This window comes from Filicampus tigris, chromosome 15 (assembly GCF_054856515.1).
Source record: "Filicampus tigris isolate MCC_2025a chromosome 15, RoL_Ftig_1.0, whole genome shotgun sequence".
Lineage (NCBI taxonomy): Eukaryota > Metazoa > Chordata > Actinopteri > Syngnathiformes > Syngnathidae > Filicampus > Filicampus tigris.
In genome coordinates this window covers 17,961,883-18,033,971 of record NC_141231.1, presented here as the reverse complement: position 1 = coordinate 18,033,971, position 72,089 = coordinate 17,961,883, and the positions used below count along the sequence as shown (strand labels likewise).

At 40.7% G+C, this 72,089-nt stretch overlaps 1 protein-coding gene across 2 annotated transcripts; it reads left to right on the top strand.

Moving 5' to 3' along the window:
* The first annotated feature begins 18,725 nt into the window (after positions 1-18,725).
* LOC147135807 (leucine-rich repeat transmembrane neuronal protein 4-like) lies at positions 18,726-52,890 on the top strand. Of its 2 annotated transcripts, none has more exons than XR_015089841.1 (3): positions 18,726-19,171; positions 30,120-31,812; positions 50,553-52,890. XR_015089841.1 is itself a non-coding variant. In XM_086053421.1 (3 exons), exons 1-3 carry the CDS (start codon positions 19,168-19,170, stop codon positions 50,616-50,618), a joined length of 1,695 nt encoding a protein of 564 aa, XP_085909547.1. In that variant the 5' UTR covers positions 18,726-19,167; the 3' UTR covers positions 50,619-52,890. The 2 variants fall into 2 exon arrangements, 1 of the variants encoding a protein (XP_085909547.1); XM_086053421.1 differs by having other exon boundaries at positions 30,120-31,744.
* Positions 52,891-72,089: the final 19,199 nt, after the last annotated feature.

The window sequence follows — 72,089 nt, the reverse complement described above, 5'->3', positions numbered from 1 at the left end:
GCAATGATGTGCTATTCTCGATATAATGCAATCACAAACTGACGCTTGAGAGTCTGCCTTTTCTCTGCACTTAATTTAGTCTCAGCACAACAATGGAAACACTTGTGGTGGAAAAGGGAAAGCACCGAGATGCTGAAAGATTATACAATACTAATTACACATACATGTAGTCCAGGCGACCAGGGAATAAACCAGATATGATCAAATTCAAGATTACGTCTTGTAGTGCAAGTTTAGATGAAGTGGATACCAGCTGAATTCCATTCAGCCCATTCCTCTCTTGAGAGAGAGTTATTCCCTGAGAAAGAGGAGATTGGAAAATAGCCCACAAGTGAAAGCTGCCATAAACTATAAATATCTGGTGTAATATGGTGGTACACAGTTCACTGTGTGTGACACCCTGCAGACATGCAGAGAGACCCAAAGGTAGTTAAATGTTCCCATGTCGTTCCCCCAACCCGCAGGTTGTGGGTTCAATCCCCCGTTATTGTGACCATCTCGAAGTATCCTTGAGCAAGATAGTGAACCCCCAGTTGCTCCTGATGCTGCGTCATCAGTAGGTAGATGAGGTACAGTGTGAAGCGCTTTGAGTACCAAAGGTAGAAAACCGCCATACAAGTGACAGTCCATTTACCATTTACCCTAAGGTTTGAAAAACATTTAAAAATATATAAATAAATTCCTGGGATTGAATGGCTGGACTGTGAAAAGGCAAATGATACCTCCCTGGCAGTGAATGAGTTAAATAAATATTGATTGATTAACTCATTCAATCCCAAAGACATATTTATATATCAAGACATATAAATATGTCTTTGGCACTGAATGAGTTAAATTCAGCTCGAGCATAGAGAAACGCACCAGAGGCAGTTTTCGCCCCTTTGCCGCTCTAACATGAATGTGGCAGTCCAATATACTGTTGGCCTGGGGGATACAGAATACTGTACATCTGTTCCTGCAAGAGGGTAGAAAAGAAGATTGCTATAAGGGTGGTAGCTCCATTTAAAAGAAATAACACACAACTTTAGATTTGTTCGATATATATTTACATGCAATTTATTATAATATGAGCCATCAATAGGAAATTCAATGTAAGCATTTTTGTGCTACACCACACACAGAGCACATGCAGACCACACACATGCTGTGTCGCAACACAGATGACTGGGCCCCCTGAGGTTCATTTTGGAGTCAAGATGGAGGTTCCGTTCCTTGCTCAAGGGCACCTGGGTAGTCAGGATACAAGCTAGTTTTTGGGCTAACTCTTGCTGGATGATTGTTGATTGATTATTAAAACATCAACATTATCCGTGTCTTCACATAGATGGATATAATGAATGATCATTTATAACATTATAATCAAAGGTGTTTTGAGCAAATCTGTTATTTCAGAAGTGTATACCCAGCAAACTGGTTGGCCTTCACATTAATCAGTACCGAAGAAGTACAAACAGTATGACCCCTGCACGACGTACAATATTTCAAACGTCGCCTTTGTTTCTGGAGAAGTTCCATATTTATTGTATGTATGTGTTTATTTATTTATTTATTTATTTTTACAACAAGCCTGGAGAGTACAGCATAATGCCTTCACATTTGATTTACACAAACCAGTAATTGTCATGCATAATGCAGTGACGCAAGTGTGGAAACAAGCTCACAGGCTTTGGGTCATGCTAATTGAATTTGAAGATGAAGTCACTCAGACAAATTGTTTGTGACTTTCTTCTGTGCCATAATTACTCATGGTAAATGGGGTTAAAACATGGAATAAGATAAAAAAAAAAAAAAACAATTTGGGGAGTGGGGAGGGAGGGCGAAAGCATGCATCTACAAACAAGGACAAACAATATTCTGTCTCCTCCAAAACATAAAAGGTGGATTTATCTTCTAACTAATTCATATAGATAGCAGCTGGGCAGCACCCTGACTTACCGAGAAGACATTGTTCATTCTAAAAGTTGTTGACACAAATACAATCTGCCTTTTGATTTTAGGTCAATCTCAGGCTGACTTGTAAAAAAAAAAAAAAAAAAAAAAGAAAGAACTACCAATCCATTGCTTTGTACACCTTGTCTGTATTGTGATTACTTAGCTTGGTTTGACACAATTACTTCAGCGTCGCCGCAATTAGGTTCCACTTCTAGCCTCCAATGTCATGTCATCCCCCTCGAAAGGGCATGATTTAATTGTTAAGATCGCGGTGGACATTTGTTTCCGTTTACACCTTGGCTATTTGCCAAAGTCAATATTAACCTACGCCTTCTACTAATTGGTTCTTGGGTTGGACAAATTCCTCAGAGCTCTATTTTCATCGGCGGGTATTAGAACGCTGACAGTAACTGGCCTCCTCCTCTGAGTTGCAAATAAACAGTGGCTGCTTTCTCTAGGGAACAGACAGCTGTATTCACCAGGATATTCGCGGGTGCCGAACGACGGCTAACAGCAGCAAATTCAACCCGGAACCTATTAAGCTTATTTAACAAACAGTATTCTCCCGTCAATCATGTGGCCATGTTTCGTTATCTGAAATTTTTTGAGTTGAGCCATGCCTTCAAGCCCTTTCCATTTATTATATCCTAACCTAAGGCAATATGCACGCCTTCTTCTGTTGCTATGGCATTCCCACAAACACCTCTCATTAGTCGAATTAAGCAGGATAGAGATTGTTGTCCATGTTCCTTTTACAGGCAAAATAGTTTTGCCTGGAGGTTGCATCCTGAGATTTTGTCCACAGGGTACATTTGCAACAACAACAACAACAACAAAAAAGAAAAGGGAGAGAGAGTAAACACTGACTAAATGATGCATTTCTAGAATTCATAGGTGCTGGATTAACTAGCTGGATGGACTAATGGGGTTGTACACTTTTCTGAAGCAGCCACCAGGGAGAGACAGTGATGACAGTGTGTGTACGCAGAGAGAAATGGGGGGCCATCACTCACCACGCCAGCGGGGGAATTAAAGGCACTGAGATGCAGGCTAATACAAAAAGAACAGCGTACGACAAAGAGCCGCATACTGAAATAGAAACCAATATTTTATAGAAAATACTCCAATCCTGTTAACGCGCTTTACATTTTTTGATGCCCACTGCCACAGGAGTTTTTTTTTTTTTCTGCATTTGGTCACTGCACCCACTTGGCCTCAATGCAAGTGGACTGCACCAAAAACGTAATGCTTTCCTAGTTTTCCTTTGATATCCTTCTACAAAGTAAATTGTGCGTTTTTAAATCTTTTTATTTTTTATTTTTTTTAACATGTGTTACATTGACTACAACAGGTTGGGTATTGTGTGAGTTGGAAATCCACCCACACAGGGACAAGGCATGTGAATGTTATTTCTGGTTAGTGATGACTGGCCGTGACTGAAATAAAAGGCTGTACACACTACATAAACGACTTCATTAGCTTGGGAGCGCCTACACTATCTCGCACATCCACAGCATATATTGGAAGAAGGACTGCTTTTCAACAAGCGCAACATTGACACACATTTAATGACTGGCAGTATCATATGTGGAGCCGGGGGGTGAGTGCACAATGAGCGGTGACATTTATGCCGCACCCGTTTTGAAAGAGAAATGTGAAAGTAACGGCAAATGTTTCAGGGGATTATTGTTCAACAGGTGACAGCTGGGTAAGACTCCCTGGACACAAAAAGTGCCATGGAAAATGATGTAAAGCTATAAACATTGATTGATTGATTTTTTTTTGTCTGGCATCGGTTGACTAAGGTAGGTGAATTCAACTGTAAAATCGTGACTTGTTCATTTTCAGAGCCTGGTTTAATAAAGGCAACAACAACAACAGCAAAAAAAAAGCCGTGATGAATCGTTTCGGACGATTTTGGATCTTTAACTCATTCACTGCCAGACATTTTCATACTCTCTTTTACCCTAACGTTTCAAAAAAATTTGAACAAAAATAGAAATAAGTTCCTGGACTGTGAAAAGACAAGTAAATTCATCAATGGCAGTGAATGAGTAAAATGCTGCATTTAAGAGGCACGGTGCTGCTTTACCGTCGAAATAACAAGAAGTTTTCCGTTCATGAAAACATTTTTGTAATGCCACAAAGAAAAATCGGGAAATATCTTTTAGGTTACATTTCATTTCACGTTTAATGTTACAACGACTCTTGTCAAAATGTCATCTTTGAAATAAAGGTAGTAATTCTCAAGTATTTTCCACATTCTGAAATAGGATGAGCAGATGTCTGGGTTTATTTCGACTTCATGATCTTACCTCTGCCTATTGGAACATCTCAACAGAAGCACAGAGATGCTGTTTCTTTTGACAAAACCCACCTACGACAAAAACCTCCAAACAAGCTTCCGGTTGTGTTACAACATGCAGCTCCCAGCTAACGCTCTCTGCATTTGCATGAACCCCCCTTGATGTGATTTTTCCAAGACTTAAGAAAAGATACTGTGTACTGCTTTTGTGTCCTTCTCAAGGACATTTCTTCTTCATACGCATGATACAATGGGACTTCCTTAAGATGTCTGACCTCGTCTATGATGTGATTAAAAAATAAATAAATCCAACAGCATAGTATAGAAGCTATAGATATATAGAAGCAAAGAAACTGTTGCACAATTTGCCCCCGCCAGTGTTTCCTCAGAAAATTGGGATCACTTCAGCCTATATTTACATTTGTGCTTGTAAAACAAAGTGCAGACTGTTATTTCTTTATGTTATGTGATGGAATAACCATCCATCCATCCATTTTTTTATTCGAATGCTTGTCCTGTTTAAGGTAACAGCAAGATGGAGTTTATCACAGCTTACTTGCTAGCAAAAACTAAAACTACAAAGGGAGAGCAGTACTTTTATATTCCATAATATGACCCTTTTAATCTTGGCTTCAGCAATTCGGTGGTGATGGTGACTGTTTGCATGAGTCAGGGAGGAGACATCCATATGCAAACACTTCAAGAGATGATTGATAGTAACCATCCGGCGAATCGAATATGTGTCAAACATTTCTGCTGCATCTCACATTAACATGCATGTAAGGAGTTATTTATACTGCTATCAGCTTAGATTGTTCAGATATTTCCATGGAAGTAGGAACAACTCTGAGCCATTTCATCAGTTTTGTGGATGTATCAGATTATGTTATGCATTGGAACATTTAATATCAAACATATTACAGTATGCACACACAGCAGGATTGTGGAGATTAAGAATGCACCGTATTGTGTAGGAACCAGAATGTTTTGATTTCATGGAGAGCATCTTTTGTTTGATCCCACCTACGTTCCATGAGGGCAAGATTATTAGAACATCAGCAATCAATCACCAAACGCTCGGAGAAACTTCAAGAAGAGACCCACCGCTTATCCACATTCTGAAATATTAGTCAAAATATTAGAAAAGGAAAAAAAAAAAATCAAACATGGACATCATACAATTTTTCTCACTCCCTGAACACTAATCAATATGAATTTGCCGAATTTCGTTGCAGAGTTAATTAGAAACGTTTTGTAGAACGTCAATTACTCGCAGATTTTTGGTATTCATGGCAGGGCTCCGTCCCCATCCCACACAAATTGTGCTGCTGTGGTGTGGGCTTGCCTTTGATTCATCACTGAAGAGGCTTGCAACATATTTTGTGGGTTGTTTTTTTTTCCCAGCTCATAAAATACATTTACTATGTAAAGTATAGATAGAGAAATTGTATGTGGCATGGAGCTAACTGCAAGAATGGGTTGCCAGGAGGCTCATTTCATTGATTTACATTTTTACCCTAACAGATAAATACATTTTAATGGATGTCATAGATGCAATGTGTTGTGGTGTGTTGAGATTCCCATTGATAAAAAAAAAAAAAATATTCCAGAAGCTTCTATTGTGCAGAAAGAGGACTTTGCAAATCTTTCTACAAGGATGGAGTATGTATGCCAGAGTATATAATGGAGTTATCAAATCAGTCACAGCTGAGATCACATACTTTCTCCCTGGAGAAGGAGCCAGAGACATGAGTCATTTTGGTTCAAGAGCAACGCAGCTCCATTGACTGACTTTGTCTTAATTGCATTTGTAGTTTCAAAAAATTTGCATAATGCCGACAGGAACAAATGACCAACTTCTTGAGGTGCCATGCAGTATTTCATCCAACATCCAAATTTCCAGCTAATTAAAATTAAGCTTTGAAATGTATTAAAAACTATGTTGTTCTCTGTCGTGAATTTCCTCCAAATTAATATCGATGGAAGAAACAGTGGGCCTACTAAGTTAAGTGCGTTATGAATAAGTGACAGCTTTATCATGCTCCGTATGCTTTCAAACTACTTAGATAATGGGAATAAAAGCCATGATACTATTTCAGACATACAACTACTTACATTCTGGGAATCATAGGCACATCTAAATCAAACTATAACACTTGGATTGTCAATTAAGCACCATGCTTAATGCTTTGCTCCGTCAGTCTGATGACAGACCATGACTGTCTTTTTATCAGGTGAGTTAAACGTCCACCAAATGGACATTTTGCTCTTCACCTCAGTCTAGAAGCGGAACTGTCATTGTGGCCTACTGCCTGTGGAAGGCTGTCACGCAGCAAGCAACTCTCTTAAGCGTGTGGCGCACCTGCGGTCACTGAGGCGAAACAAAAACGAGCAGTAAGCCAACCGGCAATTTCTGAACAATAGTTCCTGCGTTACCATGTCAATCATTGTCACTATCAAAAAAGTGTCTTCAAACGTGAATGGTCACTTTGTCAGAGGATATGCTTTGAGACACAGCTAGCAGTGACAACTGTTGGATTTGCTGAGGCTGCATGGGTTGCTGTGGTAACCACATTGGTGGCCATCTCTTCCACTACCAAATATGATGACTGACAGATTTAAATCATACATCTCCATTTTTAAATAGTAGGCATTGGTATTTGCAATCTGAGACATTTCGTAGCCACGTGGTGGTTTTCTATGGTGAGCCAATATTGACTGGTGAGACGTTAAGGTTTATCTGAGTTTGTAAGGTATAAGGATACGTTTGGTGGCCTTGCCATTAAAAAGCAATTTGCACTTTACCCTGAAAACGGCCTCGTTCATAGTTTGTTGGCAAATTTTGCCACCTGATTTTGACCTCCTCATATCAATCACTCTGTCACATCAGCATCACATTCGCAATCAGAGTTTGCTGCAGGATTTACAGGGATCAAAACCTAAATAAATTGTGGAACCTAAATAAATTGTGGAACAAATGTTTACAGAGTAAAGAACAAAGGAGCAGAAGTTTGTTAGAACCTTTCCGAGTTGATTTAGGAAATGGAAGCAATAAGCTCTTTCCGACGTGGATTTGTGCAAAACAATTAAGTGAAACAAGCCATCTGGTTATAATCCCAAAGAAGTTTCAAATTGTTTCTATTGTTACCATCATTTAAGTGAATAGAAGCCCCCATGAATGTTCCATTACGTTAATCTCGTAGAGGGTTACCTTGGACTATAAACAACTTTAAATGGACCTTTCCTTGTCCTCCAAAGAGTTGCTTGTCATCCAAACTAATTCTCTATATTCTTTCACTGTAATGAAAGCAACTCAATGCCCTTAATGAAGGAGTTCAATTAATTAAGGTTTTATGTGACTAATTGAAGTTTATCAGAACAGTCTGCTACGTTTAATTGGACCATAATATCTTTGTCTTGAGACATGGAGCAGATGGCATAGGCAGCGATTTCTGCAACTGTAAACAAATGACATCCCATGATCGCTAGTCTTGTCATTTTTCTTTGCGTAAGTGCCCCGACATCTGCGCTGCTAATCAGCCTTTGCATGTGGCTCACAATGTGGCGCTCTATGCTGTTAGTTTTCAGTTTTAACAAAAAGAACACTTTTGCCAGTGTTTATTATGGCAATATAACAAATATTGCTAGCACTGACTTGACCAATAACAGCACTGAACACGTAAACCATTAATATTTCCACAATTGTTTGTTTTTGTTGACGTAGTCTTAAAACAACCTTGAGTGTGTGAAAGCGATGTGTACACTGCATCATAACAAGGAACATCCATACAAGCTGTCTTGCTTCAGTTTATACATAGAAAACAGTTTGTGCTTTTCTCTCACACAGAACTGATGCACACAGCGTCACGCTTCAGACCAACCATTATCATCATCTCACCTTTGTGCAGCACAGTCCACACAATGGCATGCACGTAAAAAACTCAGGAGAGGGGACAAAGAGAGGGTGAACCCTTACAAGTATCTGCTGTTTGAATTACAAACACACCAGGTCCTTGGGCGTCTATGTTTTTTCTTGAGCATACATACTGGAGTCACTTCTTGCGCATTGTTATCCAACCAACTGTTGCAATTCACCATTAAAGGTACAAAACCTCACTGAAACCAGTCAAACGATATCAAATATTAAATTTGTCAGTATAGACTTTACAACCAACACTTCGATATATTCAACAACTAACTTAGACGTGTCTTTAGTATTTATTGATTCATATATAGTCGCCATGTTTCTTTTTTCTCTCATCTCGTTTCATTTGAGCAACTGAGAAACTGCAAACGACAAAGACAGCCAAAAACAGTGCTCAAAAGGAGTAGGCCGAAGCAAAGATGAATTATGAGCCCATGCACAATGCAGCTGCCTATTGTTGCTTGCATGCGTCTTACAAATGTAAATGTGACAGCATGACAATAGTTTGAGCCTGGAACCAATGAATTCACTCTGCAAAAATGTCTTGACATTAGGACAACTTATAAGTAGGGATCTCACAATATTACGATATTAAAACTGCCACGATATATCGTCGTTGTCATGTCACGATATTAATGGCAGCAAATCTGTTTAAAAGCCCACGTTGTTCTCTGGTGGTTAGTTTATTAGTGCAGTTTAATTTGATGCATGACTGGCCAAGCCTATCTCATTGTGAATGCTCTTATTATGTACAAAAACGAAATATTGTGATTTTTTTTATTTTTTATTATGAGTTCTTTTTTTTTTTACAATATTGTGAGCTTTTATACAGTGTCCTGAGCGTTTTATCTATTGCCAACCTCTTGGCACCTATCACAATATGTGATAATTTTCGTATCGTGAGGTTCATATCGTGATATTATCGTATCGTGACATTTGGATATCGTGACATGCCTACTTATAAAACAACAAGTGTCAAGGAACCGAATGTGTTTGACTTTGGAGGTTCCACTGTGACATCCAAACTGAAAATATCTATAGTACGTATTGTAGATGTGTTTCCTATTTGTGTAAGAATATCCAAGTAAAATTGGTGGAAGGTATGTTCCAATACAAAGCAGGCTGTTGGCTTTTATATTACTAATGAAGCAAAAAAATAATGCCGTTGTCGCTTCTCCCTGAAACCAGACCTTGAGCAGCAAATTTTTTTTTATGAGTGCAACCTAGCAACCAGATTTGTAGCTTATGACTGCGTCATGAACAGAACACCTACTGAGAAGCAGACAGAACAGAGCAAGATGCAAGACTGCCCTAAGTCATTTTGTAACAGAATGTGGTGCAGTGGTTAAAAATGTCACATTTCCAATAGTTTCCTGACCTGTTTCCCTTTTGTTTTGGAACACACAGATCTAAGCGTCAGTTCTTCCTAAATGGGCAGAATTATGCTTGCTTCTCCACTTCACAGCTCTGGCTTGCCTTTACGCCCTATTGTTTGGGTACTAAAAATAGCACAACAGGTAACTGTGGAAAAACAGGTTGCATTGAACACATCAGTCAAAGCCATGGGTTTGAAAAGAATAAGTAACTTCAGTGGAGGAAAATGGCAGGCCCATGTTTTCTTCTCGGGATGAGGAGAAAAATAAGACTGACAAAATTAAATCGGGCGTCATTTTAAAATTGAGGCCACTAAATGTAGGTCGCAATAAAAGTATATACAGCATCGAGATATGGGGGAAAGAGGGCATTTGGTGACCCTTTTAAATTGAAAGATTTCACAATTACATCTGAAATATTCTTTCCTCGTCCCATGACCAGTTCATGACCAGAAAATGAACCAATGGTACAACGAAACTCGAGCTGTTTGGTATACAAGAGCAAATCCAAAGTCATCTATCTGAAGTCTGTTGGAAAGATGAGAAAAAGCGTCGTCTCTCATCTTTCCCCCCCTCGAGATGCTCTTTGTCTTAACGCGTTCAAACACACACAGACCATACTCACTCTCTGTCACACACACACAGACCATACTCACTCTCTGTCACACACACCCCCACACCCACGCCCCCCCACACCCACACGCACACACACAGTCACACACACTGAAGATTCGATTAAGATTAACCTGCAGAAAATTGTACAAATTGAAAAACTGAGACAAATAAAGTACACTAAGCTAGAGGTTCACCCTTTATCCGTTTGTGGAAAGAAAGTCCGTGATTGGCTATCTTTCACACACCTGCAAACAAATATACACATCCATGCAATCAACGCTTAAGAGTAGGGTTAGGGTGTGGTTCGTGTTTCAAAGTACGGTTTCAAAGTAGGGTTATGGTTTCAAAGTAGGATTTAAAAGTAGTGTTAGGGTTCCAAACTAGGATTTCAAACTATGGTTAGGGTTTCAAAGCAGGGTTTCGAACTAGGGTTATGGTTTCAAACAAGGGTTAGGCTTCCCATTTGGGTTTCAAACTACGCTTCGGGTTTCCTATTAGGATTTTCAAATTTGGGTTAGGGTTTCAAAGTAGGGTTTCAAAATAGGGCCCGGGTTTCAAACTAGGGTTAGGGTTTCAAAGTAGGGTTTAAAACTAGGGTTAAGGTTTGAAAGTAGGATTTGAAACTAGGGTTATGGTTTCAAAGTAGCGTTTCAAACTAGGATTAAGGTTGGAAAGTAGGATTTTAAACTAGGGTTAGGGTTTCAAAGTAGGCTTTCAAAGTAAGGTTTCAAAGTAGGGTTAAGGTTTCCATTTAGGTTTGAAAACTAGGGTTAAGGTTTCAAACTAGGGTTTCAAACTAGATTTGGGGTTTCAAAGTAGGGTTCCAAAGTAGGAGTTAAGGTTTCCAATTAGGGTTTGAACACTTTCAGCCTCATTCATTGGCCCTTGATGTACATTAGTTAACTCGTAGTTCACTTTTGTGTTAAATTGCTGGCACTGGACTCATTTTGCCCCATAATTTAGAGCATTAGAGCATTTCATAAAACAGTCGGACACCCCAAAGGTCGTTCAACAAAAACTGTTTGGAAAGTGACTTAAAAGCCATACAAAACCGGGTGCTCAAACCATTATCATGTGTGACGTCATTTCGGCGTTAATCTCAGTCTCAAATCTCAACTAACTGGACTGACTCAACAGTTGAGCTTTGCTTTGTCCATCCATCCATTTTCTTTTTCGCTTGTGGGAGGAAACTAGAGATCCCAGAGAAACTCTAAGCTCGCATAGGCAGATCTTATGGCATGATTATTATTACTTATTCAATTAGCGTGTTAAGAGATCGCACTGTATAAAAGATGTATAATTGATAACAGCCTCCATTAAGGGTATACTGTATGTACCATAACTTATTCAGTGTTTGTTTACCTCAGTGTGATCTCTGCTGAGAATCAACTACTGGCTGAACCGTTGATTCTTGAATAGGAAGCTTCTCTCAGATGAACGTAGGAAACTGTTTCACACAAGATTTGATCTCTTGAGCCACAGATATACTGATACAATATTTGCTTTTGCTGAAATGATATGCTACAGTGAGCTCCCTATCTCGCCAATATCTTTTTAAGCCATGGTAACCCTGACATCTGGCATGTGTCTTGCATCCCAGGGTAATTGTCAGGCAGTAATGGAATGTAACAGCGGGAGTGATGCGATAAAGAAAGATGGCTGCCAAGTTGATACTTTTACCATTTGCTATTCACAGCACAATGCAGTGTTGTCCTAGATATGACAGAAAGTTTTTAACTTGTAGACGGGTCAAAAACAAAACCACACACCGATCTTTGCCATCGTCATCGTCGTCACAGCCACACACCGCTTCAATAATGCAGTCATTTTCTTGAGAGGAATTTTTTTTGGGAAACTTTACTAATGTATGTTCACCCCTCTTTGAGATCATTCGCCATTTCTTTTTGGTAGGCTCAGCATTTATTCTTTTACATATTTTACACTCTTGAATATCGTCGCTGTCCCGTGAAAAACACATATCTCCAATTTTGGAAACTTTTCATTTTCACATTAATGCGATGTCTGTAATGTGGAAACACCATCCGTTGTAAAAAAATAAGAAAAAAAATGGAGATAAGTGTTTTTCACAGGACACCGGCGATACGCTGTTGAAAATGTTTCTAAAGAAAAGTCTAAGTGAGATAAATGAAATATTCGCATAGTTCACACATGCTAGTAACAACATTGCCCGTTACAATTTCCCAGCGGCTTTCCCCGAATCAGCAATGGTAAATGAGGCTAGTTAGCTGTAAACTCGCATCCAGCTCGCTTCCTGTTCACAATAGCAGGAGAATGCACCGACACAAAAACATGAGTGCTTCAACTGCCAGAAAAAAAAAAAGAGTAAATATAACGTGAATGATACTTTTCAGTTCCAGAAAATGGTGGTGAGTGGCTTAAATGAGCAGTGGATTGAGTCGCTCTAAATGGGCATATATGTAATATCCGCTCTTGGCATGTCATGCCGTGATGTCCAAATAGTAAATAAATGTAGCAGCCGCCTGTGTGTAGCCTTTCAGAGTAACCAGCCGAGTATGAGCCTTAAAAAAGACTGAATTCATCCAAAAGCAAAACAAACAATATGATGAGCATTGTTGTGTTCAAACGTGCATATAGTCATACAAATTGCGGCTCGTAAGTACTCATTGTGATAAGGTCACTGTCAACACACATGCTGACAAATAGAAACTTCAGTGGACCTCAGACAGAAAGCACAACAAATCATGGGCACAAAATCCAAAAGTTGGAGTTACTGAAAGTAATGAACCATTTCAACCTTTATCTGAAAGAATGGGGATTCACACAATGTGAACACAAACTCAACAGCAACAACAATGTTTTTGTTTTATTGTAATGAATTGTAAAATGGCATCTTGGAGAAAGTTCATAAATATATCAAACAAACATTTCTTAATCTACTGGGGTTTCATAAAAAAAAAAATCAAACATTATTCTGTGCTCGTGCAGACAATAAAGAAATCCTCATCTGCCCAAACAAAGTAGCACTACACACATCCTTGTGGTACCTTAAAATAGCCAATATTTGTAATAAAAAAAATAATAAAAGCCACACTTAAGCCTAACCGTGTTACCTGGGACTAAGTGCAATGAGCACATTTTTGCTGATCCAGCCACTTGATCCGGTGCAAAGTGGCACCCAGCAATGCTCATGTGATTTTCTGGAACGAAACTGATATATTAAAAAAAAAAAAAAATTCTGGCAGTTGAAGTGCTCGTATTTTTGCGTTCATCTATCTTCCTGCCACTGAGAACAGAGAAGTGGCCAAAAGTCGAGGGTGTACCCCATCTCTCACCCACTTAGCTGTGTCTCTTACATGAAAATCGATGAGCATTGCGAATTGTGTTGCATCGTATCACAGCCAATGCATTGATATACGTGTCAGTAATGAGATGTTATGGAAAATGAGCTTTACATCCCTGATAAACGGATGGCTCGGCACTGCGAATTCATACAGTTAGACCCACTTTACCAGCAACCGCTAAGCCTGGTTATTTATGTCCTCGCCATGACTGTACCCTAACGGCATGATTTTTGTTCACAAGCCAAATTGCGGGCACTAAATTACATGTACACTCACTCTAACAGATTGCAAAAGATACTGGAGACATATAAAAATGGCAGAGGCCGCTCATTTTTGAAAAGAGGTTTTTGAGCTTTAAGTCGCTCTGATGTTTTTCCCTGTGGAAATGTTGTGCTAAATATGAAGTTTAAAGTGATGCAATTGCAAGTGCTAATGGAAGAGGCAAACCAACATATTACAGAGAAGAAATCTGTCACGCGGATAGTTTAACTGGCCTGAACGTGTGGCAATGGGCTGCATCTGCCCATCCTTTCAAAAATGGCGTCTAAAACTTGGCACATGGCTCCTTCTTGTGACTGGCTCCAAGTCAGTCCTGATCATCCAGAAGCTCTAGTGCACACTGCTTTCCACCTGCCTGCTTGAGCAACCCTTGTATAAATCAGGCACTAATTTACCACTACAGTGTCATTCCTCCATCAGGCTTTGATATGTTATCTCAAGATTCTACACTCTAAAAACAGTTGGGTTAAAAATAAGACAATTTTGGGTGAGAAATGGACTGATCCACAACATGGGTCAATTTGAACCAACATTCTTGGTTGTTTTTACAGAAGACAACCCAAAAAATTGGTATTTATGTACAAAACAATGCAAGAAAGTGGGTCAAATTGACCCAATTTGTGTATCGGTCCATTTTTGACCCAAAACTGTGTTATTTTGAACCCAACTGTTTTTAGAGTGTAGTCCCAAAAAATGTGGTTGTTGAGCTTTGGTACTGAGGCTCTTCTGACCAGTAAATAAATAAATAACTTGGGACCACAGTTGGTTCATTAGGTGAGATCCATCCAAAAACGGAACAAGCTGATGATAGTATGTGGCTGTCTCTGACAAACTGAACTGAACTGACATGCATAGGGAGCTCTGACCCAGAAAGATTCTTGTGGTACTGTCATCCTTTTTTTGCCCACAGCTATAACAAACAACTGATTAGGTGCATCCTGCTGCAGATCTTTTTGATCTCACGTAAAGCTTCTAAAATTTCCTGTTCAAAAGGAAAACGACACACCTTGTACACCGCACGATGTTTCATTATCTTAATACATTCAAGCAGATTACGACTGCTTGTCTGTTGTGTCGTTTTACGTTTGGTTGTGTTTTCAAAGCACTGACTGAAAACATTCACTTGACCTCTTTTGTGTGTGCTATAGTCGCAAAAAGAAATGACATCCTCGATTGGTTGCCAGTCGATCGCAGAGCATGCGCAACCATTTATAGTGACAATGAGTGTGAACAGAAAATGCGTTGCCAGCCCAGTAGTGACAACTTAGAAGAAAATACATTCAAGGTCACAATCGTGTGCTAACTCCGTATTCACCCTTGCAGATGTTGTCATGCTACTGATCCCAAGTAGGCATCTTGATAGCCTATTCCTTTGCTTTCGAATATACAACTCAGATCGCAGCCTTCGCATTGCCGTAGAAATATTTGAAATATTGAAATTCCAAACATCTTAACAACATACTGCAACAGCAAATCGATGGGGAAAAACAAGAAAGCTGCTCTTGACATCATTTGCTGACTTACAGCGTCTACGAGGAAGACTTCAAAGGGTGCAATATGATGACAATGTGAGAATAGAGTGAGATGTAATTTTACAAATCCATCACGACGAGTTGCCAAGTGATACACTGGTGGCCTGTGAAAACATGACGGGACAAATCAGTGTCTTCTGGGGATATAGGGGCTGCAGTTATACAGTAGGCGTGTCTCACAGTAGATGAGGAGGAAAACTGTACTAACAACAGGGGTTACCGTAGAAGCGGTTTTAAAAGAACTGGCCATTTTTGCTCAAGAAAAAGCAAAAAACACCAAATGGAGCTTTTGTCAATGGGAAATATGGTTTTATACCGTCTTTTGGGGTTTTTTTTTTCCCTTAACCCCTTACACTGGTTGTCAATTTTGAGCTATATTACCTCTGCCTGGTATGAAAGCACGAAGGCCACAGTTATTATTTTGATTGAGTGTCGATATAATCTGGCTATGAGCATTGCAGCATTTTTCAAAAAATACATGGCCAGGTAGCATTGCCGTGTAGATCAAATCACTTTATTGGCTAGTTTTCTCTCGTTTGTTGCATTGCAATTTCAGCGCAAACACAGTGGAAACTGTTGCCAGGCATTTCTTTGTGCGGCTCAAATCTTTCGAGGAAATGGACATTAAAAAGTCTGACTGAAGATAGTGTTTATTGTCAGGAATTACCCCAAGCCACATCATTAAACTCTCAGAGAGGCCTTAAATTGAGGATGGGAGTATTTTATTTGGAAGGACTTGGGATTTGGAAGCGGAGGGTGACAGTTCAAGACCAACTGAGCAAAATTAAAAAGAGACACTAGAGCTGTTGGGGAGATGCTAGTGTCCTTCATGACCACTGTTGAGGGGCCCTTGAGCAAGGCATTCGATCCTCTCTCATGGCACAGCACCCTGGGAGGGAATCAACCACTTGCATCACTGCACTGACATCTAATCAATCATATTAGAGTAAAGTAGATATAAAACGGGCTCCATTCAAGTCAAGATACGGACAAGCTCTTACAACAGTTTGTATTTTGCCATAGCTTTTGTCAGATTTTTTCTGCATGGAGACGGATTCAATCAACAAGCATGAATGATCATAAACTTCACCTCTCTGGAGATCCTGGCCCAATTCCCCGGGACTCTGGTAAAGTCCTGGCAGTCTAACATGTAGAACAGGCCAACATCAACAGACAGCAGGGAAGGAGCTCACTCTTTCTGCTAAAAATGTCTCAGTCGGCTGTGATGGTGCTCTTTCAAAAAGGTTCCTTCTCCTATTCCCTGGAGTTGCAAGAAGATCATCCAGAAGCAAGGATAGGCTCTGTTTTATAATGTTTACAATTGTTCTTGTCTGATTACGCGTAACTCATTATATTTGAATCATTATATATAAGGCAAGAAAACTTGATTATTTATTTGACATGATTTCCTGTAATGCCTGTTTCAGTCTTTTTCCTACACCTGGACAATAAAGAGACTCGGTGGCAAGGCCAAAATGAAGGTGAGCTAGCAGGCTAGGTGTTGTCTACTTCATTTTCTGATATCCCCTCGCAACCGAAAGTGTCATCGCAATCGCCAACCGACGACTGTTTAAAATTAGAGGGGGACCGGCCTATAGACGGGTACTTATTTTTTTTTCCCCTGGAAAAAAAGGCGAAGGATGGATGACGGAAGGGTACCCACGCTGCAGACGGATGACGAAAAACGGACGCTCAATTTGTAGTAAAATGCCCAGCTCTGATTAATACTAGGAAAACACAAGGGGCAACTAGCACTGACCAACCTACTCTTATGGGAATTGGTCTTATGAATATTACATCACTTCCTAGCTAGCAATCAGAGACCATAGTATTGATATGATGCATCTCTGAGAGAAAACCCAAAGGAATTTTTACCTTGAAATGAACAGTGTCCCCCAAACTTTGTGAGTCACAGGTCGTGCGCGCCCATTCAAGAAGGGTGGAGGCATTGCACTCATGAATCTCAACCTCAGTCCGAGATTTAACAATAACATCAAATCATTTGAGGTTCTGACAAAGCGATCCCTAGCGCCACTAACGATTGACCCCAAGGCCCCCTTTACTAATGACACGGACTCGGACACGGACAATTTATCTAAACTCTTTCAATCTGGATTAAGGGAAGATCATTCTACTGAGACGGCAAATAAGGCTGATGAGCTTTAACTAACTACATGGACGGACACTGACAACACATCCATAGTATCAATGTTTGAACTCAGCGCAGCCTTTAATAACGTCAGACCAACTTTAAACATGTATCGGTGTTAAAGGCTATCTCTCAGAAAAGACACCTGGTGTTCTTCAAGGCAATGTGACCTTGAAGTTTTTTTACGTCACCTGTGGAGTCCCACATGGATCGGTACTGAGCCCTTTATTGTTCAGTCTCTATATGCTTGGGGCTATCGGAGCAAATATGACTTGAGCTGTCGCTGTTATGCTGACGATTCTCAACTATCCGTGCCTTTAGCAATAACTAACTGACACGCGTGCTGTCATCTTGAGGCGTGTCTATCTACAGCATGCTTTCGGCGCATTCGGCACGACCACATTGTTTGAGAGTGGAGACAATGGTTGGAGTTTTCACAATTTTGAAGCTTCATTCTATATGCTTGGGGATTTTTTTAATCATTCAAATTTGGCACGGCTGTTGACAACACTATTTTCAGCAGTGTGTCAAATTTATATGACGTATTTCGCATTACAAGGTATTTAACGGCGGCACAAGTAGTGGTCAGCATGCCCCAATCTAAATTCTGAGTATGAACGTTTGGAAATGGCCTTTGGTCTGAAGTCAGCTTCGACAGTCTCCAGCTCACTCATGGATCATCTTTTTCAAAATCCTTTTTAGCTATTGAAGTTGCTGTGGAAAGCGACAAGAGCATTTTTGTAGTCTCTTTCTATTTGCCCTGACTTTGTGAGTAATTTTGACTTCAAATAGTAATCTTGCACTTTTCTTAGTAGGTGGTCTGACATTTCATATTAAAATTCACAGTTCTATCAGCATTCCATAAGCAATTCCAAATGGAAAGTAAATTATGAGTATTACGTTGGTGGTGAATTAGTAACAATGCCTTTTCACAAACACTTGACATTTCACTACATTATATAAAATGTGTTTTTACAAAGTACTGCATTGAGCACTCTCAACTGCAATAATTACGCAACGTGAGACTGGATCAAGCTTGCACCCACCCAACCCGTAATAATTACAATCCTCCAGCATGCCCCCCTACAGCACAATCACGACTGGGTTTGGGGAGCGAATTGATGATTGAACAAACAACAAATCTCATATTTGGTCATAAGCGCCTGCAGCTGTTCAACAATGCATTGAGTGCTTTCACATTCACTGTCTCGCGTTGTCCCTCGCGCACGCGTACCCCACGCATCCGTGCGCGCGCACGCATCTGGGTAGGCTGAGCACGCGCCGCTGCAAATCCAGCACACTGCTGACGCGCGCTTGCAAGGAGCACCTGCTTGCGAAGGAGGCTGCGCCCATCACTGCGCCATCACCGTGCTCCTTTTGACTTTTTACACTTTCCCTGTTTTTTTTGTTTTGTTTTGGCGTGCGTTCTAAAACCATGCTTCAAATCCGAAGAGCCATTCGCAACTTGGCCTTTGTGGACACATTTTTCCAATATGCGTGGCAAGTTACGCAGCGTCAGTGCGCAATGGAACAAACTTTGAACGCTTGAACCACCGGAAGATTTTTCATTTAAATTTTTTTTTTTGTAGGAATGACAGAAGGTGAGCCACCGCTTGCTTAAAGGGTTCCGCCGGTTTTGCGGGTCTGGATTGGACAAGCGACACAAGGGGAAGTCGTGATCAGTGTTGAAGGATTGCACGACCAGGAACGGAGCGGACGCGCGGATGAGACAACATGGGTGAGTAAGTGAGGGCAGGAAAACATGTACCAAATGTCGTTAGGTGCATTTAGTGCTCATCTCGATTGCAATGTGGACTGTTCATCATTTGCGAGCCTGAACCTGTTCTAACCAAATCAGTTTCAGCTTGCACTCTCTACAAAACGAGTCGTCTGAAAAGCAGCACTACGGGTGCATTCGTTAACCAAACAAAATACATGCATCAAGGAGAGGTGATTATTGTCACATTTCGATGTGTAAATGACCAAGTCAAGCGTTGAGGTGTAACTGCGCAGTGGACTAACGTGGGATAAATCACGCAGCACTTAATTGATGAGAATGACAAGATGATCTTAAAAAGATGAGGTTTGTCAAGTGGAAACGCAGGGCTCAGTCCGCGCACTTTCCCACAGCATTGCAAGCTGTGGCAGATTTGAGTCATTCTTCTAACTTCTGCTGCCCCAACAGCTCCTCCAATCTCATCCCACACACCTCCTCCATTTTAGTGTTCACAAGCTCAGGAGCCACAAACCCACACTTGCCTTGCCTGCTACAGCTTTCAATCAATCTTCATTTTACTGTGGGGTTGGGTGGTTAAAACAGTGCTGAGTTTGCGATTAAAAAGATGATTTGGTGTTGGATTTGCATTTCCGTGTGTGCTGGCACACATAATGATGGCAGGCCTATCTATGCAAAGAGCTCAATGTGTTTACTTATGAAACTTTGCCATTTCGTCCTTTCCGTTTTTTATTTTTCCAAACATACACTCACCTGGCACAAAAATAGGTAAGGATAAAATATGATCCATCACTAAGGCTGAAAATATTTGGATCACCTGATCTAACTACACAAGAGCGGCAAAATATCAGGGTCATGTAAAGCATTATACACTTGAATCACAATAATAAAATGGGAAAAAAAGGGGAACTGTTGTGTGCATTATTATTTTTGTAGAGGCAGAATATTTGCTCGATCTCATTATATTGCTCCACATGTTTTAGTCTACATGATCCAGGCAGCGGGCCGTCCACACTGCCCACACATACATGCATGCGTAAACACTGGCTGAGTTTTAAGAAGCAACTCATTTGCAACCACAATTATGTTTTTTTTAATTGATTTAATTACAAGAAATTATTCAACAAAATCGTGCGTTTGTCAGAAACAACTCTTACTGAAGGTGACCTAGCAATATATCCTATTACAACCCATCACCTGGTTAGAACAAAAAGTCGGAATTGTGCCACTTGGACAATTCATGTGTGGCCAAAATCCAGCGAGATCATTTTTACGCCCGTTGACATCTTCCAAAAATATGATTTAATATGCCTGCCTTAAGTTTGTGCTCGTCTACATTGCTCTGTGTCCTATTTTACAGTACATGTGGAGTGATGCTGCTCCAAACAAGCTAGGAGCAACATAATTAGCGAGTATGAGAACGTACGAGGGCACCCTGCTAAAAACACACAAGAGGAGGTCTGACTGTTTCTGAAAGAAGGTTGTTTTAGCAATTAAAGACCACAGCCATAAAATAAACTATAAAAACAAACAGAATGTGTTGGGTGGACATCAAAAGGTTAAGCAAACGATCACTAGCCTGCGAGGTCACCTGCATTTTTGCCATGATAACCCCCTCCTTCCCAAAAACAGCAACAACAATCAGTTAAGTCTAATGATTGTCCAGGTGTTGGAAAAACTGATTTCTTTTATAATAAAATGTCTTGGTAAAGTCGTCAATTTGAGAAAAATACCAAAATTCGACAGTGTTAGCCAGTTTCCTGCATGGTGAAAGTTACACTTTTTATTTTGGGTCAGAATTGAATAAATGTTGATATCTTTTAACACGTTAATATTCATCGGCATTTTTATGTTCCTTCATAATGGAATGTATTCATTGTAAAATTATTTACATCGGAAATAATAACCAAATATCTGTTCCCAACGCCTTGATTAATAGTACAGGAGAAAATAGTGTGACTCGTGCAGCGGTGGTTAACTCACTTCATTTATGGACTTTGGCCACTCTGCGTCTCGCAGTAAAAGTTTCTGGTCAACTTGCGGCACTTGAGCGGCGTTGATGAATTGAACAAGTCTGGTGTAAATTCGGGTTTCACACCCTTCAAATGCTTGCGAGTGTGGTAAATATTGTAATGATAAATACCTTTCACCTAGTTGCAAATGACACTCTTGACATGCGCACTTTCAATGTCCTGAGAATGAGTAAGTTAGCACACACAAGAAGACGTTGGGCAGCACGATGAGGTCGTGGCTAGCACATCTGCTTCACAATCGACAGGCTCTGGGATTCCTGTGTGGAGGTACTTCCTTCCACATCCACAAAACATGCACGTTAGGTTCATTGAAGACTCTAAATTGCCTACAAGTGTAGTACAAGCACAACCCTTTTTAAAGTGCTCCATAAAAAATATTGTCTTTGTAAAAGCAGAATCTTTTCAAATAGCTCTTGCATTGGCTCTCATTAGCTTGTTCAGGTGTACCCACTGTTTTGTCTAGTATGTGTCTCTTGGCGACCATCTACATCCGCAGTAGTGAAGTATCCGTGTTGTTTTATGCACGATGTCTCGCTTCAAATAGCAGCAGAACTGCTCAAAAAGTACATTCAAGCAGCATTTCGAGTTAGTAAAATATAATGGACGTGACGATAAAAAGTCCATCTATCCCATAATAGATATTCTTCCTTTACCAGAGATTGTAATTGGTCCTCAGAGGAGGAGGAGTAATTATTTTGAAAAGATACAAATGTGTGAGGAAAGGGAAAACAACAACAACAAATAACTTCTTTGCATCAATGATTTATAGACAATGAGTGTATGAATGAAAAATGTCCAGACCACATTCTGTTGTTTTTTTTTTTGTCCATTAAGTTCCATTTTGCGCTTTTGTCTTTTTCAAATTCTCCTGAAAGCCTCCACGATAAAAGCTTCTCATTTAGAACGTCTCTAAATAAACGACATAGAGGCACAGATGCTTTATTGTCATCCTTACAACTGCATTGGATGAAAATTTGTTTGTTTTAGCATTCAGTAGTTTTTAACAAAGAAATGGAAATGATCGCCAATTTTGTACCTTATCAGTTATTCCCCCCCAAACAATAACTTATCACAGCATCTACTTCAATAAGTAAAACCCTTGCTGTGTTCTCAAGTGTACTTCGCAAATCTAATTTGGACCAAAGCAATTTTTTAATCACTTGTTTGGGCATGGTGGGCTTCAATTCTTTATGGCCATTTCATCATTGAACTTAACGTGGAGGAAGTCATCCCAATTTTTTTCTTAAGAAGAATAAGTTCTATGCAGGCCCACTAGTCCAAACACGCCTTCTGATTAATATTGTTTGTGGAATATGAGTTAAGGATCAAACTGTACCTGTTTTTAGCCATCTGAGGGGGCGGCCATTTTGTCACTTCTGTCAACTGAAAATGACGTCACAAATGCTCAGAGGTCAGATCACGACCAATCATGCCTCAGCTTTGACTAACCCTTGCCCAAGTTGCCCAGAAAAAAAAGCGTATGCATGAAGTCAAAACCAAATGGCTCATGCTGAAAAAATATGCCATTGTGATGCCTAGGTCAATCTTTTCCCGCAACATGTTTTTTTTTTCCCCTTTTACTTTCTGCCGCTTTTGAAACAGTTCTTACAGTGGAAGCAAACTTTGCAAGCAGACTGAGACCACCTCTTAAAGCAGTCTTGACCCACTTGCTTGGTGCGCTGAAACATTTGGATACAAGTGTTCACACTTTACCAAAGGACAGCGTTATTAAAGTCAGCACACTTAAGTGCGTGTGCAGTCTCACACTGCTTTTCCACAATCTGACAGTGCACTCCATTTCGCCTCAATGACTTCAAGACACATCAAGCAACAATTAACTCCACACAATCAACTGATTCCTTTCATGATCAATTAATCAATCAATCAATCGAATATTAGATCCATTCAAGGTATGCAGAACTGTTGACAAAACGAACAAAATTGAAAACTTGGTGGCAATGAAAACACCTCCCTGGCACAGGTAATTAAACCAACCAGGGGTAGAACGAAACGCATCAACCACACGCACGCAAGAGAGAATAGAGGTGAAGCAGCATGTCTCACAGGGGTAAAATTCTGAACTCTTGAAATGATTGTGGCAGCCAGGAGGAAACAAGCACCGGCTGTGGAATACCAATAGTTCTCTTGCAGGAAGATACGTGCAGAAATCTGAGAAAAAAAAAAAAAAAAAAAAAAGTGAAAGGAGACAGCCACAGCTTGGACTATGCTAGACAAACTATCCTTGACAAATTATATCGACTATCCACTAAAAAAGTCCACAAGAACCAGCTGCAGATCGATACATGTAAAACCCACGGAAATGGAAATCTGTCCGTAGCGAGCGTCGTACCTTGGTCCGAAGCTGGACAATAATCAGCGACGGTCGGGCGGCACCGCCGTCATTTCTAGCTAGGCACAGAGTCCGCCGTAATTCTTGAGGCGGCCGGGAAGCTGTCAGTCAGTTCACACATTCATTATGAGCATCCCTAACGAGTGAACACAAGTGTTAACACAAGTGTTAACACAAGTGTTAACACAAGTGTTAACGGGTTAACGCGATATGAAAGCAGGAGACAATGGAAGGGGAGTCGCATGGTGATATGGTGAAATGGTTTTGATTCATGGCACCAGGTGAACCACTGTGACTGAAGCTTTGCATTAACAACGGTTGCCAGGGAGAGGACAATATGATCTCTGCCAGAATTTATCAGTTGAAAAATGTGATTTTTGTAAAATTACAGCACAAAATGATTATCAAGTAAAATTATTGAATTGCATTATTTGTCTAAACTTGGCAGGCTTTGTTTGGTTTTAAAAGACACACTGTACAGATGCTTGGCGCTGACTTCACTTCCGTTGCGGCATAACAGCTAAATGGCGCTTCACCATGTTTGCTTTAAAACCTGGGCTTCATTTCCTTAATGTATTCAGGACCCAAACCATTCGGTGATGTATACATAGAAGACTAACTCTTATTACATAACTTCAATTAACTTGTGAAAGGAACAATGACGTGACCACAAGCCTTGTTGTTGCAAGAAGCTAATAAAAGCATGTGGGAGCAAACTACCGAGTCCAAGCGAAAGGTAATCAATGGTTCTGTACCTTTGTGTGCTATTATGCGTTGATGAGCTGCCTGTCATAATCCTGCGGTGCAGAAATGTGCTCCGGTCACCAGACTATTGTTCGTTCGTTACCTTATAAACATTAGCGGAAATCACAAGATTTCATGTCTTGGGAGCATTGTCTGAAGGGGAAAAAAAATCTTTCCGTTTGTCAGAAAAGCTCTAGCTCTGCGATGATTTTGTGATGTTTGAACAAATCCTCCTCATTCCTGCGTTTCTTTTGTATTCTCCTGCAATTTCCGAGGGAACTGCTATTTCCAGTTGGAGTTGTGGTATCTGCATGAATCAGCATATCCAACAAAGTCTCATTTTAATTTGCTTGAGTCCAAGGGAAGGCTGCAGGCGGGACACGGAAGAAATATAACCAAAAGTCAGAGATTGCAATGTGACAGGGAGAGAAACAATCACACAGCACTAATGAGTCTGTGTGCGTGACAAGCGTCAGTGCGTGTGCCAACGAGATACAGTTGTCTCTGCTCTCAACTCGATTTGGGTCTCGTTGTGGAGCAAAATCCCGCACAGTCTCGTGTCTATTTTGATTGCTTACATTTGAATACATATTGCCGAGCCATTGCATTGTAGCCAAGAACTATAGCCCGTGACACTTCAATTATAATCAAGATGTGAAATGTGCTCAGTAATGTCAGAAGCGGTTGATATTTCCAAGTCCAGATCCGTGGACTGCTACGATTTCAAAGTGCGATGCATCCATGTTACGTGACAAGAGCCACAGTAAAATCTGCTCGCTTTCTCAGCCATCAGCTAATAAACTCCATCGCATTTATTTGCTGAGCTGAGGCACTTACCTCACCTTGAAATTGCTGTACATGCCTTTTGAGTTCATCCCCAATGTCTGCATCGTACTTGGAGGGATAACAAGGAGAATATGTTTGCCTCTATCATGCAACAACAACAACAACAACAAAAAGACTTCAGCAATAGCAATATAGCCTACACATAGCAAAAGTAGCAAAACGGAGTTATCAAAACTACATCAACTAAAGTGAACATCAATGTACAGAAATTAAGTCGGGCTTTTCGCTCTTTGTTGTAGATAATTACATAAGGCGGAAAAAATGGGCTTCCGACTATGCTTAGTGCGACTGTTTTTTTAAGTTTCCCGTCTATCGTTTATCGCCTACAATGTGGGCGTCCGTCATAGCCTGACGGTAGGCACATAGGCAGAATGCCCAGCTCTGGTGTGAGTCAGAAATGGTCAAATGAAACAGCTTTTTCTCGTCACCGCACAGCTATTCATCTGTTTCAATAACAGCTACAATAGCGGTTCCGTAGTTTTCATAACAGTTAACATTATATTTGTATTAGCAGATAATCAGCGCACGCCAATCAGCCAATAAGAATCAAGAGTGGCCATATAGTACCTTAAATGACCATGATAAACGCTGCAATCAATGGATGTGTTCAACCGGCGCTGCAGCGCAGCACTTAATGTCTTTGAGAAATTGACGTATGTGAAAGCCTCTTCATCATGTGGAGCAATTGGAGTTCGACTGTACATACTGTTCTGCATATTCATTCTGATCTAGAACGTTAATGGGTGCACTTTGAGAAATGTCTTAAGGTGGGAATAGGGCTTGGGGAATTAATAATTGAAGTCTTGCTTCTTTTCTGATGAAAGAGTCAATGAGCAGCTGAAGCACAGACCTTCATTTATCTACTTTTCAACTTTAGGAGGTCAATGCACTCGTGAGACCTTGGTTATAACATCCCCCACTAAGTCTGTCAGTTTAAGTGAGCTCACAAAAATTGACCGTTCATCGCATCAGTTGATAATTCATATACAGCGCTGTGTTGTCCTTCTCGTGTACAACGTACGTGTATTTAAGGCAGATTTCTCTTTTTCTTCTCGGTTTACTGTGCGCAGCTCCAGTTATTGTAAAACAAGCTTTTGTCAAAAATCACCCACTTTAAATAACTACTTTCTTCTCTCAGTTGACAGTATAGCTGACCTTCAAATTTTTGCTTCTGAAACAACAGGTTTTAGTTAGCTAAAAACAAACGTCATTTCAATACTGTCACGCGTGCCAATGTGTCCAGTGACTCGCCGTTGCACACGATGGTCCCCGTGACTTAAAATATGTCACACACTTTAAGTAACTGGGAGTGCTTCTCATTTTATGTGCCCTAAATCTAAGTGCGCATGGTCAGTTATGTCGTAAATCACAATACTAAAGTGCCCATCTCAGATTCTGCTTGCCTAAGCTCAGTCACACATCATACGCTTTCAAACTAACAGCTCCTCTCACTGGGAAAGAGATCGAATGAGGCTGAACTTTCGAATAATTCTCGCTTTTGATTCGCACTAAAGTATACATTTAACAGATTAATTTGCTGTAGTGTGAAACAACTTTTCCCAACACTGTAGTGAGTTACTTTACAGTATGGGCTGTATACTCGTGCCCTGCCATTGCCAATTTTTTTTTGCAGATGCACGCAGCTTGGTGCAGATGCAAGCGGGCAGTTTGCGCCGTTGTGGGCATGAACGCAGCCAATCGAAGCGGCTCCTCTCATTCCCTTCAAAATGCCCTGCGCGAGAGGCGCGCTGATAGTCCTTGACACAGTGGGAGCAAAATCTGATTTGGAACTGCAAGCAGACCTCCACGGGCAGCAGGGGCGGAGCCAGAACGTGGCTATTGGGTGCGCCTGGAAAAATCAGGGTGGCCCTGAATATTTCTCTCACAGAGCACAATTCTACTGCCCCGACATCCAGGCCCAGTCCTGACTCCGCCCCTGATGGGCAGATTATGTAAAATTGGCTAGAGAGATCACGGATCACTGCTGTGAAGTGGCGACATGGAGCCCGCCTTCCCCTCCTGCAAATATGCCGCAATTACATTTAACTACCTGCGCCGATACTTAGCCATGGTTCCAGCAGACTTAAAATTGAGTTTACTTTCAGCCACCAAATTGTGAGGTGTGCTGGGGGTGTGTAAAATTAAACGCCCTTGGAATACGGGAACACCAAGCAGAGCCATTAGCCAAATTCCCCAACACATTAAACGAGGCCTGCACTGCCACAGTGCAAGTCTACCGCACTCAATTATCATCATTTTTGATACTGCACAAAACTCTTAGGCTTTAGCTTTATTGTTTTAATGAGCTTTTTCACTGCAGTCATTTTAACTATGAAATATGGCAACCACTAAAACAGCAGCAGTGACATTTACTAGGGGTCCGTTCCTTTTTGCATTTGCTGCAACTTGATTTTATCAACATGCACCCTGTATGCATTCCTTGCCGCATATCAGCCCGGGCAAATAAAAACACAAAGAAGAAATGTCTGTCTGCAAAATGGAGGGAGTTGATTGTGCTATTGTGCCTCTTTCTAATCACAAAATGTCTCTGCAATGAAACACAAACTGTAGTATAATTTTCATAAGCTGTTGCATAGTTGGACGTTTAATAATAAATAGTGGATATAGTTGGTTTTCTGGCTCTCTTTTCATTTGTTTGAAGTGCTTCAGAATTTGACCTGCACATTGTTGGCCAACCCACTCAGGCACTCTGGCTAATAGCCTTTGCATTGGTGCTTAGAGCGTTGTGCATTCAAATGAAATATCAAGTCGTCGCAATGCCAAGCAATATGACAGCTGACTCTTTGGGGACTGGCACAACCTTCTATACCCTCAGGCTGGAAAGTAGTCTCATTTTTAGGGGATTAAAAAAAAAACTTGCCATCAGTGTATAACCTTAGGTGACATATGAAAAGATGTGTTTTGAGAGCTTCTGGAAACCTTGCTGGATGGTGCATTTGCACGCCATTTTTTAGTTGTAAATACAGCGGTACCTCAATTTACAAGCTGTTGCTCATTGGATTTTTGGCTTTGTGTTGCGAATTTTGGGCACGGCAGACAACGGCACATCGGCCCAGGAGTAGTAGCTCAGTCACGGCATTCTTAAATCAAGGTGCTACTTTACCTTCTAGTTAAATGTTAAGATAGCAGGGAAAGTGCTGTGGCTCACCTCATAACATTAATCCTAATTAGTGGTTAAAAGGCAAGCTAATCATCTGGTATTGACTTGCGGGCATCCAAATGTGAGTGTTACTGTCAAACAACATTTAATAAAATTACACATTGTAAAAAGTAACACTAACACTGACGTGATTTATACCTGTTTGTCAAAACTAAATGAATGGAGCTGCTAGCACCTGAGAGGCACATGCTGTTGTATCTATTCAGTGCTATGAGAGATGACATTACATATGTTTGTAAATGGTCATTTTGTCCCAACCCTAAGACAGATAACGGTGTCATATATTGTTATAGTTTAATTTTGTACCTCCTCTACAGATTAGATAGATTGCTGAGTTTGTCTTTGTCGGTTACATACCCCATTCACTGCCAATTATGTTCAAATAAACCAGTGTAAATTCACCTTCAGATATTACAGCGGTTTTTCAATACTTATTTTGCATAGAAAACCTCAGACGCCTTTAGCTACAATTGGTCAAGCTTTGCTAAGAAGAAAAAAGTGAGATAATCAGATGTTCGTGTCACGGATTAGATTAAATCTCTTGGGCTGGCAACTAAAACTACTAAAGTCTTTTTCGACTTTTTATCGCAGTTTTTTTTTTTTTCTGTTTTCATGAGCATCTCCGCAGAGTGAAGCTTTTGATGCTGAAAAGCTGCCAAAACATCACTCAAACTATGAAGTGTGAAGGTTTTCTAATACTTGTGTCATGAAAAAAGAACAAGACTACGTCACTGAATATACACTTGTTTCTCCATCTTTTGTTTATGCAGGGATCCATACTGAATCAATGTGCGCTAATTAAATGTGCTGTCACCAGCGACGCCAATGAGAAATGGCTCAATGCCACAGCTCTCATGCACATCATATAGCCGAATGTTTCAGGACCTCAAAAACGGTTTACCCCCTCTTTGGGCACACGGAGACCCTTCTAACTGCTCCAATGAGAATATCATTTTAAGAAAACTAATGAATGGGTCTGGTGCATTGAACACTTAGCCACTTCACAGAGCAGCTAATGGATAAGATGGAAGCTGCAGTGCATTTATGGCTTGGAGGAGTCAAGAGTTTTATTAATAGAACACATTTTCACATGGCACGTTGTCCCTACTCTCATTTACTCACCATCAATTCACATCATTTACATCCTCTATCATATCACTGTTCTTAATTGTAGTCTGCATATGCGTGTCTTTTTTATTTTTTTTTATTTGTCCTTCTCAAAAGAAAGTGGAAATAATAAGCCAACTGTACCAGGGGTTAGACTATGCCACAATTTAATCCATCCAGAGATGTGGTAATTCTACCATAACTAACTGCTGTATAATACGCGGTCCTCTGATTTGTAATGAGGAGGATTACATCTCTGTCATTGCCGTCGTAAAAGCCCAGCATCATCTTTAATGGTCTTTAACAGTATACCGTATATTCTGTGTTAGTGGGGTCGGCGATGATTAATTAATTTTTTTGTGCTGCGTGAAGTGTTTTTCGATATTAGTTGCAAGAATCCACCATTATTATTAATTGATACTCATGTATTTTCATGTGTCAGGAAATTATTTGAATAGGTCATAAGACATCAATTTGCAAATATCAACCATGTGTTAAAATTCAATAGTCAACTGTAGGTGTCAACTTGTCACTAAACCTTTAGTAAATTGATCGTATGTTCTCATATTATTGTCTTAAAAACAAAATGAAAGGCTTACACTAATTTGGTGTCATCCGTACGGGGTCTTACGCCTCCTGATTCATATATGTGAAACTGTAGTCAATGATATGTATTTTCTTCTCTTCTAGGTCCAATGCTGAATGATGGACGAGTGACACACCTCCTCTTTCCACTCCTACTCCTATTGCGAGTTCCCCTCTTGTTCAGCTTCGGTGAGCGCACATGCCCAAACAGCTGCCGGTGCGAAGGGAAAACCGTTAATTGCGATTCATCTGGCTTCTTGGACGTCCCAGAAAACATTTCAGTTGGGTGCCAGGGCCTCTCCATGCGCTACAATGAACTACACACCCTGTTGCCGTATCAGTTTGCTCACCTGGGTCAGCTTCTGTGGATATACTTGGATCACAATCAGATTTCAGCGGTCGACAGCCGGGCGTTCCAGGGAGTCCGTCGACTTAAAGAGCTGATTATGAGCTCAAACAAGATCACATCTCTGCACAATTCGACATTCCACGGAATTCCCAATCTTCGCAGTTTAGACCTGTCTTACAACAAGTTGGAAATCCTGCAGCCGGGACAATTCCACGGTTTGCGAAAGTTGCAAAACTTACACCTCCGATCTAATGGTCTCTCTAACATCCCCATACGAGCATTCCTTGAGTGCCGAAGTTTGGAGTTTCTGGATTTGGGCTACAATCGAATGAAGGCGCTCACACGCACCACCTTCTTAGGGTTACAGAAGCTGATGGAGCTGCATCTTGAGCACAACCAGTTCACACGGATCAACTTTTTTCTGTTTCCTCGTCTTGCCAATCTGAGATCGCTGTATCTGCAGTGGAACCGCATCAAGGTCGTCAACCAGGGACTTCCGTGGACGTGGTATACGCTGCAGAAACTCGACCTGTCTGGAAATGAGATCCAGACCCTGGATCCAGCTGTGTTCCACTGCTTGCCCAACCTTCAAGTCCTCAACCTGGAATCCAACAAACTGTCCAACGTATCACAGGAGGCGGTGTCGGCGTGGATCTCACTGACTTCCATCAGCCTTGCTGGCAACATATGGGATTGTGCCGCTGGCATATGTCCACTCGTGGCTTGGTTAAGAAATTTCCGTGGCACCAAAGACACCACTATGATATGCAGCAGCCCAAAATATCTCCAAGGAGAAAAGATTATGGAAGCCACGAGGAGCCACGGCATTTGTGAGGAAACTGACTACATTCTGACTGAGACACCCTCTCCAATGTCAGAGCTTTTTTCCGAAGCCACCAATGAGCCCACATTTGCCCCCACAAGTGGATCTCCACTCATGCCACCAACCTTTGGCCCACAGCCACCTTTCAGACCGCAACCTATTCCACATCCTACGTTCCCAGGCCATATGAGCAAAGATCCAAGAGACTCATTCGCACGTAGTCGGCCCACTCACATACTACCCCCAGAGATGGAACATATGACTCTCCATAAAGTGGTGGTGGGCAGTGTGGCACTCTTCTTTAGCATGTCTCTAATTTTGACCATTATCTACGTGTTGTGGCGGCGCTACCCGGGTGCGACCAGATTGCTCCACCAGCGATCCATGGTGGGGAGAAAGTGTCGCAAAAAGAGTCCCGAGCCGGAGCAGGACCTAAGCACCCAGCTGCAAGAGTATTACATGAGCTACAACCCTGCTGCCACTCCGGAGGCACTGGAAGTGCTTGGCAACGGCACTGGCTCCTGCACTTGCACAATGTCTAGCTCCAGGGAGTGTGAGGTATGATCCATCATCGCATCAGCCTAAAACTAGAAATCAAATTCAAAATACAAAGGCTCATCAGAAAGGTAAATATTTGAGCAAGTATGCCCTCCAAAAATACTAATTAATTAACCTTGACTCACATTTTGATTTGTAACATTGCTTAATGCCTCCAATTATTCAGGAGTTAACCTTAAGCTCATCATTCTAAATTTGTTTTTAAGGGAACTAATTCAGGGTTTTTCAAATATCACGCGAAAAAAAAAAAAAAAATCAATTATAATTATTTTACTTTATCGAGTTCACAGGTGTACTATTTTTAAATTGTAGTATTTGGATTTCTAGAATATTAAGGGAACTATGAATAATTGGACACTAACACTATTATAAATTTTACTGCATCGGTGTTGCATGATTCACAATTTTAGTAAATATATATTTTTCACAACATGTTTGCTACTCTTTTAAAACTTTGAGTTTGAAGGAAATGATTTGATTGTCATACATGACAGCATGTGAAAAAAAGGCAACATAACCTGGTAAACATGTCAGGTTTTCTACAATTCAACGCCAGACACTAACATAAGTTTTTAGACTTTTTGATTGGAAATGTTTGCTCAAAACAAACAAATTACTTCCTCCACAGAAATAAATAAATGCATTGCATCACTTGCCATACTACATGTTGATTTGAATACACAATGGTAGCTGCCCCAACTTCCACTGCATGTAGAATGTTCCTTCATTTCTGGTGTTAAAAGGAAATGTGATTACTTGTGACTAAACAAGCAACGAACTACTTTTGCGTGAAGGTGGCGTTTTCATGTGTGCTCTCTTTGAGAAAAGGGCCAATTTTTCCTTGCAGTTGGAGTATTTGGTGAAACGATATGTCTTATGGTCTGAAGGATTGATGCGGGATGAACTGGTTTTGTTGAAATGTCGCTATTTCACTGGGTTACATAAATCTAGGCTTTCCATGGGCTCAAAGATGGAAATTTCTCAAGACGATGTGTGAGTGAATTTACAATTTCTTAACATGGACAAATAGTATGACAATTGCATTAAGTACGTGTTGAATGTTTAATGATGGAAAGGCTAAGTGGTATCTTGCTAGCCGACAAAGCCGAACAATGCTTCTATTCATGGCTTTGTGCATCAAGTCTATAGAATTGTGTTTTAGGTGCAATTGATGTTAGCCTTTGAAGAGAATACAAGTTGTTTTTTTAACAAGGCAACATTTTGAATTTTTGCCTGTCTTATTGTATGATGAAGTCTAGATTAGAGCCATTGCTGATCATTTAATCATACATTAACAGCTAACCATTGTTCTTTTTTTTCTCCTGTAATTTTCAATGATCAATTAATGGAGGCAGATGCTCCACAGAAATCAAATTATACTTTTCTTCTGTGTTCCTGAAATATCAATTGATACAAATGATACTTTTCTGAGGAAAAAAAACCCCTCAATATCATGGGTTTTATTTGGATAGTATTTATAGATGCCCTAAAGTTGAGCCCCGTGGGGCACCACATGGGAAATTATGACTGTAGTCTAGACCAGGTGTGGCCAAGTCCGGTCCTCAAGAGGCACAATCAAGCCTGTTTTAGGTTTATCCCGACGTCAACACACCTTTTTCAAATGATCAGCTCATCAGCAAGATTTGCAAAAGCCTGATAATAAGCCTGGTGATTTGAATCAGGTGTGTCGCCGTAGATGTTAGATAACATGATGCTTTGATGACTTAGTGAGCTTTTGACCTTGTTAAACATTATCGCAATATATATATATATATATATATATATATATATATATATAAAACTATGACAGAAAAGACCACAGAACCACAGGCAAAGACAAACTGCAGTTTCCAAAGATGTAGATCGAGAAACTTGCAAATGACAGTCTAAAGTAAATCAACACAAGGTTGCTAACATTGTGGCTTTGAATTGTCAGGGATGGAAAAGAACACATTTGTCTCTCTGGTCGTTTCATTAAGCATTCCTTGTGTTTGAGCTCCTGCGAGTGTAGCCTCTTCCCCTTTGAGGAAGGAACGATGCCACACAGCCAGCCGCAGTGCTCGCTTGGCATGTTTTCTGGCTAATTTCCCCTCTAGACCCGTTCCACTTGACAGGCATCCCTCCACAAGCCATTTAGAAGAACACTTTCATTTTCCACTCCCTGTCCCCTGTACGGTGTTAGTTTTAGAGAAGGATTAGGAACTGAGGTGGAAGCGGGCGTGCAATTGCTCTGAGCTATACTTACTTTGAAGTTGGTCATTTCATCGCAGAATTTTTCCTTTAATTTTCCATCTCGGTTAGAACCTCTTTGTTCCCAAGCTCAAGCAAAATCCGGTTGTTCCTGCGACCCAATAGATTAACCGATATCCATCAAGCCATTCGTTTTTCTGTGGCTTATCTGGTTCACAATCATATCTGTGTCGACAAAATGTGCTTGTTGTACTTTTGTCGTTCGCAAACGGCAAATGGCAACTGCAAACAGATGCATGCGCAGGGTGAGAGCAGCTGTTTGGGCGACAAAGCATATATACCCCTTGTTGAGAAGGATTCCCACTTACTCGTCGCAACAACCTCTTTATATCACCGAGGGGCAATTTCATGCCCTCTTCTCTCGATTGCTAGGTCATTCTCAAAATAAGTCCCTGCAGAGAATGAGCCGAATGATGATGCATGCGGTGTTATGTTGTAATCGTTGCTTTTTACCCGAGGCTGCCCTTTTCCACATGCAGAAGTACTGTCACACTCAAAACAAACCATGATGAGTGTATCATCTGGAGTTGTGTCTGTAGAATGTGCAGCTTTCACAACAGATAGATCAGTTTCCTTTGAGAGTGTTTATAAGTAGATGTGGGGAAGCAGCTCAGTTGCACAAAAGAGCCACCCCCGCTACTGGCCTAAATTGAATTTTATAATCCTCTACCTACCCCCATGTTCCTCTTGCCTCTGGCTGGGGTAGAATTGTGTTCTTCATCTTGAGATCAAAGCATCAACCCACCCACCTTCATGCAAAATAATTTTTGACGTGGTCTAAAACGATGTTGCCAACATGTTTACGCTGACTCTCAACGTACCATGCTGCTAATGAATAAATGTGCAGTATTAAGATGGTTACACATTAATTTGCTAATTTGTTGCCTTGACTGCGCAACTACGTAAACCGGGGTTGTGTCCACTAATTACAGCAACACATTCTGTGGGATGGGGATTGTTGTTTTAATGGTTTTATAGGTTTCTATGCTGGTTCGTCAAATTATGCCTTCACATGAAACCAGTCCGTGGCGAAAAAAAAAGTTATTACTCTGTTTTTATAAAATACAACAATGAGTGCTATTATCCTTTTTAAGAACACAAACATGTCATTTTTTAGGAGTGCTGGAATGGATAAATGGCTTTTCCATTCATTTCAATGGGGAAATATGATGTATTTGGCACTGCAAAATCTTCATTGTGGCTGAGTGACTGCTTCATTATTGAAGAAATCTCCTTACGTGAACTACCTTGGCTTTTGTCAAATTCTACAGTTCATCTATTATTTTATGTTCAACAAAGACTAATGCCTCCACACATCCCAAATGGTTTTGTTCCCCCAATTATGCTCTCCTCCGTTTATTTGTAATGTGCAATTAAGAAAATATGCAAAACAGGTATAAATCAGGGGTGCCCAGCCTTTTTCTGACGCAAGAACTGCTTTTTAAACAGCAAGCCTCCTGGGATCGACCAGTTCACGCTCGCGCATACACACGCACACGCGAATGCGCACGCAAACACACACAAGCACGCAATAGCCACTCGAACATGAACGAAACAGAGCAGGTACATCTCTGAGTTTGCAGCAACAACAACAATAAAATAATTGCTTACCTTGGAGGGAGACTGGACATGGGGAGGGGGTGTGGGGGGCTTTGGGCGCACTTTTGCAGATTCATCACGATCGTAGCTCACGCGAACCGTGTTAAAATGCCGCTCCAAATTCCCTTTCTTTGCCAAAGCCATTGGTACATTGCAGATCAAACAAACAAGCTTTGAATGATAATAAACACAAAATTAACATATCGTAACGTATCTGATCGCTAGCTAAAAGCAACTGCTAACAACTTCCTGTGACGCAGGAAGTTGTATATACCGGTATATGCAGGTATACACTTTGTGGACGTGAGAATGATAGTTGCGTAGGCTGTAGTATACACTACACTAACAGTAAACATATAATAATAATGATAATATTAACGATAACAATAATAATAATGATAATAACAAGTAGGCATATACACACAATTTTTTCCCACCCTTTTTTCTTTTCCCCATGTCTCCCACGCATTGAACTTGGGATCAGGCCGCGGTCTACCGGTCGACCCCAAAGACTAGTTGGGCACTCCTGGTGTAAATCGTATTGCTAAACATGAACACCAGAAGGGACAGGTTCAAATCCCTCCCCCCCCTTTACCCTTTAAAGAGGGAAGTCAAGTCCAAAATGTTCTTTACCAATACCAATAATGTTGCATGTTCTATTTGTCCCCAATAGTCTAAACACAACATTCTGATTAATATTGCAGTTGTATTGCACAACTGCAATATTGAATGACTTAAGTAGAAAAATTCACCCGCTTTGATCCATCTCAGGGGGCGGTCATTTTGCCACCTGCTGTCGAATGAATATGACATGTCGGTGCCTAAGGGCGTGGTCATTCAAAGTTATGACGTTTCAGAAAAAAATCCACTTGCTGCGGAATTCATAATTATGAAATATTTTACTATATTGCATAGTGTCAATGTGAGTGTGAATGCTTTCCTGTATGTGCCCTGCGATCGGCTGGCGATCATTCCAGGGTTTACTTCCCACCTCGCTCAAAGTCAGCCGGGAACGGCTTCAGCTCACCCGTGACCTAATGAGGATAAGCGGTATAGAAAATGGATCTACAGTAAATGAAGTGTAACAATATTCCCGCAGGGCCAAAGGTTTCTCTCGATATTGTTTTGCAATTTCAATTCTTCCCTTGTTGGAACCTGCATTCCGCACTTGCTTTATAGTTGTGTTGCCCACTGAAAGAAAGAAGGCCAACTGATTTGAAAGGAGAACAGACTAAAGTGCCTGCATGAAATCAACAACAGTCGGATTGAAAAGACTAAGACATCAGCACCGTGCAGTGCTGGGTGCTATTTACGGAATATCTTTAAAAGGTCGGAGGATAGGAGATAAAAAATCCGCAACAAAATAACTGACATGTCAGGAAGTCAAGGAAGTGGCAGCATTGCAGCATTTTCTTTTATTAATTTCCCTTAACTGGTATCACGCAGACTCAATAATTATACGATCACATTAGCGCAGTTGATTAGTGTCGCTATTTAAAGTTGAACTTTAAGGGTACGTTGGAATTTTCCTCCAGCTAAATGCCTTTTTACGCTTGTTATTCATCCAAGGTTTAACATGGCACTTTCATTAGAGGCTGACTTGCGCCACTGTACCCTTGGGCAAGTGTCAAGTACCATTCTAGTGGTATGAGGCCTCCTGCAGCTATTGGGCTTTGTGTCAACATGTTGTTTTATTAAATCAATAAGTCATAGTTCAACCACGTAATTGTTTTCTTCACTGGTGTGCAAAGACACGATGAACCTGCAAAGCTTCCCTACTGGCCATCCCATGAGAAAGACGTGTTTAAATAGTGGCTTGAGGAATTAATGAAGCAATACATAAAAATGTCAAGACAAAGGCTCATTATTCATGAGTGTATTCTGGGCCAGAAAATTGGAGATTGAAACCTCGGTTGACTCAAGATGTGGACTGAATTTTCACACACGGGCTTAATTGTTGGTGCCCATTTTAAAGCACAGGTGTCAAATTATTCATGGTGAGACATTGCAAACGTATTTTTTTATTGTTTCAGTAACTTGAACAATAGGCACTGGCAGAGCTAGAGGGGATGCAGCGGGGGCACTGACCCCCCCCTGAAATATGATTGGATCCCCGGGTACCTTCTGATTTTTCCAGGAATTTTTTTCCCAAATCTCCCCCATTCTCCATAGAGAACGTATAATAAATGTCTATTATTGTTTTCTGAGGATTTTTTTTTGGTTTGGAGGTGAAAAAAAAAGTAATAATAATATGATAAAAATTGTTTGGTTTGCGGACCCCTTGAGAGGATAGAAGTCTAGCTCAGGGACACAGGGATCTTGAATCTGTGCAAGGTGCAATGACATCTCCAAACTATCAAGGCAAGGCAATCTGAAGAGGAATGTGCTGACCAGTGTTAGAAAGGTTTGTCACATAGCTAATGACATGTGACAATGGACACACACAAATGTTCGCGCTGTGAGGACACTGAGAAAACTTGTGTCACCTGAGTGTATGAAAAGAGAAATTTAATTTATTTAATTATGCTGTATGATATTGTACATTGTTATTGTTCATTCAGTGGGGCTCAAAAGTTGAAAACGATGGATCAGAGTGGAACAGCAATCCGGTCAATTTGATTGATTACTCAAAGCAGCCTTTTTTGTGAAAAGGTCAGCACGTTTTCAGATACGAGGGCGGGGGGTGAAACGGAATAACTTAGGATTTGCTCTCTGCCTGCTCCTGCTGCTTTTCACATCATCGGCACGCTTTGTCTTCTCACGGCATTTACATGTCATTCATAAAGCTCTGGAAAAATACGATGACAAATGTTGTGGTAACACAGTAACGGTTCGTTGCATTGTAACTCTCACTGCTTAATTTCCATCACACCAGCGGGCTCAGCAGTCAAAAATCAGGTTGTGGAAGCCAAAGCATTCATGCACATAGCGTGAGTGGTGAAATGCTGAATCCTTTGAAGAGAATAATTTGCAAGCAGAAATGTGTTTCATATCAATTAGGGATTAAAATTGGTGAAAATTGAACAGTGAGTAGTCACTACATTTCGGATTAGACTGTCACACAGGGTGACTGTGACTGGACTATTAATGGGAAATGGAGTCCACACCGGCTACAGCTACTGTATGTGAGTGATTATAATACTAATGAACCCAACTCCAAATCATGTGCGTAAGGGTGTCAATGTGAACATTGTGTGTTTATTTTGTATGTCGGCTAAGCTTGGATAGGATGTCGGACCCTGCGGGGCTGTGACCCAGCACAGGAGAACTATTGATGACGGCCTGTGCCTCTTCACTAAGCCTTCTAGAAATTATTCTTAAGAATAATCACGAGGTATCATTTAATCCAAACCTCCTGCACGGTAATCTGCGTATGTGAGCACTGATCTGATGGTGGGGAGGCCACTATGGAAGCTAACTGAACAGAACCACATTTTGGGATGAACCTAAAATAGACTATAACCTTTGCAGGTCAACTTCATTTGACCTTCCCTAAACCTTTGACATGCACATTTCCAAATGTTTGATTTTTCACTCATTTTTGCAGAACTTGCTGTTCCGACAAATGCTGACAAAATAATTCCGCAATTGGCTGGCAACCATTTCAGGGTGTAACCTACCTCTCGAGGACAAGCGTATAGTAAGCCTAAGTATAGATAGATAGATGGAATTCCAGAGTCCAAACTGTCAACAAAACCACCATAACAAAACATTTATTTACTGTACATGCAATGTTTGAAATAATATGACGTGAATCTCATGTCACAAGTACAGTACGAATGTAAATAATGCATAAAACCAATAAAACACACATCACAACCTACGTTTTGTTCAAACTAACTTTCACACAAGTACAAACGAAAATCAGCTACATTGTATTTTGAAAAACTGTTGAGTGCAGTGTTCCCCCCACTATCCACAGGGGATAAGCACCGGGCACAGGGTTGAAACTCATTCCGACATGGTTCCTTGGTCCCAAGATGCCACAACATGGCACCAAAGCAATGCACATGATGCTTTGGCCTCAGCACAATAGCAGCAAATAGGTGAGTTTTTCAGCAAATGGACAAATGAATAAACACCAATGCTGAACTGCGAATAATGGGGGGTTCACTTAAAACAGTCAGAGAGTCCTATCCAAACAAATGAACCAAAAAAAAAAAAAAAAAAAAAAGGAAAAATCAGACCTATAAGCATGCTAAACATCATTTAATAGAGCCACATTTGCTCAGTCACCCACATGGCTACTGGCAATCATCTTTCACTATCATGACACTGGAACACTCAGTATTTTGACACTGCCGTCATATTTGCTTACATGTGAGTCCACTTACATCACAGCGGAAGTGAGTCACCATCTAATGACTAACATGCGTAGAGTTTTATAGAGTAACACCGTTGATCGCATTCGAGGTTAATTACTTCCATTTCGGCAACAGGGTCAATCCAAAGGGGAGATCCAAATTCAAATCTCTGGTTGAACATCCTCTCTGAAAAAGTTTGCCTGTTCATCCAAGCCTCACGATTGTCCGTAGCACTAGATATGAGTACGAACGGTTGTCTCTATGTGCTCTGCTCTGTCTGAAATTGTCCGAGCAACTTCTCCAGGGCTTGCTCGCTTGACTTGCAGTTGGAGATGAAATCCTAAAAGCAAAGCAACCAGATGACATGTCAGCAAACAAATTGTCTGGTTGAAATCCCACAGCAGGAAGGAGACAGGGGAATGTGTGTGTGTCGGGTTAATTTGCAGACGCACCTTTTCTGTTCCAGCATGACTGTATCTCATTGTAGCCACGCCCACAAAGGCCTCTACTTGCACGGCAGTAAGATGTCAGAAGAAAATGCGACTTATGTCAACCGATACCATCCGTTTAACCATTTGGAATAATGTGTTGTTGGTAAAAACTCACTGACCGTGTAGTGGTTCACTAGCTTGATTTGCATTTCAGTTCGCACTCAGTGGCTGCGTGAATGTGAGTGTGAAAGGTTGTCAGTCTCTCTGTGTGTTCTGTAGCTGTCTGCTGAGCAGGGTGGACTGCAGTCTGCCTTTCACCCAAAGCCAGCTGGGATAGGCTCCAGGTCCTCAACATCCTCAACAGGTTCAGCACTATAGACAATGGAATGATGGATGGGAAATGTTGATTAGAACAAACATATTCTGTGTTTTCTATCTGTTTTATTTGTATTTGTAGCTTTCCTGCTAGGAGGAAAAACTGCATGGACCAGCATGGTTTGGTTGTGCTTTCAGCAGCAGCAAGAGCAAAATCAAAACAAACCAGCCAATGTCCGAACAGCGCAATCTTCGGTCATCTATGTTTTTTTTTTGTTTCTTTTAGCATGGTCTTAGATGTGTACCTACTCCACACTGTTGCATCAAACCGCACTTCTGAAGATACTGTACAATTACTGTTAATATCGCCTCAGAAAATCTATTTCCAATTGCCCATGAGAGCTGACTTGCTGCAAAGTGCTTCTGCTCACCCTTTATCATTTCCACACATCAGAGAGGATTCATTTACTTGGCATATTTATGTTTTCATAATGCCTGTCCTCTCGGACCATCTGCCAGTATTTAACATCAGACACCTTCAAAATAAATGGAGGCGCTGTCATCTCACCTAAATCGTATTTGTGTTTTATTGGTGAGCACACAAATCTATGAGCAGGCGTGGAGCTGCCGCCTGTGTTCACCTCGGTTTTGTCAGCTCTATAATAAGCATCCGCACAGTTGCGTTTCCACATTGTTCTGGCAATCGTTTGTGGAGGCTATTCCATAAATATAAACCAACGGAAAGGGGAATAGAAAGTCAAAAAGACACACCTCACCTTATTATACATATTAGCGATGCTATTGCATCGCTCCTCTGTGTGAATCACAAAATGTATATTTGAATGAAAAAAAAAAAGATGTCATCTGATTGATCTGGCGGGTCCCCATTGCTTAAATGACCAAATGTGGTTCTTGGTCATGTAAAGGGCTTGAAGAAAGATCATTTCTTCCGAACCGAAGCTCAAGCAACGAATACTGTGCGTCAATAGGAATCTCAACCCACAAACATGCGCATACAGCTGCTGCATAATACAAAGACAGCAGTATAGGAGAAGCAAGCGAGAATCCGGCCAGGGCTCACGTCACTCGAGGGCATTCGCACAATTGAGATGCGAGCGATGGGAAAAGCTCTCACGTTGTCGTTATAGTCATATCGTGTGTGCATGGAGACTGGGAGGCAGAGAAATTTGCATTTGTTTGGATATGAAGGAATCTTGTCCGACACATATCGCAGTGGCGGAGATCTTGTTAATATGCCGTTTTCAATGAAGAAACAGTATTTTGTATTCTGGTCATAATAGTAACGATGTGAGAGCGGATAATCAGTGAACCTTCATATTGGAATTATGTTCACAATAAGAATAAGCAAAGGTTCATTTTTAACCAAATGAGTGCTTAAACTTTTGTTTTTCTCAGCAGAATTAGGACAAAAATTATTCCCAGGGGAAATGTATTGTCGGGTTGGGTCATGAGCCAAAAACCCCCCAAAAAAACCCACAAACGATTAATTTTGGTGCAGTTCCAGATAAGAGATGCTGAGATTTGTTATCATTCCATCCAAGATAAGGCGTTTTATCATAGTTCATTTAACATCTCACTGAATAATTTCAAATCTCGGGCGCTTTTGTATTTGTGCCCTCCACCCGCTTTGGTCAGGAATCAAAGTTGGATGTGGACTAAATCAATTGCTCCAAGATATCCTGTTTTTGTTCCTCTTCTGACATATTTTGGTCATCACCATGTATTAGCGTCAATAATACGTTGACCACACCATGATTTTTTGCTCTCTTTATAACCATAGCAACTACAATTTGAAATGGTATCTTTTGCAATGTATTGCCTTGCAGGATTTTTATTCTGCAGAATGCTCGATGACTGGTTTGAAATGGTATTGTTTCGCCACATATTTTCTGATTTTGATACCCCTTCCTCATTATTGCAGCCCAAATCATTACCAGCTGCTTGCTGGAGTCGTAATGTTTACCAAAGTGAAAGCAAGAGAAAGTGTTGTTTTTTACAATACTAACAGCAACTTGCTTCTTTGAAAGAATGTTAACATGTCCCATTAGAATAAATCAATATTTCTTGATGAAACAGACTTGTGCCTCCTTTATCATGAATGGGGGGAAAAAAACCTCCAAAAGATTGGGAGCTCAACCAGCATCCTGGAATGGATTGTGATTGACTTTAGAGCTACCACTGTATTTCATCTTTGTTTTAACTTGCGGGGATAATTTAAGATTGCATTGAGTTGTTTTATATGCTAGCACACAATATGCAGTGACAGAGACTTAGAGCGGCTTGGCATAGCTGTAGCTCTTAATGCGCTCATCCATCACCGGGATAAATCACAACCACCATAAATCACAACTGCAAAGTGCAGATAAAACATGTGCATACTCATCCACATTCGGTAAATAAGTGCACACACTACGACGCTTCCCTACAGACGTGCTGGCTTTGCTCTCATCCAAAGCCCGTCGGGTTTGATGTCCTCTGGGGGATCGTGGAGCTGTGTACACACAAAACATTGCTCACTGTTCAATTTCTTATATATATATATATATATGTATATATATATATATGTATGTATGTATATATATATGTATGTATATATATATATATATTCTGTTTAATTCTACACATTATAACTACTCTAGTCCCCAAAATGTCATGCAACATACATACACAGTGCATTACTACTACATACTGTACTGTTTGTACTATATATGAATATACCCTTATGTCCACATCTGCCTATATTTTTTTATAGAATGCATATGATAGTATTTATGCAGTTGATTTTTTATGCATGTAGAATGGCCGCTCCACTGCGGATAGCTACGGGTGTTTTATTTTCAATGTCTGTAGGCCAATTAATTGATAGCTGCGTGCAGCGGCGTGGTAGCCATCGGGAATTTCGGGAGACTCCCGAACCGAAGATTGGCACGCATCCAACCCCCTCCCCCCCCTCGACGAATTGGTTTTGGCGCATTCGCCTGCCGCCCGCACCCCAAAATAGTCGTTCATGTTCTGCCACATTTGCAACTAAAAACTGGAAAAGCAATTTGAAGCCACGTAATTAGTGAGAGTGCCATTATCATTTCTTTCCTTTAGAACAAACATTGTTGTCAAAAGGACAATTTCATTGACTCCAAATCATGTTATGCCATTGTGGCCTTGTTTATCAATTTATAATAGTATGTTAATGCATCTCGCCCCTTTCTTAATCAGAGGATTGAGTGCTTGTGTGTCTGACAGCGAACACTCCAGAGAGAGTGCAAGTTACTGTGTACCATCCATCAAGTGCTAATACTAGCTTCTCAGGTTTTCTGTGTGAAAGGATTGGCTTTCTTCGGCAAAAATAAGGTTCGTGCTGGAGCTTTTTTTGCAATGAGATTAAAGCCGTTCTCAGTTTTGGGTTTCGCAATAGTGACACATGCAATATGCAAATACATGTTTTGATCGAGCACATGGCTGATCACAAATGAGATTCAATGTTTATTTTCCTGCTTCTCCCAAGTGAGAAGTTAACCGATCAGATAAATAACTGGGTACTACTTGGGAAATTAGCGTGGCTTGCCAGTCTTTGGTCGGCAGTTTAGTTCCAGTACGTCAAGGTCTCACTCAAATAATTGCCCAACCTTGTCTTCACTAACTCACATGCATAGATCATTTACGTCCAATATGTGCTGATTGTAAATGCGTCATTCATCCTTCATCTGGCATGCATTATTTACTTTGACCGCACATGCACACAGCTTGGGTATAAAACATATGCATATATTTTTGCCGAAGTGGTTGAAAGTAGGGATGAGAATCCTTCAAAAAGCACAGCACGACATTGATGAGCTGTTTGATGGATTTTGAATTATTTTTCTTCTTATTATTGTGATGAATAGATACAATAGTAATAGTACAACTTAAGAACAATGAAACATGGAGTGAAACATATTATTGATCATTACCACTGTCCACAAGTAATTTGTTATAGTTTTGTGGGTGTAATATTTTATTTTCAGTCCAAGCATTTTTGTTCTTTTGTGATTGAGTTGATTGATCGTGATCAAATCTCACCAACGGAAGCAACGATGTTACAGTGATTTTAAGGCCGATATTTCACTATATCTTTCAGCCCTAAGGGTTAATATTTGGTCTTTGGGACTTTCGATTATGTGTTGTGATACAAATTTTTTGACCAGTGGTAATAATCCTCAATTTGTTTATTTTCATTTCTGCTTGGAAAGGAATTCACAACTTCCAGTTTTGTATGATAATGATATCACGCTCAATTCACTTGCCCTGGCTCATTAATTTCAGTCTTATCAGATATTTGGCCCGAAGATAAAAGAACGTTTGAAAAGGAATTAGCTGTCAACACAAAACTCTTTTGAAGATTAAAGATCTGTGCTTTCACACACACTCTGTTTGCCTTTTGTGTCTATTCAAGTGATCACATAAGATATTGTCCAAATTATAAGATAGGACAGCGGACACGCATGAGTACATTGTTCTGCTTTGGTCTCACTTGCAAAAACTAACTGGAACCAATCGGCCCACTGGGCTTCCAGACCTGCTTAGTATGCCTATTTATCTAAAAGTAGTTGAGATTACACATTTACCTACCGTATGATGTCTGTCTGTTGGTTGTATCGAATTGATGTTTATCAGCATCAGTGGCGACCGACTTATCCAGTTTGAGTGGCAATAAGCATGTATGTGAATGCTTTTTCATTTGTATTGTTTTAGTTTTAAATGACATTTTCACCGATCTAATGAAAACGGAAGTGCGGTGGGGAAAAAGTTGGCAATTTTCTCAAACGTCAGCTTGTTCTCACTGCATTGGTTGTGCATTGAGATATTAGTCGTTTACGCAGAGATTCCTCCAAAGATCACAAATGCAATTTGCCACCCTGACAATTCATCGCAAAATTAACAATTTCAGTTTTTCTACTGAACTGAATACGTTTAATCGAATCTTAGTTTAGGTATTCTAATTATGTTAGAATCACTGAGTTTGAAGACAGACCTTTTCAGGACGCTAGTCGACCTCTTATTTATTGGATTTCAGTGTTTTTTTTCTATTACGTTCTGTTTCGCGAAAGGGGGAGTTTTCTGCAAGCTCCCCCATTGTCTCTCCGACCAAAGTCATGCCCCTCACTAACGTAACCCAATTTTACGGGTGTGTCGTTCTTCAAAATGTTTGGTGAATGAGTTTAGCGTTATTCATCTTAGAAGGTTTTCATGTAGATATAAGACAGCAATTCCATAACGAAGCTCATCTCAGAGTACAGTGTTCATCAAGTGTTCGTCTTTTTTATACGCTCAACCGTAGTTTTGACTAAAATTTATTTTGAGCATTTATCATTCAGGCCGTCATAGGTCATAACAAATCATTCGAGACTACATGTTGCCCACAACAAGACACAAATTTGCATGAGACTGTTTTAGACTCGCAGGCTAGCCCCACTCAAGCTTTCATATGTGAGTGAGCACACAGGCTATAATGCGGCTTCCCGTTTGGCAAGCCGCTCGAGAATTGGAAGTGTTGCTACATAAGCCAAGTCATCACTGAGTATATAAGGCGCTGATCCCGGTGGTTAAAAAACAGTCTGATTTGAAACCACCAAGATTTCTGCCAGCATCTTTTGTCTTTTTTCCAACAACCTGAAGCCAAAACTGTCATTGTCATATGAACATGTGGAGAGGGAAGTATAAAGTATGCGGTCAGCGGAATCTCAGAGCGACTCAAAATCTTGATCTATGTATCATGTCAGCTATTGGCTTGTCTTCGGACATCATATTAGTCTTTAAATGCCTTGCTGTGCTTCGAGGCAAAATATCCCCGACATGACCCGATAACACGATTACTGAGATCATCAGCGGTATCAATGGCCAACCAGCTGTCACCTTGCATTGGCGTAACTAAAGGGTTCATGCCAATCCGGCTTGCCGAGTTCTTCCTGGGATCTTGCCAGCTTGGAAGCAAAAACTCTAAGTGATAAAGTTGAGTGAAATACATCATCTACTTATGCAAAGATAGCAAAAGTCAGGCTAATCTCTCGTGACGGATACGAAAATGTCTAAAATGCCGGGCAGCCTTCCATGTCCTCATCTTTGATGTGGGCACTTGATTCAAGGAAGCAGGCTGACTAAAGCTAAAGAGGTCCACCACGATATTAATACTTAATATTCATTTTTAACAATCATGCAAAGAAAAGATCATGACTATAGAAAAAGGCAATGGATGATGTCAAAGATAATTTCATCGCCTGACCCCATTTTAGATCAAATTAAAAAAGATTTCTTGTCTTACTTATAGGTGAAGTCCTTGTGTCTCTCCCTCTCAATGTCAATTTGTTACTTTGCTGAAAAATTCCTCATTTTCTCCTTTGAACTTTAGAATGTCCCCGTCTAAATAGAGATTATTGCCGGTACAGAAAGTCTTTGAGTCATTTCAGAATGGCGAGGATGATCGTTCCACATCCACTGTTGTAGCTGAGTGTAAGCTGCAGTAAATGTTGCCTCTCTGCTGTCGAGGAGTTTAGCATTCATTCCCCCACTGTTTGTGAGTTATACAGGAGATCGGGACGGAATTTTATGAAGTGAAAGAATCTACAAGCTAGTGAGGTATCTGCGCAAAGGAAGAGCGGCACCAATGGGAACCCGTGTGCTCTTGTGCGCCCCCTTCAGTGGGGCCGCCACAGCCACACCAAAGGAGGCTACCTGACACAGGTGGGAGGCAGAATACCGTCTGCCTCACATCACACTTTACCTGCTGTTGTATGTGAAAGGCAAACGTAAATATGTAACACACAAATATTCAATATATTGCCCTGACTAAGGAAAATCTGTGAAGAGAGAGCAGACACCAATAGCCTCCTCAGTTGCGGCAAAGTCATTTTACCAATTGATGCTGTTGTTGTGCTATTTCTGCTTTGTGAGAGGAATTGCGCAATCCAAGGTGAGGCCGGCTGCTCACTGTCACACTTCCCACCTCGCCCATGTATTAGAGCAGAAAATGTTGCACATTCAGAAGTTTTAATGGTGAAATTGTGAATTGTGGATTGATGACAAAAACCAAGACAAAAAGAATCTAACATTGGAATAATCATTTATATGATAATGTGAAAATAATTTCAAATATGCCTTATCATTATTTTTTTGTTTAATTTTTACTCATGCAGGTGAGTCCCTGCCTCCCCGATTATGTCTCTTGTTATGCGAAGAACAGTACTGTACTTCAATTGAGGGTCTGCAATCACAGCAATTTTATTCTATAAATACAAGTGTGGTAATGAAGTAAGTAAAGTAAATGTTCAGTGTAGGAAAACAAAACAAGACAAATAGGAAGCCAACTGCTACACCACTAATTGATTCATTACCAGTTGCAAAGCAAGACATGTCTATTATGGATTGTACCACGCAGAGACAGTCACTAAGTGGGCAATGTTCTTCCTCGCTTGCATCCATCATCTTTATTTTGATAACGTTCATTTCCGTTGCTGGAGTCATTAAGTACAGTAGGGACAATAAATACTGAACAACATATGTCAATGTACCTTATTTGTGAGGGGTGTTGGGTGAGGTTTGTGCCAGATGTTGGTAACAACCCAACTAACCTACAGTACAGTACAAAGAAACTTAGAAATATGTCCATACATTGTGTATGTTATTGTTCTTGCCCCTTCTGACCACAGCGAGTTACTCGCATGATTTGTTTGGCACAGTGCTGCCCTTCCCGATGTACCTTATCCATATTTTATCCTTGTCTCGGAACCACCGGGCATTAGTGCACTAGCTGAGTTGAACCCGTGGCGTCTGCACGAAAGGCAGCAGCATGTACATGTTATGTCTAATGCAATAGAGTGAAAAGTATCGAACATTGGAAGAAACTAGCTGGAATCTGCCTGTATTTAGAGAGCAAATAAAGTAATATTGGCTTTCTTAGTCTGAATGACGGCTTGTGAAAAGGTAGCTTGGGGGTGGTTGCAAAGAGTTTTGGCAAAGAGCTCTCCAGACCTTTAGTCTCCAAAACATACACATACAGTACTCCAAATTGACATCAATACACACAATGTATGAAGGAGAAATGGCACTGCAGCCCACTAGAAGGATGAAAGGAGAAAAGTGCCAGGACATTTTTTATAACCAGAATCAAGCTTTGAAGACAGTGAGTGTGAAAGAATAAGACAAAATCACACCTGAGAAATACAGGCCTTGAAGCTGCGCTTTATTGTGTGAATGCTGGAAGCGCCATTCTAACTCCAAATGATAAACATTCAGCTTTCAAAAGGTTTCTAATATTAAGGACTTTATTTTCCACTTTTCAACAAATTCAATTTCTTTCCCAGAATTCCATATTTAATAAAAATGAATCAGATATTGTTCATGTTAACACAAATTCTTCATTATTCCCTTGTGCTTGCTCATTCCTTGACCACGTAAAATCATGACAACTCCTGCAAATCCTGCTATTTACTTCCACTCTCAAAATTCCCACATTTTTCAAAAAAAAACCACCTTCAAAATGTTTATCTGATATAAGGCATCTTGGGATTTACTCCTATTCCCCAAATTATAAATACCGGGTAAATGAATAAATAAATGATAAGAAAAAAAAAAAAAGATATTTCCCATGATTCCCTCTTCCTTACATATTTGTTGACAGACACAAACTATACCAACTTCAAAATGTTCAGCTCATTAGGGGGAATCTTGCAAACTATTCCCATTCCCAAAATGTTCTCAAAAAAATTCCCCAGTTAAAATCACATTATTCTTACTCCTTCCACATTTCTTGACCGATTCAAACCAGTCCCTTTTCAGAATATTCAGCTCATTCAAGCCATCCCCAATCAAAAAAATAAAATAAACCCTGAATTTAAACATTTCGATATATTTGGTCTCACAGTCAACATTTCAGTTTTCGGATGCCTTTGGCTTTGTACATCTTGCACATATGTATCACAATGTGCACCATGGTAATGATGGAATCATCTGTGTAGTAATGTTTCGTCACCGCACAGCTGTTTTTGCTTCACTCAGAACTGCTATAAGGCAGGTAAGGTAAAGATGAAGAATCGTCCCTCTGATAAATCCAACTCAAAGTTCAGCTCGGGGCATCCGTCAGAGCCCTTAATGCTACTTAGATCTCCCCTTCACTGACAATAATCTCCGCTGGTGGAAGCAAAGAGCTGGAATGGGATCATTCAGAGCGGATACTAAAAGATTTCCAGCCTTTGTTTTATGAATGAATGGTGGGATTACCTTCTGCCTCGTCCTAAATGGGCTTTTTTAAAGGTTAGGTCCAAGTGCAGATGCACTAAGAGTAGATATTTTCGGAGTCAAATGTTGATATGCAGGCTGAGTCAGCCCCCGTGTGAAAAAAAGTTTGTCTCGCGGATGAGAGTGAGATGCCAGGATCCATCCAACAACACAATGTCATCTAAGGGGTGCTTTCGTTACATCCCAAAAAACTACGCTGCTTCCACGCAGAAGCATTCATCTAACTTAAAAATCCAAATTGTTGTTCAGGATTCTGCCAACTAGTGTTTAGAAAAAATAAATCATTTTGTTTCATGAAACCATGACTGTGGATGGTATGATAAACAATGACTTCTCAGTAACAGAGGAAGGTGTGACCATGCTGTGCGTGCGCAGGCCAGAATGTTATGATACCTCACTTGATAGTTTTGTCATAGTTTCTTTATTATATTTAGTAGTCATCTCTCCCTCTCTATGTCTGCATACTCGATGGTTTACTTACCCTGCCTGCCTTGCCTTTCTTTGACTGCACGATAATGTCTCATCGCCAGTCACCGCAATTACTTGAACACTTTGGCATCTACTGGCACGGGCCTGCTGATAGATGTTTCTAACCCAATCTTTTCATCTGTGTCCTTGCAGAACGAGTATACGTGTCGACGCCCGCTACCTGGTGCGTGGCTGGGCGAGCTGCCTACCATCCATTAGAAGGAACTGCTTTGGATCATGCTGGGAACAACATACTAATTCAACATATTAAATAGAATTACGTAAGGTGTTATGCAGAGAACAGCATAAGGACCCTATTGAAATTATTCACAATAAACCTTGCTGGAACTTACCGGACAATGGTGTTGCAAGAATCAAAGGTTGTGATGCCGTCTACTTCGAATAATCGTTTCTCTACTGACAGACTAATATGGAGGAAAACTCACAATGACTACTTGGAAATGAGCGGTCTCAACCATATTGCTTATTGTCTCTGTGAGGACAACATGGTTGGACTCCAGGATCAAGATTGTACATACGCAAGATTGCTTTAACAGGTTATTGATGAACACGCACTCATCATTAAGCTTTGATTCCTCCGCTGACAGAGTGACAGTTTGTGTACTCAAAGCGGATTTTGATTCCATAGGAAGTATTATGTCATCGTACGAGACTGACCTTCCTTTGTTCTCGAAACGACTCGTTCAAGGCTCGGGTGGTGCAAATGTGCCTCAAGGATCGGTTTCAAGCACCTGTTGTTTCGTATGATCAGATAGCAGGCAGGCAGAAAAAGAAGAGAAAAGTCAAACGAGAGAAAATGTGCCAGAGCCGAGACTATCCCAAGTCAATGACTTTTGTTGTTGTGCGTTTGTAATTTATTTTATTTTTTTGTACGTTTTATTTTCAATGTGGTTTCTCATGGCAATCGGACCCTGCCTGGTTTGATTTAATTAACGGAAAATGCAATCAGAAGTCACAGTCGTGGGGGAAAAAAAAGACTATACTCTCGTCATGAATGAATCATCCTTTTCTAAGCGTGTAATGTTATTAATGATGTACTTTAAGGCTATTTTTTCCTCCTGCCATTTTTGACCTTAAACACCAAATGCACTGCTTTTGCTCCTGGCACTTCTGATCATGGCTCCTTCCCTCGCCCCGCCCTAAATGTCAACGAAGCAATCCGTTTTCACAAAACGCGTTTTATTCCTTTTCCGTCAGACAACTCATCTCATGAACATATCATCATTACATGTGCTGCGTGCATTGGAAAGAATTCTTTCTTCCTCTTACCCGCTCAGTGCGTTTCACTTTTTTTTCAGGCAGTAATTGATGATAATGTGTTGACCCGACATGAGACTCGAACTTATTGGTATTGATTTCTGTGGACGCGTAACGATTTCAAATGGCAATGAGAAAATGTGAACATGTTTTCATTTCAAAAAGTTGTATGCCAATATAAATGCCACGCCGGGCTGTTCTCACCAGAATTTAGTAGCATTTTGCACGAAAATGTACAAAGGTGCAAAGCTCATGTTTTTCGGGGGTTTCCTTGCTGTTTTGGTGCTCCATCGCCCTAACTCTAACAACTATGAATGAAATGTGATTATTTTCTCCAAAACATAGAGTATGCACACCGCATACGTGTGCCGTATGGAGTGTCGTATTTGGATTTGGGCAGGTCGCTCATGCACTGATCATTGTGCTAGTATTCACAAAATACAATATTACCATGCCATGTTAACCGTGTTTATACATATTTTGATACAATCATAACATTTTCGTGTTGTACAGTGAAAGACGTGCACTGTTTCCTTGGAGGAAGGAAAACACATCCCACAGTCTATACCACTATAGTTCTTAAAGTGAGCCCGTACTTGAGGTTTGAAAGTCGACCGTATGTCCGAGCAGTTTACCGACTCGTTCTCTGCTTGAGTTTCTTCTTTCAACTTTGCCCTTCTTTTCCCATTTGTTGTAAACTTGATACGCCACTAAATTCTTCTGAGAACAGGTTGTCTGTTAGCGCCTCGAAAGCAGCTTAATGTACGTGAAAGTGCTCTGTTGTGGGTCAACCTTTTTTTGTTGTTCTGACAGTACATGTGCCACGTGCGTCTTTGTGAATCTTGCAGCGATGGCGTTCACTCGGGCCTGTCCTATTGAGATAACTGAGCACTTTTCACATCAAATGACTCCTTTCACTTTCCTTCAAATGGCCGTCCCACTCTCCTCATCCTGCTCGCTGTTCTTTGTGTGCTTGTGTTTCATCTTAAGCTCGTGTTTCTTGAGTTGTGACATGCTTCTCGAACCCCTTCCATGTCTCCCTTTCTATTAAAAATGGCCATTTTCTATTGTAAATTTCTGCTTTCCTCACTGTTGATGATTAGTAAGCGGCTGTATGTTTTTGTTCACTTTCAACTGTGTGTTTTTTAAATGAAAATATCAACTCGATTGGTCAGCAATATGAATTGATCAAATAAAATCGGACTTAGCCATACCCTGTTCCTGCTCCGTAATTGTCAAGCATTGCACATGCATGCCCACACCGTTAAGGCCGGCCTCTTCCCTAGGGATCAGTGCCGAAGCTGTCACATCAACATTAGGCCTCATTAATTTTAGAGAGGACGATCATCGATCTCCGCGCAACTGTTCTTGTTCACAGCAGCGCCCGTCGCGAGCTGCAACGGCTCTAATTATGCTTCTGGTGTACAACTCAACAGGGACTCGCGGTTATTGATCCCTCCCCATGTTCACCCTGCTCGGAACATGTCAAGCTGTAAGACCAGATGTCCGGATGGTTGATATTCCGACTACCCCCGATGGTATCTCTTCGATAATCCCGCCTACATGACATGATCGCCCTCCTCCCCGCTTTCGAGACTGCATTTCTCCTTTGCTTTGTCACTCACTTTAGGCCCTCGTTTCATTAGCATTTCCGGGCTAAGAGTAGCTTCTTGTGAAAAGCCACACCCACATTTTTAAGAGTTGCTTCTTGTGAAGATAGTAGTTATTTATAAAGCATCCTAACCCTTACAAGTGCTACTAAAATATGAAGAGGGCGTAAAAGGCATAAAAGATGCCAAGTTTGTTCAGTATGTAAAACAAACACGGAATTTGTCTCTGGTAGTATGAGCTACGCTAGTATCGCGGTAACAAGCTCCTAGGGCAGACCAAGAACTTAAAAAAACTTACAATAACAATCGATGATAGTTGTGCAGATGAAGCAGATAATTGCTGCACCATTTAAAGTGACTAGTGATTATGCTCCACTTTTGAATGTGCAGTGAGCATGTCGAGTGCTGTGAAACATTCATCAATGACAGTTATACCAAGCTGACAATGATCAATACTGTCATACTTTCACACAGGGAGGTGCAAAATTGGCAAACATTTACAAAGTGGCATTTGGGAATTTTGAGTCAACTGCTTCTGGAATTGATGGCAAGAGGGAAGAAGCTATTTGAATGTCTGCTGATTTTAGAGCGCATGGTTCGATTGCGCCTACCTGAGGGGAGGAGCTGGAAGAGGTTGTGACCACGATGTGGAGGCTCCGAGAGAAGTTTCCCTGCCTGTCTTGGTTCTTACAGCGTGCGAGTCCCCAAGAGTGGGTAGGGAGGGAGTAGCGCTGATTTTTTTGTCCGTTGCAGTTGGATTGTGTCCTTTTTTGTGGCGGCACCAAGCCAGGCTGTGATGGAGAACACAGATCGGTTAAAACAGTGGTTCCGTTGGAGGTACTGAACCATGCAAGTTGCTCGCATTCACCAAACCGCTTTGCATTAGGAAAAAAAAAAAATTCAAATTCAAAACACAGGTATATATTTTACTATTCAACGTCGACGTGAGGAATAAAAGATGAGTCGTCGACTAATCAGTTCGACCCCAACTAGCCGACACTTTTTGGCAACCCCAAAAAATGTTATGCTGTCGATACGGCTTCGATTTTCATTTCTTACTTTCTATGTGCCGATCTTTCTGGAATGTTTTCTTCTCTGCAACCCATTTGTAGTGATCATTCGGCGGTCTGTCTACATCAAAGTCAGTGAAGGGTACCCTTTGGAGTAACAACTCTGTTTGTGTTTCCGTTTAGTGCACAGGGATTTCTGCCACCTCATTATAATGGGAATGGATGTTGTTTTGTTTGTGCTATACAGTACAGCAAGACCACAATATTTTGTCTCCCTGACGGTGAAGTCTGTGGATTACCCACAGTGACTTGTGCATTGTAATATCTGCAACTCTTGCAAGTATGCTTCTCCAGCTATTCAGGGGACAACCACCAAGTGGCCGTGGTGACGCATGTTCTCAAACTATGACTCTTCAAATGAATCATGTTTACAGAATTTCAATCGTACCTTTCCTCGGCCAACCAGGTTCACCCATTTACGGTACTCAACTCATTTTTATTTTACTCAAATAAAGAAATCAAACCAACTATGCATAAAACTGACTTTGTCAGTTCAGGCCTCTTGTTTTTATTAGCGGCATGGCAACATAGCGTACACACAACTACACTTTTGAATCGACCTCTCAGAGGCGAGGCATGCATCCTCGCACTCTATTGACAAGTGTGTGCTTGACGGTGAAGTGCTGTCAGTGTCATCCATTAGTGAAAAGAGTTACTTTAAAAAATGTGTTTATTCTGCCTCCTTAATATGAATAGTACATTTTACATGAGAAATGGGAGCTTTGTGGGAGCTTGGCTCCCACTGGCTCTGCCGACCAATCAATGAAATATTGACAATGAAAACAACACGCGCGCACACATAAAACCGCTGCACTTACAGTCTTTTGCAAACCCATAAAGTTTAACAACACAAAGGGAAAGTAAATGAAATGTAACTTTGTATACTTTCAATTTCATGGCTGCCAAGCAAAAGTGGCATCCGGAGAACGAATTTTCACCCGGTCCAACCTGATTCCCCACTAGAGGGGCGCATCTGGGCAGTCATGTTCTCCTCGCTGACCTGAAGTCACCGCGGCTGATTCTGATCCTTAAGAACATTTTCTTAAGTTCACTTAAACATTTTCTTTGAGACATGTCATATATGCCTGTGCTTAGTACTGCCTCCACACCCCCTTCGTTCTTTTTGTGTCACTGTCAGATCGGTCGCTGTTCCCAATGATCTCCATAACTCACTCGCCATCAGTGGCATGTGAAGTGGCAGAGCAGACAGTGCTGTATGCCTCACAGCAGATACGATGCATTATTCATGGGGCTTCGGCTCCCTGGCGAATAACAGTTGCCGCTCTGAAGCCCTTCACCAGAGACGCCCCTGGAAGAGGATGTTAAGCTACGTAGAAGCTAAATGCTGACATCACATTTAGCACAGTAAAATGTAGGGGGACATGACCATTTGGGTTCCACTCTTCATCTACCAATTGATAGAACAAGGCATAGAGAACATGCAGTCGGCTAAAATTAATAACTGGAGCATGCATACAACTCACCAAAGTTATGTATTGCTTAGCATTTTTTTTTTTTTTTTAAATGAAAATGCAAGTTGCTATCCGGCCGTATTGCAAGGGAAGGATTGCGGGAAAAACAGATCATTGCATAGCAAAATAACATTTGACGTCATATATTCCTCTTCCCGCTTCTGGGCCTTGCTTTAAATTTGCATCAACTTGCCGAATGCAAAAGCTGACTCACCAACGAATGTTTTTTTTTGTTTTTTTTCCACGGAAAGCAGCTTAATTTGATGACACTTAAATGTGACATTTCTTTCAGTTTAGGGACGGCATCCTGCTTGTCTCAGAGAGAGGCGTTACCGCTCGAAAACCCGTGTAATCTCCAGCTTTGAAGTTTACTAGGTTTTAATCTTAACCGAGGGCCCACCCGGTCCCGATACCCAACCTTGAGCATGCCCCTGCACCCCTTCCCGTCAAAGCGAGCAAAGGTTCAATTACTCTGAAAGATGATCCTGAGTCATTACCAGATTTTCAGCTTTTTCCTCCCCGATCTGGTTGGGGTTGCCGATCGTAAAAGTTCAACCTTATCAATATTTACAATCCTCTCAACAACTTCAGTTGAGCCGTGGACTCAGCATCTGGTTGTGTTGAGTGTTTGTGTAACGTGTCACTCACAGCAATAACGATGACAAGAAGAAGCAACCGCCGAAAGTAGTTGTCCTTGCTTCTCGTTCTTTGCATTTTGGAGCAGTCCAGATGCCCTACAAGTAAGTACATTTTATTTATATAGCACTTCTCACAGAGTGGACTCACTCAGTACTTCATATCGTTATAGCGCACAGTCATACGTAGATATATAAAATACAGAATCACATTTTACAGTGAGGCTACAAGAAAATCAAACAAAATAAATGCATATTAAATGGTTCTCACACACAGATGCACGTTCGGGGGTGGAAAGCGGTCTCCAGGTGCCCACTTTGCAGCAGGCAACATTATCTGCAAGTGGAGATCTTCTTGCAGTTCCTTATTAGCATACTTTGCGTGCGCTAATCTCCTGCACGGATTCCAGCATGTCCGTGACGCTTCCGCCATATAAATCAGTTGCATCTCCTGGGTTGAATTTGAACACAATGAGGGGAATCACTTCGAATGGCCGGGGAGTGTGTTCACTCCCACTACGGCGCAACTTTGCGCTAGACTTGCACTAGGCATAAGAATAGAGCCCATGGTGCGCTGTGTTGGTCATCTTGACTACAACAATATTTTTTTCCAATTTTTTGTTGGCCTGTATGGGATCACTCCGTTTTTAAAATATCGGTTATGATGGGAAAATCATTGTGTGTGTGTGTGTGTGTGGGTGTGTGTGTGTGTGTGTGTGTGTGTGCGTGTAGATACCTCGCTTAACTCTAGTCTGCCAAAGCAGCAGATGAACACTTTTTTTTTTTTCAAGAAAAGTGATGTAACGTCTTTGCAACCCACACAAGGAGCATCATCTGCTTTCCCCATCTGCTCCCAACAGGATTCCATTTGAGAGTCTCAACACCAACTCCTACTTTTGTGCTTTCGCCGTAAAAAAAAAAAAAAAACTGTGTATGCCATTTATTTTCTTCATTATTTCTTATAGTTTTAATCTCAATCATCCCATCGACAGGTTCAAGTTTAACATTTAACTGGCTCAATATTTCTCACTGGATATCTGGAAAAAAAAGGTAACAATGGGGCAAGCAGAAAAAGTACACCGAGAAAAATGGGAGCTTATCTTAAATCCAGTCAGTAGTTGCTGTGACTGTCTCTGCGAAGATTGCTGACCATCCTAAATCCGTACCTGCTCCCTAAATATCCCGACTGTGACACCTCACTGGCAAGTTTCATTTAGCCAAACTAAAGTGCTGATCCAGCAGCTGCCTGTTGTTCTGCCCCAGCCCTGATGTGCCCCAAAATTGAGAGCCATAGTGCAAGTCACTGTAGCACTCACAGTACAAACCATCAAGCACAAATACACTTAGAGATCAGTGTTGCTGATCAGCAATAATGGATGACCTCTTTGGCCATTCAAGGAGTCCCATGAACAACTATGAAATGAAAACACTTTTAGCTTAAGGGCACAGATGCCCGCTCAAGTCAAGAGCAGTGTCTGTTGATAAGAGCAGCCTAAAAGCGCACAAAATAATCGGTTGGAGACAGACAAAGGTGTTAAACATGCAAGGGTTCCGTGCGAAGCAACATAGTCACACAACGGACACAATTAAATTACGCGAACAATACCTGAAGTCCAATTGTTGCTAAATTGTTGCCCTTGTGTTGAGAGTTTTGCACTTTTATCTTGTAGAGTGTTGGGTGTCCATATGCTACATGTTTTAGATGTTTCCCTCTTCCAACACACCTGATTAAAAATATGTATGAAATGTACCATGACAAATATAATAAGGGCATGTTGAGTTAGTAGTACTAATATATTGCAACTGACACAATTGAAAACTACAATGCCATTGTTGAATTGATACCTCTCGGACATGAAGAACCAGCGTGGGTTTTGAATAGTTCATTGACCGCCAAATGTCAAGTTGCAGAATATAATAATCGTACGCCAATTCTGTCAACGCACAACTGCATTGTCAGAGTCTTGCCTGCAGCAAAGCTTCTTTCTATTCATCCCAGCAGCTTCTCCGCGTGCACAAAAGAAGTCCAGGTGGGCCCAGCAGATGGTGGCACACCTGACCATGCCTGATGATTCAAGAGTGCATTATAAATGCCACTCCGAATTCTTTTGCAAACAGCACACCGGTCGGGTTTCTGCACTCATCTGTGTGTATCTTGGGACATTCCACATAATTTTTGGATTACTTTGGCCAGTTGTCATCCAGCTGAGAACCGCTTTCAACTTTCTTTGAAGCCATCAGACAGAGTTAATAGCTTGTTTGTTATCTTCGACTGTCAGCTACATTTTTTCACACGTTAATGACATTGTTACCACCTAAAATACATTTCCAGACTTTGCCCGCTGCTCTCTCTCTCTCTCGAGAAACCACACTGTTTATCTCCAGCAGTTTTGATTACTGTTTACACAATTCTTTCTGGTCCTCCTAAAATCAATAAATAGATACAGTACACCAGTTTTAGAGGCTCTGGATTGGCTCCCCGCTTCTATCAGGATCGATTTTAAGGTTGTTGTATTAGGTTCATTTTGTCATCCTTGTTATCTATATTTTGATTGATTCATTTATAACCGACAATGGTGATTTTAGGTCGTTTGATTACCTGACATGTTTCGCCGAAACCATGGCCATAGCTAAATGTATCATGGCTAAAACTTAATTAAGTATCATATCATCGTTATCGTGCTTTAAATGCTTTCGCCGAAACATGTCGGGTAATTAAACGAGCTAAAATCACTATTGTCGGTTATAAATGAATCAATCAAAATATTGATTTTAAGGTTCTTTTTTGAATTTATTACAACCATTACTTTGTGGTCTTAGCCCCACTCATACTGTCCATAAAGCCTTGGTTGATTGATCTATATTGCACAAATGTCTTACACTGTAAATAGTTGAAATTTTAAGAAGATGGAACCATTTTAAGTTGAATGAGGAGGGGGTGGAGCAGCTTGGAAAGGTGACACGTGACAGCAACCCCTCAAAACATCTCAATCCTTGCATATCTGAAAAAAACAAAACTCAGTGAGCTCTCATCTCAGTGCGATGAGCAGCATTTGTCTAAAACGAATCTGCGTCATCTGTTTGTCGATGGCGGTGACGAGTCTTTCAAGCTGTTCAGATGGGTTCCTTTCAAATATCAGCAAAAACCTTTGAGGTTTACATCATTTTCTCTCCATATGAACACATGGAGTGCCTATGACAAAAATTCATCATTTTTAGGACAAAAAGACGTCATGTTTGTTGAGTAATTAACATTGCATCGTCAAGACATTTTCGACACTTTAGATTGGTCACTAATCTGTAAAAATGTGGGGGACTGACCAACAGTTTAGATTTGTGGAAAAATAGGAAATTGACCAAATTTGGATTTACGATGTTTGCGCCTGATAGTGATGACAATACACCACCTCCCCATTTGAAGCAATCCCGCTAAAGTCGAAAGCACTTTCCCACCTTTCTCTGCCACACCTTCATGCACTGCTTAGAAGGATTCTTGTGGGATCCTCCTCAGCTCCATAATCACGGCCCTCTTGATGTCTACCCGGTTCTCAGAACGGGTCCCCTTGGACTTAGGAAAAAAGGGGGGAAATTTACAATGTCAGATGCTCAGGGCAGTGTGAACAGAGCTGGTCATGTGGCAAGGCCACGAGTTGTCCTGCCACAACTCTCACCTCCTCCCACACACAAAATGAAGCAAACACCTCAGGATCTCTTTGTACATGTGCTGGTTGATCACCTGCCCTTCGGTGAAGGGGAAAACTCACATGTTGTAGTTTGGATTTGAAATATATCTTTTGTGACACCAGTCCTGGAACCTTTCTGACATACATCATATCGGTTTATTTTGTTGGTATATACAGTGCACAAGGGCTCATATAGTGGGATTTATAATAGATCTGTTGTTAGCAAATACTGTATATTTGGACCCATATATATGGATCCATTATTGGTTATACTTATATGCAGAGGTGAGTATTTTACCAAATTTTGCTGGTTTGTCATCCGTCAGCATCCGGGGTACTCGTCCGTCATTTTTCAAGCCGAACCAAATTGTAATCGTCAGACCGTCAGTTAGTCCGCCAGAAATCCGTCGCCTCAAATTACATTGTTGTAGTAATATCATATTATAAGATTAATCAAAATATATTTCTTATGAACGGGAGTAGGGCTCGATAATTTTGTTTACCTCCTCCTTTTTGAACTTGAACTTTTTGACGTATATGAATGCTATTTTTTATTCACCCATTTTATTTATCTAATTTTATGTAAAAAAAAAAAAAAAAATGTAGTTGTATGTTTTTATATGTTCAAATAAAGCAATCCGCTCAATTGAAATATTTGACAATAATAACTTACTGTCGGAAGGGTCAAGTTTTGGTCTTGGCAAGTCCTCATGGCGGGTAGACACGTTTTCCACTCCTCTTCTGACACATGTGAAAACACGAACAAGTATTCCTCACGCAGAGCCTAGTTAGTGCAGTTAAGCATGTCCATGTGTACTAATGACTGGAAAGATTTTATCCTTAATCAACACAACACTGACTACTGTTGCCTTAAGCAATTTGGATGGTTATTAACACTTTTTTTCTTTTTTGCACACACTGATGTTATCCCAACGGATTTCATTTGAATATGTTTGTAACTCGCATTCACATCTGTCTGCTTTCCTCCGATTCGTTATCATGATCCTTTTAGCCGTCCGTGCATTAATCCATCCATCCATCTTCTATACCACATGGCCTCATTATGGTTGCCGGTGAGCCTATCCCAACTGACTTTGGGTTTGAGGCCTTATACATCCTACACCACCCTGGTCAATTGCAGTGCACATATGAACAAACAACCATTTTACACGCACCTTCACACCCATTGACAATGTAGTCTAACGCCGCTTCAAACAAGTGAAATTAAAAAGTGTTGGAGAAACTACAGATGCTGACTGATCTGACATCTGGCATCAAAAAGGCCCATCGACCATAGTACAGTCATGTACTCTACTCGCGTAGGCAGACAAACAGTCAAATAGATTAGATAAAGCAGTGTCAAAAAAAAAACATTCAAAGATTCAGTTCCAGCTCTGATTTGATCTAGGCAAGTGTTTTCACAGTATTGGTCTGTTTTCATTTCCTTGTGTCTTTACAACATGCCGTGGTGTGTGGTGACTGTTGCCTTGAAAAAAACTGCAAGTCATATGGGTGTTAAAATCTTTTCTCACTACGCTCAAACAGACTTGAGGGGAAAAAAAGACAACAAAAAAAAAACACAACAACATGAAACAAAGACTCAACAGTAACGGACACCACAAGCTGCCAATCCCCCAGATGGCACATTACTGCATGTACGCCGTAAGCTGGGGATGATGTGTAACGTAAGAAGTAACCTCCGAGTGGCACAGAGTCCCAGAAATAGCACGCTCATTCACTTTACCCTTCCTCTCAAGGGAGGAAGAGGGGAAGTATATACAGTATTTTGTAAATTAGGTGTGATGTATTTCAAAACCTCTGATCCGTGTGAATCATTACTCCTGAGAGGTTGGAGCAAAATGAGCCAACAGCAGCAAATGGTGCAATAACTAACCTAACACGTGTACACCATAGAGACGTCAGCTTGCTGGCTTCGTTTCAGCCTGGATTGGCTTAAATGAAACCAGAGAGAATAGGCGTTTGATTCAGTGCGAACAAGAGATAACAAAGACAAATCTCAACCCGCGGCCTCGGTAGAAAATCGAAATCCTTTCGATCAACTGTGCAATCAAGTGATAGCGATGAACTCACTGTCTGTGGGACATTATCGTGCTATGAACTAGCCTCATCCATACTTTGCTCATGCGTTCATTCAATAGATGCTTACTTTCAGGACACGTGCACATGTGTAGCTCTACTCCAAGCAGATTTCAGGACTCCCTGGAAAACAACGCAAGGCATTGCTAAGCTACTGAAATGAAACATGAAATGAAAAGCCGGCACAAGGGGGCGCATGAGATCACGGTCTTCCAATCCAGACGCGTGACAAAAAAGCCATTTTAGAAATGGACAAAATACGTGACTAACGGATGCATTTTGATCGGACTAATTCTGTTTCTTTAAACGCATTTAAATGTGATGAAACACAACGGAATCAGTTTCGGATGATGAGAGCAGCACCGCATGAAACTACAGCGACATATAAACTGCAAACGGGGTAGACGTGAACAATTATGGGATTCATCCAAAGTGCAAAACTGTGAATTAAGATAGCCTCAAATGATCACACTGAGGGAATGAGAAATGATTTTCACCTGTGTCGATTACAAACCTCACTGCTTTTGTCATTTTAATCACATTTCCCAGTAGGTAATCTTGATATTATAATGGCGCATGGATAAAATGGATTTCAAAAGACTATGGCTCTGCTTTGGCTTATTAGACTCAAAATAGAGGCCAGTGCAGTCCTTCTTTGCCATTGATGACCCTTTTTCAACCATTTAATTAGTGTTCTTTGCTAGGTATACAAATGCAAATGTCACAATTCACTCTGGATGCAAGTAGACCAAAGTAAACTTTTTGAATTAGTATTATTTCATAACATAAAGCCAGTAGCAAGCACCACAAGCTCTAAAGTTGTAAGCTCCATTTACTGCAAGTCCGAGAGCTTGCAGTAAACTACACACAGCAAGCTTTTGTCACCTCTGCTTGAGCTGTTGGATCACTGCCTCAATTGGCACCAAATGCATCAAGACTGTCATGGCATAAAGTTCAATGTGGATTTATCCATCACGTTTGAGCGATACCAAAAACAACTGGAAACCTAAACAATCGACATACAGAATCTTGTCTTGCTCGCTTTATGGTTGTGCTAATAATTACTGTTCCCGAGGTCAAATTAAAAGTGTAAAGTAGAAATCCATGAATTTTCAACTCCTCATCAGCATCAAAATGTATTGAATAAAAGCCCACTGGCCTCGCCTGTTTGACATTCTGCTGATAGATTTATTCGTGTGGGACCATGTTGCGTAGCAACATATTTGTGATTGATGCCCTTTCCTTTAAAATGGGTGGAACCATGGTTGAATAGGCAAGGCTTATTTATACGGCACATTTCCTACACAAGGCAACTCAATGTGCTTCGCACAACGAAAAGCACAACAAAATGGCGCAACTGAAAATATTTGCAGAGCAAAGACAACAAAAGTAGCTGATTAAATTACTAAGTGAAAGTATACAGACAATATTTAAGCAGGGCTGACTGCACTTTTGATGGCAACTTATTCTATTTGCGAGCAGCATAATAGCTAAAATGCTGCGCCACCATGTTTTTTTTTTTTTTTTTTTTTTTTTTAACTCTGGGCTCCAATAATAGACCTGAGTCTACAGACCTCAGAGCCCTAATGGGTTTATATTCACTTAGCATTTCCTTAATGTATTCAGGGCCCAAAGCATTCAGTGATTCATACAACCCGTGCAGAATTTCAAAATCAATTCTACAGCTGACTGGGAGCTACTGTTAAGTCTTTAAGGCTGGAGCAAAGTGTTCTGATCTCTTAGTTCTGGTCACAACCCAAACTGCAGCATTGTAAATGACCTGCAGCTGTTTGATCCTGTTGGGAATAGATCAGTCACGATATTGCCTTTATTGTCTGTTGCAGTTATAGTCTATCCTACCATTGTTTCATATTTAGAGCACTTTTTCCCACCACGCAAGACAATAGATACCTTTCTTCTTGTTCCCAGAAATTCAAATATACACTTCTGTCTTCTCTGGCTGAATACTTGTGCACAGTTGTTATCCATCAAGGTTTCCATGGTGATGGTCTTCTCACAGTCGTACCGTAGGCTACATCTTGGCAGGAAGTGCCTAAGACCACACGGTAATTACCAGCAAGTCATTTTCTGGCCTTTTAGAGCATTTAATAAACTACTGTACATTAAGTGCAATTTAATCATCTATAATTTGCAAATGGCTTACATTTCATTTGTAGAACGTATTTAAATGAGTTTTGATTTTATTCATGAAGGGAACTACTGGTTCTTTCCTTATGGAAATTAAATGTTGGCTTCGCAAGAGCTTCAAATCACAGAAACAAAATGACAGCTATTTCTCTTCTCAACGTCAAGTCAAATCAAAGACACTTACACCCAGAATAAGGAAGAGCTATCATACTCTATTTTGTCATTGTCCTGTACTATCAGGAATCCAGATGTCATTTTTTTCTCCTACTGCATAACCAGTACCATATTAAAGTGTGCAAATCTTTTAACAGAATATGAAGATGAAGTTGAACAGCAGACTAACTTTAGCTAAGAAGGTAGAAGGGTAGGGGACACTTGAAGAAAAGCAAAGGTTCATATTGTAGGTCAGACGTGCTGGAGGCAGAGTCATGGCCCGCACATGTACTGGACTGATGCACTGCTGCTGCTGCTTACTGATGCTGTGACCGGAGGTAGAAGTGATACATTGATTTAGGGCCTAAAAGTATCTTCCCTTTGTATCTTCTCAAAACACTGCCAGACGTTGCAAAATTGGATCATGCTCCAAAGGTACAATGGCACATGACGGCTAAAGTTGGAAGTCTGGCAGGCAAATACCTTTCGACGCTGTTTTAAAAGCAAGCGGAACATCTCATGGCCATAAAAGTAGGCATTTGTTGTTGCTGCTGTTGTTGACTTAGGGTTGACTCCATGGCTAGCACTGACCGCTAGTATGCTACAAGACGAGAGCTGAGGCTGCCTGACTGAGCAAGTAGGCCTATCACAGAGAAAGCTCCAAAGATGATGACATTTGGAGTCATTTGTTATCTTTTGGGTGACATTGACAAAAAGACAACAGCAACACTCAAGGTTTGCGACTCAAAGATAAAAGATGCAACTATGTGGTCTACCTTCATCTGTCCGACACAGGTACGCTAGCTAGGTTAGTATGACAGTTTAGCTCACGAATAAGCTGTGTAGAAACTGACTTAAGATCAGTAATAATGAGGAATTCATGTTTCTCCAAGTAGACCAGATAAACAAAAACCCAAATGTTTATTTAATTTACTGTCAATCCCACGCATAATCATACGGGACACGGTTGAAAAACTTGATAGATATATACACTACATTTCCTGAGTGATCTTGAGGGGTTTTAGAAGAGCCTCACATCTCTGGCGATCAATTTTTCCATTGTATCCATGTTGGTGGTGGTGCAGAGTGTTCTCATCATCTGGCACGTTTCTATCAGTCAACCCCAGGCTTGTCTTCAATCCATTTGCAGGCTTTGTGTCAAGGTCACAGCTTGTCCTTGAGCTTCCATTTCCTATATGGGGTGAGGAATGTGGCTACTGCCCCATGGTGCTCATTGAGTCACGTTATGTAATGAGCTTGCTTTGCTCCCCGTGGACTTAATGTCATTAAGGAAAATGTATTACCTGGATCCTCCTCCCAACCTCTCACTTTCATTTGCTCAGCTTTGTGCATCTAGAACAGGCCATTAGAAATCCATTACAGGACAGTTTCCTATGAGAATACCACGCAGATGACCTCATTTAATTTCTACAGAAATGAGCGAACATTGGCAACCGGTGGACGCATTGAGAAGTTCAGAAAGCTTTATTGTCCTTCGTAACAGAAAATCTTTGGCTCGACATACAAACAGGACAATGTACTGATAAACAGTCATACAAAACGGCATGTAAATATGTGTTCCTTTGAGCTATACGAATGATCGAGAATAAAGCGTTAGTTAGCCCAATTGACAATACGCCAAGGCTCGATTTCTGCAATGATTCTGAGGGTTGATACGCGCTATTTTCATACTTTTGAATAGAATGCGAAGACATCCGTCACATACTGTATGACCGCTGAGCTCGAATTCTCAATCAAATTCACTACCTATGTCAATACCTACAGTCAGATAGTTGCAGGCAGATCAATTTGCTTAAATAAGACAACTCACGTCATTCAGTGTATTGTTCCGTATGTTTTGACGTGAACTTGTGACAAATGTGTTAATATTGCTTGGAAACAATCGAGCTGGGGAAGTCCGGAGGCGACAATGTAACTACATGCAATATCGTGAGTACGCAAGTGTGCATATTTTTCTTAGACGTTTTTTTTTTTTTGTCCTGTATCAATGCACCTGATTGGAGCTCACATCGAAGTTAAGCACACCAACAAGAAAATTGCTTGACTTGATTACTGCATAATGTCAAGTGAAAAATTAGAGCAATCATGCTAGATGTCAAGAGCGAAATGAATGAAAAACGTCCCGGACATTGGATCATCATGTGACGATTACATATAGAAGCTTGACTGAAAGTTACAAATGAGTTGTTGTGAGCAAGTTATTGGGATTTGTTCTATTTTCTTAGTAATATGCAAACAAAGCTCAACAAACGATTCCGTAATGTACATTAGTATTTCAGGAAATGGAGCTGGTATCAGCAGAGGTGGGCATTCCGTCAGATTGACGGACGCGCGTTTTGCTGATGAATGACGGGAAGCTTTTTGAAAATGACGGGCTAAGCACTGACTGAAGTGGATTTTTGTCCGTCAGTATAATCGTCACAATACAAGTTCGTCTTGTATATTGACGGATGCCCATTTTGTTGATGTTTTTTTGGGGTGGGGTAGGATGAGGGCTGACGTATTGACTAACTGACGTATTGACCATGACGATTACAATTCCGTTTGGCAGACCGATGAATGACCCAAAGCAAGCTCTTAAGGAACATCAACAACGCTTGACTCATTTAGCTTGTTTCCAATGTGTCCTGCTTCACTTGGTACGGTAATATGTATCCACCCCCCACAGGGCGAAGCTTTCGGTGCGCTTCCGTACTTCTCATCAGGTCCTCATAGTTGAAGAGGCGTGGTTAACCCTAACCCCTCGGTAGTCCTTCTAAGCACAGTGGTAGTAGTATTAAAGACTGCATTGAAAACAACAATTCCATTTCGGCAAAGTCACACCTGATGTCATTGCTCGCTGTCAAAAACACAACTCGATTTAAATGGAACATAACTGCTGCCGTAGTAGGAAGAGAAAGTGTTTCTGGCTTAAACCCCTGTTATCACCTTCCAATTTGCATGTTTTATTAGCACAACTGCTGCATGTGGCCTTTTCTCAAGCCTCATAATTAGGCTGCTGTAACCACTGCTTAGCTAAATCTCCCTTCCATTGTCTCATGAATTACTCATTGTTAAACGTAGGCCCCGCAAAGGGACAGCATTCATAGGATTTGGCTGCGCTTTGCCTCATCCACAGATGTTTCTCGAGCTCTACGAGTTATAAATGTGGAATCTCTTCAAACTTTGCGATATATAATACCGAAGTAGTACTGAAGTAACTGAGCTAAAAAAGTTAGAAAGGATGAATAATAATGGTCAACACATTTTTACTATTTTCTTTTTTTAAATCAGAGATGCAAGTAAGCTTTTATATTTTGTTTTTTTTTTGCACTGATTCCGAATCGGCCCTTCTCTTTAGCACATTCCGTTCATAATACTACTACCAATGATATAAAAACAATAATATTACATGTAATGTAGTTACAGTAGTAATATATTTAGCAATATTATGAATTAAAGGTTAGGTTCAACGGGTCTTTTCCACAATGTGCTCAACATACATTTCACTAAGTGTGAGTGACACTGCAGAATCTCCTCTGGTGGAGCTGTCCTCGGATCTAGATTGAAATACCTGGAAACAAAGAAAAGAGATGTTGAATATCCACATATGTTAAGACACGTAAATACCAATTTCTATACTTTTACTTTTACTCTGAGATTTATATTGAACTGCCTGTGAACTTTCTGAGAATCAACATTCTTTAGTAAGAGGTGATGTAATCTGCTGTCTGCAACATTTTCCGAGCACCAGTTGAGCATAGAAATGAAAGAAGACGCAGGCTGAATATTTTGTACATTACCATAAAAGAAGGTCAAATGGGTCAAGCTGATAAAGCATTTACAAGGGATGCATACTGAAAATCTTTATTGTTCTTTTGTCTCTTTCTAACATCCTATTCATACAACATAGTGATGCTGTTACATGTTTTCACACTCCTTAACACCTTTAGTTCCACTTTTTATCAGAAAAAAATGCTCACAAAAGGCGAATATGATAGAGATAAGACTCTCAGTGCGTCAAGATAACATCCTGCATTGTGGAAACTTTGGCACCAAATAGTGATGCTTAAAACTCAAATTAAAGTTTTATAACGCACATCTGCCACTAAACTACATTGTCTTCATCGTGCATGAAAGAGTGTTGCCGCAGGGCTTTTGGTATTTGACCAAACTGGAAATGTTTCCTTGTCTCTCCAGCCTGAGAACAGAATGCCTTTCCATCCATGTTGCTGGCTTTCTCAACACAGTGGTCGCTGAAATTAAGCAGCAGGTAAATTAAACATGAATTAATGCCTAAACTAGAGACAAAGAAATCTGGACAGAGGGGGAAGCTATTTGAATAAGTGAAGCGTGGTCAGCAGAGGACACGTTGTGACTGTATAGAGCAGCTGAGGCCTGGGAGTCAAAGATGGAAGAATGAATAGACAGATGTTCCAAAATATGCCTATGTCACATGCTTTTTTTTTTTTTTTTTTTTTTACTTTCAAAGTGTCCTTGTGAAATAAGATGCTAAAACACCGAAAGGCATGTATTGTAGTGTCGGCGTTTTACATGTGGACTCCAAAGGGACACATGGGCCAAACATTTTGAACAAATCAACATTTTAATTAAGACTGAAGTATGTGCGCATCAACGTGGACAAGGACTGCCCCCGAAACCAGATTTTTTTCCTGTCTTGTATTTTCATATATTTTCAAGTGACCCATATCCGATTTCACTCTACAACCTGCATTTTCAAACAATCTAAATGCAGCCAAACCACCACACATAAACCAAACACAACTGAATAAGTATTAAACATTATATTATGTTGGTGGACCAGCCAGGACACTCAAGTATCACCTGGTAAAATATATGGCTTGATCAATTCTGTATTATATAAACACAGATGTGGACATTCCGTCAGAATGACGGACCTGTCCGTCACTGACAGACGCCCGTTTTGCTGACGATTGACGGCACAGTTTTTTCTGAATAACCGACGGACTTAATTGATAGTCTGACTGATGGTCTGACCAAATGACGATTACAATTCGGTTCGTCACGAAACATGACGGACTGACGAATGGGTACCTAGGCTGCTGACGGATGACGAACCAGCAAAATTTCGTAAAATGCCCACCTCTGTATAAAAATCACGATGCTCACACATCACTTTCAGGTAAACCCGGTTTATTGTGGTATGATGTTTAACCCACTAGAAATATGTGAACATTTGTGATCTAGAGGAATCACATAAAGACTTTTTAGAGATAGTTTTACAACATACACATGCTTTCAACATATTTAAATGAATCAAATCCCACATACTCTTATTCAAATAGGAAGTAAGGAAAGTATTCCTTTGTGCGGGTTCTAAAAATTCAAGTTACTTTGCTACTGTGGGAACTGAACTACTGTATGTTCCATCTAATGGAAATTAAGGAATGTAAAAGATGTGAGATGATCTACAATAAATATATCTGTCGCATAGTGTGAATTGTATTTAGTAATCAAATTCCTTCTAAAAATAGCTCAACGTTGGAGAAACCGAATCTCCTCAACGAGAGGCTCGCGACTATCGTGAGCACCTCTGGAGCTGGGTGGACTGCTTCTAAGCACAAATTGTTTTGGAGCAATTTCATACCATTAATACAATAATGTGTTTGAATAATTAAAGAGCTGCTGTCTGGGGCAAAAATATTTTTCAAGCGTGGCAATGGCAATCGAATCTTAGGGAGGAATAGACAGAAGAAGAGGACAACCCTAGATGCAGAGCAGTCACTTGGTTTATTTGGAAAATAAAAAACACATTGTGCCCTTGGACAGCGAGGTGGCAGGAAAAGGGAGTCAGAGTGAGAAATTCTCACTGTACAATAATTTAAAAAAAAAAAAAAAAAAGTTAATTAAAAGCACTTGACATTTGTATGGATAAAGAAATGAAATATAGACAGTAGCACATGTTATGCAATATGTTAAGAGAAAAGTGGGAGAGGTCGATTTGTAAATATTTGATATTTTCCTGAAAATCACAGCTGGATATCGACGACTGTAATTTGCAGAACATTTGGCATTCATTGAAGGTTTTTAAAATTCTCACACGGTGTGGTTATCTGGCCACTCAACCAACCTGCCCTGAATGACATCGCCATCACCTCCAATTTGGATGGCCTGGATATTTTTGTACTTCTTGAATGGCATGAAGCCAACGATTGCACAACAACACACATGACTCATTAAATAATGAATATTCATGACTTGTTCACTCTGCGTGCTTGCTGGTAACATTGTTGCCTCATGTACCAGGAACGCAGGTGAATGTTACTGCCACCAGTGCTTTTCGGCAGCTGTGGGTGGGTATTTTAATGTGCACAACATGAAAAGCGCAAACGCGTATTTATGCATTTTATATGTTCGCCCATTTTCACGGACTGATGTTGGCAACATGGAAATGTCAAAGTCTTTGTTCAGGTTGACCTTTTTCAGCAAACGAAGACCGATTTGTGTTAATATGAACAATCCAAACAAACTCCCACCTTGCTGAAAAAAAGCTCTGAATTTGACTTGCCTTATGTACAATGTGCTGGTTCATTTACGATCCGAAAAAATACCCAAGATTCACTTAGCCTAGTGTTGCCATTAAATTGACAGTAGGCCCCATTGAACCTGCAGCAGACCATAGAAAAGAAGTGAGCTCTCTTTGAAATTATTATTTTTTTTTTATTGTGAAGGCACAGAGAACTGGTTGCCTTCTTTGGTGGTTTACATTTTGGGCTCCCCAAAAATGTTTTCACACTTGACACTCTTGGTTAAGATGATGAATGTTGCAATTTTATCATGAACTGAGACTCACTTCTTCAAGCGCTGCGGTCCTCATGCACACAAAATAAGTCTGGTGCCATTCGGGTCAGTTCATCTGAAAGAATAGACCAAAGACATCACCAGTGTTTCTAGTGACAGAGGAAAGCAACAAATTGTAACAATAGCTTGTGAAAGTTTAGTCGGAATCGCAGCCGGAAACCCGTTTAAAATTAGAGATGGACCGGCCCATAGATGGGGACTATAAAAAAGGCGAACGACGGATGACAAAAGGGTACCCTCGCTGCTGACGGATGACAAATGACAGATGATTAATTTGTCGTAAAATGCCCAGTTCAGGTCATTGTATTGTATGTTGCATGCTTTCACTTCAGCAAAATGCTTGCGGGATTTGCTCTACATTTAGGTTAAATGACCTGAGTGGTGATCCTTTCACAGCTTGATTCTATCTTAATAATTTAACAATAAGTGTTGCCCTTCTTTATGGATAACTGAACATTCAGATAGTAATTTGAATAATGCATGTTTGATTTTACACTGAGCGACCACAGCATTAGGTACACCTGCAGACCCGATGCTTCTCGCATGTGGCTAAATAAGTAAAACGTTATGCTCGGGACATCGCTGTGTGATGCATTTCAAAGTCACAATCGACTAAAAAGCACTGCAGAAACCTTTTGGTCAGTAAAATACCTCTCTGGGAGTGTCAGTACAAACTCTGCATTATTCTATACAGTGTTATT

Bases quoted from the DNA above. Each gene is read 5' to 3' on its own strand.
- LOC147135807 (XM_086053421.1), top strand. The intron at 31,745-50,552 runs GTATGATCCATC...GTGTCCTTGCAG, and splicing joins CTAGCTCCAGGGAGTGTGAG to AACGAGTATACGTGTCGACG.